This window comes from Chinchilla lanigera, unplaced genomic scaffold (assembly GCF_000276665.1).
Source record: "Chinchilla lanigera isolate Chin_1 unplaced genomic scaffold, ChiLan1.0 scaffold00055, whole genome shotgun sequence".
Lineage (NCBI taxonomy): Eukaryota > Metazoa > Chordata > Mammalia > Rodentia > Chinchillidae > Chinchilla > Chinchilla lanigera.
This window is the reverse complement of record NW_004955456.1, coordinates 2,245,544-2,317,632: the sequence shown is the minus strand read 5'-3', so window position 1 is coordinate 2,317,632 and position 72,089 is coordinate 2,245,544. Positions and strand designations below refer to the sequence as shown.

Here is a 72,089-nt window from a genome sequence, read left to right as displayed (position 1 = left end):
AGGCTTTGGAGGGAAATCAAGATGTAAACTATAATAAGATCTATGGAGCGCTGGGAAGAGGGTTGAGGCTTAGGATAAGGAGAAGGTCAGTGGGAGAGAGTATAGCATTGGTTCAAGAAAACTAGGGCTCTCCTGGTATAGAGGAACATTACATGAGTTAAAGTCAGTGGGGTTGAATCTCATTTTATTTACCCTCTGGGCACTTACCTGAGAAACACTTCTGAGACATGACCTAGAGTACAGAATTTCAAATCAGAGCAGGGCAGCTTTCCATTCTTCTTCTCTGATTGAAATCTTTGTGACTGTCACTTTGCCACATCCAGCTCACTGTCTGTAAGGGGGACAGTGACAGAGGATAGCTCACTGCATTCCTGGGAGTTTCATTCATGCCTTTGAAGTTCTTATCTTTTACCTGCTTCATATAAAGCAAATGACTAAGAAATATCAGTTATGAACATCACTATAGGTCATGACACATTGTCATTGCGTTTGTCTTTAGCTAACTGAGGTCAAGGTTGTGAGCCAGAGCTAATATGTGTTTCTGTTATACAGTCATCAGTTCAGATACCACGCTGAATCTTTGTTTTCACAAAAGCATATTAGGTGATATGCTTTCCTTCTTTGGTGTATAAAAATATGCTCTGTGTGCTCTATGGAACAGTAGCCTGACTTTGGTTTGCTGATACTTAGAGTCTGAAAAGTCTTGGCATTTGTTGAGTACCCACTTTCTGATTCCAGTCAAATACTCCCAGCAGCCTCTGGTCTTGAGGACAGAGGAAGGGTCCTAGTGAGAGCTGGGACTCCTGTCCCAGGCACTGCTTCCTCTTGCATCATTTGTGTTAAGTAGCCCACACAAGCTACACAGTAGCTTTGTAGTACACAGTTGGCTTTGTTCATTTATCTCTGCTGACATTTTTCCCTTTTGTCTCATATAAGGAGGTGTGCTGTAAAATCCTCTCCTCTGAGGAAGCTTCAAACATCACATTTCCTTTGTAGCAAACCTCCTTTTCTCGGGTTATATTTTTCACAAGTGTAACCCGCCTTTAATCACTGCATGACCTTGACAAGATACAGTATCACAGGATCTTATCATTCACAGGGACCTGTGAGGATACCCAGGTGAACCCAATACAGAAAATGTCTCTCAAACACTTCTGAGGGATGGCAAAGCAGCCCTTGAGTGTATTTCTGCAGAGGCGTGGAGCACGGTAACTTATGAGGTAGCAGATTCCATTGTTGGCCAGCCCAAAAAACATCTTCTATTTAGCCACTGTATTCTTCCCCGCAACTTTAACCCCAGCAGCAGCTATCTCAGGCTGAGGCACTGATGCATTCTATGGAGCAGAACCACTCCTTCAGGACTTCCCATGCAGATGGGAAACACAGTACTGGACTTCCTCTCTCTAGTATTTCCTCGTATGCAACTGCGACGCTTTCTGCTTTGTCATTCCCACTCACGGAAGTGGTTCAGTCTGAACAGTGTGCCTACTGCCAGATGTACAGGTGTCTGCAAGACAGTTCCAAAGACGTAATGCTAACAATAAGTTGCTGTTCTTTCAAGCTCCATTGGTTTTTTGTTATTAATCACTCATTTCATTTATTTTCCAGTTGCTTTACAGACTTGTCTCCTAGTAAGTCAATCGCTAACTTACTTAGAACAAGTCTATAGTTTCCTCATTTATAAAAGTAGAATAATATATCTGATTCCAACTTTACATAGCAGAAGACATAATTCAAATACTTAAGTGCTTAATATGTCCTCATATTCATCAAGGGGTCGTTCAAAAGCATATTAATACATGCCTGTGTCCATATTAAAGCACGTACATGAATAAATGCAATGGGTGCTATTTGCAGAATTTGGTGCTATGACGATGGTGTATAGTTGAGTTAATATCACTGCCTTGCACTGAAAAAGCAACGGTACCTTTCACTGTTGCTGAAGTAATGAGTCAGTTGGCAAAGTTCTGAACTATTTTATTGAATGTTATTGCTGTGCAGATTTAGCATGCAGAGAACCTGAAACCAAATAAGAGAAAAGAAAAACAATGCCAAGGACAGTGCAAGATCAAAGTCTGTACTGTAGTATTCCTTTCACTATGCATCTGACAAACAACAGCATTTTGCACATGGAGTTTATTTTAATATGTATGATTTTACCGGAAACCAAGTGGAACCCTCTCAGTCAAGGCTAACTTAGAGCTGAGTACATACTCAGTCCTTCTTAAATCCAACTTCAATTAATAGGTTAATTTTGCACTGACTCCTGTGATCACTTGAAAACTATAGGCTTACTCTTGACTGACCTTATTTAGATAGATTCCATTGTAGAGGTATGTTTCCCTACAACAAAACATTGTGTAATTTGGGGAGTCACATAGTGTTGAATTGGGCCCATGTAACTTTCTCTTAGTGTGAGAAAACTAACTCAGAGCTAATGCTAATTTATTTTGAAACAATATTTTGGGAGTAGAAATTTTACTAAATATGTAAATTAATAAGTTATACTTGTTGATTTTAAGTGGAACTTTTTTTGTGTGTGTGTGGTACCAGGAATTGAACTCAGTACCTTGTGCTTGCCAGGCAGGTGCTTATGCCACAGAGCTATATCCCCAGCCCTTTAAGTGAAAATTGAAGGACACTTTTATTAAAATGTTTTTAGCTAAGTTGAAGACAGCATATTTGTTGATAACTCGGGAGTAAAATTTAAAAAGCATAAAATTTTCCAATTAATAGCACAATGAAATGTGATTTAGCCAGTTCTAGATAATAAACAAAATTTTATCACATCATGGTACATAAATTGTGAAGATGGATTTGCTAGCATTCCTTTCCATTAAAAAGGAATTTTGGAATATGCAAATACAGATGGTACTGGATAACCAGCAATCTGTGGCTCCATATTGCTATGCAAACTCTCCTGAAATCAGTAGCATTCCAATAAGGATAGAAGGCAACTGCAAGGTGAATTCATGCTATGTTGCTTGCCTGATATTTCAAGAAATATGAAGTTGCAATGACATATGGTATTCATAGCTAGTCTCTACGTTGCAGACCATATTGAATTCTGGAAATAAATGAAGAAATGTAGGGACTTTGCTGTGGAGGCTGTTGGGTAACACTCAGTTCTCCCTGAGCTTCTGGATATGCCACCATATGGTGGCCTCCGGGTAAGGGTGTTTTGAGGACTTACAATTCTAAGTGCACAATTTCTGTCCTAGGCATGCTGCCTTCCATGGCAGGACAATAGGTAGACAAAGGTCAAGCTGGGCTTGGTGGTGTACACCTGTACTCTCACAACTCTGGGAGACTGAGGCAGAATAAACTGGAGTTTGAGCTTAGCCTGGGCAGCTTAGCAATATAGTGAGATCCAGTCTCAAAATAATTAAAAAAAAAAAAAGGCTGAGTTGTTTGTGTAGCTTAACGTTAAATCTTTGGGTTCAAGCTTCTACATAACTGCCCCCAATAAAAAACAAACAGACAAGGTGAAGGTCACCTTCTTTCCCCAACTCTAGACAAGCCACACTGCTCTCTCAGGGCAGAGCTCACCCTGTGCATCTCCCCACTCTCATATTCCCTGTGGGCTGGAACCTCCTACCTCTTCTGGGTGCTGATCCAGTCACAGCCCGTAATGAGCATCATGCCCAATAATTTCAGTCTCCCATTTTGTGAGCTGGGAGATGTAAACCATGACAATTGGTGCCAAAAATGATCCAAAAGGATGAGAGGCAAACGTAAAATTTTGGAGAGGGACTACCTGGCATCCAGCTGGCCAGGAAGACCCTGCAGTGGCGGGTGGAGCACAGGAAATCCCTGTGCTATCGTTGGAACACTTCCTATTGTGAAGTGCAGTGTTACATCCCTGGCAAGGCCTGCTTTAACTGGCACAATGCAGCACTGGCAAAACCTGTGACAAACAGCAACCAGAAGGACGGAGGGATGGAGTGGTGATTGCTAGGCAGGAGAGTGACTGATTGGCAATTAAAAACTAAGTGTGGAAACCAGAAGGCCTCACTGATTGCGTATAAAGAGACTGTCATCTTCTGAAGCTGGAGGGCAGAGGAGGCTGCTGGCCAGACACGGGTCTTAATAGTAAAATTAGCTAAGCGTCAGAAAAGACCCAAGGCAATTCTGCATGCTGAGCACAAGACCCTGGCTGAGGATGATGATTCTGACACACAGAACAAGAGTATCTGGGTGGACATCCTAATATCTGTAATCTCCAGATTTCCCTGAAAGCTCTGGTCCTACACAGTGACCTGTTCCTCCCTACTAGAAGAGCACTCCCTAGTGATGATGGGCATCCCTTGCTTGCTAGAGAGGCCTCTGAGTCCCAGGACAACAATCACTTATCCCCAGCTCTCCTGGCAGTCAGGTCAGTAAAGAGTTAACTTCCAAGAAAGCCCAGCTGTCTGTGTCAGATAGCAGCGTCTATCCCTGAATGTCACAATGCAGTGGTCTGCCCACAGTACCAGGGATGCTCCTTTGGAGGACTGCCTTTATGACAAGGAGGCACTTCTGTCCAGAGTGCTGGAAGTCCTTTAGGTCAATGCTGTTCCCCGCTGCTTGTGTTATTCTCAGCTGGGCCCCGCTTTGGGACTTACTAATTGCGGGGCTGGCAGCGCTGTGAGAACACCCAGATACTCTTGTTCTCCCTTAGAGAAGCGGACTCTGGTGAAGAAACATGCCTGGTTCAGTGCTGTTTGTCCATCCGAAGGAAGCCAGGACTCAGGGAGGCCTCAGCACCTGAGCTGGGCAACTCTGACCAGGCTCAGAAATGCCATCTCTACCCCAAACTCCCCATGTCACAGGGGATGTCACTGGGGCCATGGCCCACGTCAGCCTCTTTCTCCACCTGTTGTGATTCCCTTTGCCCTCCTAAGGGGAGAAACCCTCAGAGCTGTCTCCACAGAGCACCCTGCCAGCTAATGTACAGGAAACCAGCCTGTGTCCAGCTTCTTAGAGCAATGCATCTCCTTATACTCACTCTGCAGCCAGAAACGGGCTCCCTTCGGTTATTGTAATGTCTGTTCTAAAAGGTGGATGCCAGCTTTTCACAGATTCTTTATTTCTGATGAGATTCCCTGAAGCCTCTCTTATTTCAGTATAATTCACTGTATTGCTCTTTAACTGCTTGGCATATTTATAATTACTGCTTTATGCTTGTCTATAAAGCCCAGATTCTTGGTCATTAGGGTCTGCTTCATATTACATACTTCTTTTTGACCATGAATTATACTTTCTTTTTAATTGTGGTGTTTAAAAAATTTTAGACACTTTGGATAACCCAATTCATGTGAAGAATCCAAACCCTGTTAGTATTCTGAAATAAAATCAAATGGCTTTTGGCTTTTTTGCTTTTTTGAGGCAAGGTTGCACTATGAAGTTAAGGCTGGTCTTAAACTAACGATCTTCCTGTCTCTAAGTCTCAGGTGCAGGGATTACAGGCATGTGCCTCTACTCTTGGCTTGAAATGTTGGTTGTTGGTTTATTGTTCAGATAGATCATCATCTGATCACCCTAACCTCAGTAAAACTGCTTTTATGCTTGGCTTTTGGACACCTATAAAATTTCAAGTGTTTTTCTGGCCTTTAAGTGTCTGAAAGTTTAAATTCTGCTTTCTCTGAGATCTTATCAGAACTTGCTTTTGGTTTTGCTGTGTTGGAGCTCAGGTAGGTTCTCCTTAAAGCTTGGCCCTTGCTGTTTTTCTGTCTTTCTGGTTGCTGCTGGTGGGAATGAGGTCTTATGTGGCTCCACTCTACTCTGTTCCAGCAGCCGTGTGGAATACATTATGTGTACATGTGTGCATATCTTATCATGAACTCGGGATCCACACATGGGTTTTTAAGGGTTTCTGATTTGGGGATATTGTGGTAATGCTTTTATACTCTTAATATACTGCTCTTCTTACCTTAATTGTAATGTTTCCTGATGTCTCTGTAATTAATTCTCCATCTTAAACCAAGGCAGAGAAATACATGTTTTCTACTGGAATTCTTTTAACTGATCAAAACTTCTCTGCAGCTCATGTAAAAAAGATAGCTTTTCATTTTTGTTTTTGTTGTGTTTTGTTTATTATTTTTCTTTGATACTGTTGTAGCAAGTTCTATAACAGTGTGTTGGGTATTTTGTTTTTAACTTTTATTTGAAATATAGATTCTATACTCCCTGCAGGAGTGGAAGTCTTGTTCCACACAGCTGGAGGGTGAAGGTTGTCAGGAGCACTTGCAGAAAGGGGTTATTGATTGAGGATATTCTGAGCTCCTCTGAATCAGGGGAGGAACTATTAGGCTTTGAAAATCATGTTGGATTTTTGGAGTACCATCAAATATACAAACAAATTAGTGCCTCATACAATTTATAGAGATTATTTACTGGGTCTTTTCAAACTACTGTATGGTTTTCCTTTTAACAGTCATAAGAACACATCTGAACACAGAAACAATTATAGCGCAGAAATATACCGAATCTAGAAGGATAGAAGCTGAGACTTGAATATTATAAAGTGAAATAACACATGGAAGAAAACCTCCATCTTCTTCTACTTGATTAGTCTTTAAGTTGGCCATAGACACACAATGCACTTGGACATTTTTCTGCTTCTGTCTCAAAAAGATACAACACACACATATTTACTTTGTGATGCCAGTACCTCCTGCTTCTTCAGAATACCTTTCATCACTTTTTCCTTTTTACTATCCGACACTTTTTCTGTGTACATGGATTACTGAGACACAATAGAGATTGAGAGATAAGTGGAAATTTGTAATGTAGACAACATGAAATCAACAGCAAAGCATTTCCAATTTTGGTTCCAAAAGAGTAAGCACTCTCTCTTCTTCACTAACCAGTTCACAAAACCAATGAATAGCCCAGTCTTTTACCTTTAAAAGTTTATGGATAATGTCTGCAAACACTATTAGAAAATTGGAAGAGAGAACAATTAATTCTGAACAAAATGAAGAAAAGAGAAGCATTATGAATAGCCTGACATTAGAGTAGAATATAGAAGGAGGTGATCAGGTGAGTAGAGTAGTTCCCCTGGAAGGATTATTATTTTTGATGGAGTTAATTCATTCACCAGGCAAACAGTTACTGAGTATCTACTTGAACTGCTTTAGACAACGAACACAAGAGTGATCCTAAAGAAATGTTTTACTTGTATTCATAGAAGCTGCATAGAGTGTGGGAAATAAACACTATTAATGCAAATATGCAAATTCAGCAAGGAAGAATTTTAAAAACCATGCAATGGAATACAGGGGCCATGAAATTACACGGTGGAGAAGCTGACCGAGACTGAAATTGCAGAGAGGCCTCTGTGAAAAGGTGAACTTGAGTCAAGACTTGACTGATGAGCAGCATTGCAATAGTGAAAGGAAACTCAGCCCTGAGTTGCAGGCAAAGATTCGGGGTGCAAATAAGAGAAGCCAGCAGAGGCCACGCTACACTGAACAGGACGGAATGATTAAGGTTGGGGTAGCTAGGGGGAATCTGACTAGAACCGTAAATGTTCAATCAAATTTGTCTCTTCTTTGACAAGCTCATCCTAGCTGTCCTATGGAGAAAGAATAATGGCAGGAATGAACAGATGTCCAAACTTCTCAGAAGGAGTGTTTGTCACCACAGAGTGAGAAAATATGATAGCTTGTGCTAGAGCGACAGAGAAGGAAAGGGGAAGACGCGGAGGCACCGGCGAGGTGCTCTGGCGCGAGCGGAAGTGACAAGCGACGTCGGCGCGGTATTCTGACGTGAGCGGAAGTGACGGAGAATTTTATTGGTAGGAATCGGGCAGGGAATGAAAGGCCAAGCTCTAGCCACCTCCAGCAAGGTGGTTATTGGTCTTATTTGCTAAGATTGAACCATTTTGCTTCATTCTGATCAGGAGGAGAGACAGGGGTAGTGGATGATCATGAACTTGGTTTCTTAGAGGTTGCTGAAGGTGAGTGTATGTGAATAGCCACTGCTTCATTATCCCTCTTGAAGGTGTCAGGGAGAGCCCGCAGATGGACATACTGAACACAACCACTGGCTGGTGCTGAAGGAGCCTGGGCAGCGTGTTCTGGAGCAGGTAGGTACATCATACATGAGCACTGGATGAAGGGTGGCCAACTCCTGCCTGACAGAACTGAGTGGAGAAGCACATGAGAATAGAAGCAAAATGCTGCAGAACTAAAGCCAAGAAACACTTCAAATAAGATAGGGTAGGTCCAGTAAGACAAAATCCAAGTCTAGAAGCCTGGGTCATTCTAGTTAAACTCTCAAGATCAAGGTAGCCTTGCTGGAAAGAAGGTTTTGCCGATTCTGCCCCTTCTGATGAGACTGTAACAGTGATTACACCCGTTAGATATTGGTACAGTAGCAGGAAATTTATCATCTGCTACTTATTTGCCCTTCACAATAATCCTGTGATCAAGGAATTATTGTTTTTAACTTTACCCATTCAAGGTAAAATCGCTGGGCCCAACATTACTAACTGTATGAGCTGCTCAGAGTTTTATACCTAGCAAAATGATCTGTCTCAGTGGGAGGAAAGGAGGATGGTTCTACATCCATTTTCCTAGAAATGTGCTTGCTTGTTAACTGGAACTTCTTAGCAGCGCTCAAGACTGGATGACTTCAGGACTGGATTGTAATTCAGCAGCAGAGTGCTTGCCTAGCACCTATGAGGCCATGGTTCTTCCTAAAGAATTACTTTATGTTCATGCCCATCACTTTTGAAATATTGCAATTGCTCATCTCTATTGCTTCCTTAAAAACAAAAAAGAAACTCTTAGAGGTTTGTCAAACATGTCTGTTGCACATTACATATGAAGGATGCAGAGATCTGGGCTGAAGTCCCCACAATGGCAAATAAACACGATGAATCAAGGCGTAAAATCCTTCAAATAATCAAAGTTCTTAGTGATTATTGAAAATTAATATGAGTGATGGTTTGTCAGTCTGATTATTATTGATACTGAATTCTACAGAGTAATTTATTTATTTCAGAAGCTTATCACTAGGCACATTCCTTATGTGTGTCATACAAAGTACAACACAAGCTTCCTTCTTTTCCACTTGTTAGTTTTTATTTTACCATTTTTTAAAAAACATTATTTTTATTAGTTCATTCTATAGGTCACAATGTTTACATCCCATGTGTTGAGCTGGTTCATGTACATACCCACGTTAATGCCTTTTTTCAACCCCTTTCCCCTCCTCTTCCTGTCCTCTCTTCTGATGCCTTTTCTATCTGAGGAAGATTCATCTCATTACTATCTCCAATTATCTATCTCCTTTTTAGAGAGAATAAAAACAATAATACAGAATTTCAAGACAAGGTGATAGGAAGTTAACAGTGGTGATTTAGTTGGGCATGACTCATCATTAAAAGTAGCCTAAGTTTTAATTGAGAGCCAGTTCATCTCTACTCTGTTGTAGACACAATTCACTGTGGTAAACAGGTGCCTTTGTTTCTGAGGATGATGGTTGGCTTAGTAAAGAAGAACTTCAATTTCACTGCATCAACCAAATAGTTCTTTCCCTACCAGCACTTCAGTCACCCACCTCTGCCAACTCCTCTGTTCATAGAAAATCCAAGTCTCTGCGATGTGCTTTTATGATGATCTTAACAGTTTTTTGAAGGACAGAAATAATGGAGAACCTGACCTTACCCACTTGTATACAATAGGATTTTATCTTTTTGTTGTTGTTGTTAGACTTCTCAGTCTAGAGCATAACTAAAGAGTTATTAAAGGTAAAAAGATATTGAAAAACTGTGGTAATATAATTATTTGCATTATCGATGAGGTATAAGCAACATTTTCTCTGCTCACTCTTTAATCCAGTGAGCTAGATATAAGTGAAATTCTATGTATGGAGCCACTATTGTGGTACAAAAGTGAGAAATTCATTATTCTTGTCCAATAAGGGCTGCAGTCTAATCTAAGCAACAATAGGATTCAGAAAGAAATGAGAACAGTTGATTGGAGTCTGCTATTTTTCTTGCTCTATTTCCCTTTCAAAGTCCTGGCTAAGAATCCTGAAGACCCAGTAGCCCAGTGGAAAGCAGCTGACGGTATGGTTTATCTGTGCAAGCTTGTGCTAGTTTTGAGCACTTGCTGCAAACCATAAACTTCTTCATGCCTCAGGCTAAAGCAGAGCTCCTGGGTCCCACATAAGCAGTTGTGCTTGCCAAAGGGGCAGAGTGGCAATGGCCTCCAATATTAAAGTCAGCTGGCTATGTGCAGGAGAGAAAGAGAGAGAGAATGGTAGATCAGCCCTTTCCCCAGTGCAGGCACACAGAAGAGTCAAGATCTGCCTCTCGGTCTTCTAAGGGCTGGTGGAAGGGAAGGGCAGCTTACCGAAGCTGGCTCTTCCTGGGTTCCTATGGGTGACAATGTCAACAGTGCCTTGTTGTCTGGATATGAAAAGTAAAAAAGCAAGTGATTTGCCGGCTTTGGTTACTGGGACACAAAGCCTTGAGTCCTAGTAAACTACTGACCACATCTTTGTCTCAGTGCAAAAGAGGCATTTTCTGCAAAAATGGGCTGGACAAAAGGACCAGCAGAACACGCTCTTAGTAGTCCACAAAAGACAAACATGGGACATGCAAGGTGGAGTTTTCTGCTAGTCACATGCCTTTGAATCTCAAAACAACATGCAGAACAAAGCATTATTATCATTTATATTACATTATGCTTTATTCCATGGCGAGTAATGCAATGATATTTTCCTTGCCTTGGGATCCTCACCAGGACACTCTGCTTTCTCTCTCAGTCAGAATTCCCAGGGATGAGCGCCATTTAGAAGCCTGTGGAAGGTGCAATAGGAGCACAGGAAACACATGCAATGATTTTATCTATAAGATGTTCATTGAAATAGGAAAGTCCAAGGTGGAGACGGTAATATGTGAATTAGACAGGTGCAGTTAGTCTTACAGAGCTAACTTTTTGGTTAACTGTAACACTTAGTCTATCTCAGTTCTTTAAAGGATGGAATGGACTGCTCCTTCGTAGTATCTACATGAGGCAAGGGGACAAAGCAGAAGTGACAAAATGGCCATGATCCAGTAGTCCTAGAGCTTCCCCCTGCCTGGAAGCAGCTGCTCTCCATGGGGACACTGCCAGGAGGACATACAGAAGCTGCTCCAGGAGCACATGTCGGAATAGAGCTGCCTCTGAGGAAATTTGTCTGAGTCACTTCCCTGGGACAAAATACCTGACAGTCGCTTTTTGAAGGACAAGATGTTTACTTTGGCTCTTGTTTCTGTCCACAGCCATGGCTGACTCCAAGGCAGGAAGGTGTGGTGGAAGGGTCTGGTGGAAGAGAGCTGTTCATGTCATGGTGGCCCAGAAGCAGAGAGGAAAAGGAGGAGCCGGGAGGGGAGAAGAGTCCTTCCAGATCATGTCCCACAGACCGACCTCTTCCCACCAGAGCCCATCCAAGCTGTCGCAGCCTATAATACAACCACCTCCCAAAAACTGCGCCTGTGAGCACATGAGGCTCTGGGGGACAGCTGGATCTAGACCAGCACAGTGTTGCTGTGTGTGATAGTGATACTGCCAAGGCAGCTGTCCATCTCTGCTCATACTCAGAATAGCCTTCAGTGCTGTCCACTGCCCAGTAAGACAAACCAGGGTTGTAACATGTGCTTTCACTCAGGCTGTAGCATCGGAAAGTACACTGGGGTGGGGATTATTAACTGGCTCATTGTTCCCGAATTCTTTGATTAGAAGTTGGCTCAGTGACATCCTCTTACCTGGTTAGATCACTTTAATGAATGGAAACATTCTATCAGAAGTTTTCAGTTGACAGTATAATATATTTTATAATTAATTGTTTTGAACTAAACATAATCACTTACACTTAGATTTTAACATTAATTTTCCCAAGGGAAAAACATGTAATATTTTCTCAAACATTTTATAACCCATTTTTCTTTGTTTCCTCCCTGCTCCTCTATAATAATGTACTACATAATAAAAATTTTAAAATTATATATGGACCAAAATTTGCTATAGTAGAAAGGAATAAAATTTATGTGTTAAAATAAAAAAACACAATGTTTGTGTGTGCATATGTATGTGTGTTTGTATGAATATATTTGTTGGAAATTACTGGTGACTGAAATAGTGTGAAAGAGATGAGTGGATAGGAATAAAAAATAGATAAGGAGATGTAATTAAAACACATATCTATGCAAATGGGCTTCAATCTTAATGTTTGGGAGAAACTTCTTCCAACTGAATTTACCAGTATTAAAAGGTAATAAAGTCACTTTAGCTTTCCGCAAACAAAATTATCTTTAATTAAAAATGTATTGTAATAGAACATCCCAGGATTTTTCACAAAATGTCAAGAGAATTAGTTTGCAAAATATTTTTTTGCCATAGATTCCAGATTCAAAGAATGATAATGATTATATGGGTTTTTAAATTTTTTCTTAGTACATGTTTGCCATACATAATGATCTCATTCATCATGTGGAATTTTTATCTGTATATACTGTATCTTAATTCTTATTTTTTGCCGTACCCCTCCCCTGCTTTCAACCCCTCTTCCCCTCCCTATTAATAAAAGCTTTGCTTACAGTTTTTTCCTTCCATTCTCTTTTTCAAAAACCCCTCTACCCTTGCTCCCCTTCCTCTCCTTGTTTACCTTCCCAGTTGAATGCATTCTTCCTTCTTTCCAGCATTGATTACCCATTTAGCCCTTTGGGTTTCTCCATATCTACCCTATGGGTTTCTCACAAGAGAAACAAAATGATATTTAGACTTGTGTTCTTGATTTATGTGTTTATATGGGGTTGTTGTATAAACTATATATTACTGTTCATGTGGAAAAAAGTATGAAGACTATCATGGAAAAATTTTAAAAAGTTTATCAGTAGATGGTTGCTATGCACTTCTCATTTGCATTAATTAAATTAAAAATTATTATGAGGGACTCAAATGCAACTATACCTAAAAAGAAAAAAGTAACTGAATGAAATATGCACAATTTTAAGGTGACGATATAGAAGCAAGGTTTGAGATGCAAATATTTATCCAAGGTTACCCACACCACAGCCAGGAGAGCTGTGATTTAAGTTCAATTCTCCAGTTCCATTGTAACTTCTCTTCTATAAATTACCGTCATTGTCAAAGTACTATGGGTTAAATCTAAAATACCCTCCCATATTCTCATATGTGTGGAAAGTGATTGGGTTCTGGGGCGCTGTGCTTATCAGTGGATTCATCATGGATGAGTTCAGGGCTGACTGTGCTGCGGGAGGCGGGGCCTGCTTGGAGGTGGTCACTGGGGTGTGACCCGAAGGGTGTGTTCCTGTCCCCAGCTCCTCAATTCCTTAATTGCTCCCTGGCTGCTGTGGGTTGAGCCACACTCCTCCTCCCGGCTCTTTCTTCATGACATTTCCACCTTGGAGGCAGCATGCCGTGGACTGAACCTGTTGAAACTCTGAGCCACCCAGACTCTCTGATCCTGTCTCTGCCTTGGAACCAGCCCAGCTTGGACTGAATCTGAGCCCAAATCAAGTGCTCCTCCTTTGTGTTGTGGGTGTTGTGTGCTGTGTTTAGTGGTGAGAAAGTAACTTAGGACACAAAGGGAACTAAAAAGCTGTCATGGCTGGTGAAAAAGAATCCTGTTTTCATTTTTTTAGAAAACTGTAATGACAGAGATAGTATGTTCTGTATTGTAGAAACTTTAAACGCCATATCAGGGATTATCTCTTTATTGCCGTATTTGCATGTTTCCATAATCATCTTTCCCACATCCTGCCTGTATTTCTAACATGTATTTGTTGGTGCCCAGGGAATTACTGTCATGTGAGTCTCATTTTGAGAGATGCCCCTCATGTCTGACACTCACATGCTGTGGGTTTAAACAGTGATTTAAATGGTGAGACTGGACGTTTGCAAGTGTGTGAATTATTATTTTCCTGTGCACCACAACCTGACCTTGGCAACCAGTGCAGTCTATGAGCTGCTGGCAGACAACCAAGAACAAAAACTAAGCAATGGGAATATCATTAGCTTTGGGTTTTCATAGACAGCAACAAATGGAGAAATCAAAATACCTCCTAAATTAAGCCAGAGCATAGCAAATACTTCTGCAAGTCAAGGTCTCACCAAATATAAAGAGTAAGGAGTTAGAATTTGAAATACTTTGCAACAATTCTAAGTTCAGTTCAAAACAGAGAAAAATGGGCTCTACATTAGTGAAGACTTACAAATATCTTGAATATAATATTTTTCACAAAAATATAACATATTAAATGAATACATTTGGTTTTTCAAAACTGCTAGGAGTTTATTCTTGTGTTTATTTAAGATTAAAAACTAAAAGAGGATGAAACTAATTTTTATTTTATATACACCCAAGCTGAGATCTTTCACACTAAATTTAACTTTTTGTATGCACTGTAAGGTTGAGTAACTTGTGCAATTACACATAAAGAGGAAAATTGGGCAAAAAAAAGGAGTATTCAGGATGGCTGAAAAATAATTTTACTGAATTTTGAAATATTTCTAAAATGCAGAAACTTCAATGATCAACATTCAAAAGCTTACACTATCACAGGGATATTACAGTCACTGTTCTATACCTTTACTTCATATTTTTGAACATATTACTTTTTTCCTTTATTTTGAGCATATGAATTTTTGAACATATGAATAATTTTGCCACTTTGTTTACAGTATAATTTACACTATTTTGACAAATATTTTAATATATAGATTAATATCATATTTAAACTTTTTTTCACTTTAACAGCATGTTCTATAATGTATCCAAATGATACGCCCTTTGGAGCTTTGTCACTTGAATTGCTGTGTAAGGCTTTATTACAGGAGCATGAATCATTTATTTTATTCATTTCCCTTTTGTACCAATTACGGCTGTATTTATTTATTTAGCAGTGTGGGGAGTGGAACCCAGGGCCTCAGGCATGCTGAACAAATGCTCTCCCAGGGAACCCTACAACCTTTCCCCAGGTTCTTCTTTAGTTTGTCAGATTAGGAAATAAAACACGTATGCATCCATGTCCACTTTCACCTGGGTCAGATGTTCTTAGTGGGACACTCAGTCCAGGCTTCTGCCTGTGCGTGGGACACGCTGTGCTATGACTTCCTTTAGCAGCCTGTTTCTTCCATCCTGCCAGTAAGTACAGGTTGTTTGCCTCCACAAAGGACTGAGCTCACAATAAGCAAATGCTTTTATCGAGAGAATGCCTTCCATCCTCTCCAAGCCACATATCTTTCATTTTTTGCCATAATGAGGCTAGAATAGTATCCCACTTAACCCATAGTTCTATAATTACGAGTGGGATGTTCTTTTAGAAGGTTTAGTCAAGCTTTATTTTTCTATTAATATCTTTTAACACGTTTGCCTATATTCCTAATAAGTAGCTTATTTTATTGCTTTGTAACAGTTAACAATATTCCAAACAACAAATTGCATGACTTATAATACATATCTTACCCCTATCCTGGGCTCTTTCTTACTTTCTGAGATTTTAACAATGGTTTTCTTATATATGAGATATCTTTAATTTTTTGTGTAACATTCTTAATGCTTGCTTCACACTCTAAAGATATTTTACTCTAGTTAGGAATGTTCACCCCTTGTTTAGAAGGGGTGTTCTTCATTGGGTACTCAAAATGTTGGATAATGTTTTCCTGTATCTAAGAACATCCTGAGGTCCTTTCTGAACTTGTTTTTTGATTTTACAAAAGTGTGGAGGTAAGGCAGATAGTATGAAGATTCCTACAATCCCTTTAACTAGTTTCCCTTACTACAAACATCCCATGTGACATGTTATGCATTGCAGACCACTGTCACAACATGAGGGCGTTCCTGTGAACCGAGATCCACGCTCTGTGCACAGCCAGTCAATGTCAGTAATGTCCCTGCTGCATCCTGGGACCCTGTTCAGGTAACACGAGGCACTTAGGCATCATAATGCTCGAATCTTTTCTGAGCCAGTTTCTTAGTTTGCCTTTGCTGTTGATCACTGGGGCATTTTGAAGAATGTAGACTGAATCCACTGATTTATTTCAGAAGAAGAGTATAGAAAGGGAAAATTGGAAATTCATCATTAGATACTTGGAATACTGACTTTAACCAAGTCACGAATGAGCACATCACCTATGCTCCAAACATGGGAAAACCGGAGACAAACCCAACTGAGGCACAATCGTTGAATTCTTCAAAATGCCCAAGTGATCAAAAGCAAAGGCAAACTAAGACATTGGCACAGAAAAGATGCAAACATTGTGATGCCCAAGTGCCTAGTGTTGTCTGAATAGTGTTGGTATTTGGGTTCATTTTTAAAGATACTTCATGTTATTCCCATTTTATATATGTATGTGTGTGTGTGTGTGTGTGTATTTGCACAGAGAAACAATTAATATGTATCTTGTGATTTTTTTCAATTTCACGTTTTTATTTTTCTGAATCAAGAACAAGCTCTAATGGTGTAGAATATTACTCCTGTGCCTTGAAAGTTGTGTGGTATTCCAAAAATGTCTGAAAGAAGAAAGAACAAGATATTACACCTAAGGAAAAATAGCAACAATAAAAAATGTGCAGACTAAGTAAAACTTTTTAAGAAACATTAAAAAAACCTTGCAAAGTTGAGAGTGAGGTCAAGGAGTTGTAAACTCAGAGTTAACAGATTCTGAAGAGAGCTTTGAGACTCTTTTAGGGAGCAAATCAATTTATAGGAGAGAGGACGACTGGCCTCTTCACACAGTGCTGCATGGCATTTTTCTTCTTCTTTTTTAAAATTTTAAGATAACTCTTCTCTTTATATTAGAGGTATAGTATGAACCACAGAAAAATATTGAAGTAGAGGAATATATGCTAAATGCTAGCAAGAGGAGTAAATGTTTTTAAATTAATAGAAAACACAACTTATTATTTAAGGGAAATAAGAAATGTAATTATATTGCATTTTTGGCCTTCAAGCATACATTATGGTATATTAATACTTTTAAAGGTCAGATTTTCAAATCAAATGGAGAAACAACTAGAAAATATTGGTAAACTGATAAACCATCCATGGGGAATTGCTTTAGTATCTCTTCAAACTAAATAAGAATGATTTAATTTAAGGCTTTCTATATTATAGATAAAGAGTTTACATTTGTTAGTGAACACTGTGATTTGATATAATTTAGAGTCAGGGGCATCAGAAAGAAGGCTTTTGCAAAGAGCTGCATCCCCAGAATTTCTTCTTTTAATTTTATTATTTTGGGACAGGCTCTTGCTAAGGCGCTCTGTTGATTTGACTGTTGAATAACTTAGAATTCAACTGTCTCTGTTTTTAATTCTTACATTAAAAAATGCACATCAAGTTTTAAAGTAAAAAATAGGCAAATTAAAATTTGACCTTGCAAAGGTTTGGCCAAAAAGAAAAATAAACTTGAAATCATATGTAAGAGGTAGAAATGACAAAACATCTACAACTATATAGGCCATTTTAAAATTTGTAGTGAAATGGTGTGAGAACTTTTTGGACTGTTATAAATTATCTGAGGTTGGGTAAATTATAAAGAGCACAAATTATTGCCTTCCCCTCCTGAATCCCAGGAAGTTCAAAGTGTACATCTGCGAGGGTTTCTTCCTGCACCATCCTGCCATGGACGTCATCTCATGAGAAAGAGGAGAGAGAGGGAGAGAAGAGATTGGTCTCATCCTTATATGACAAATGTATCAACCCAGTAATTAACCTACCACTCACCCTTCAAAGCCCTCTTAGCCTAATCACTTATAAAAATTCTCACTTCTGCACCTATTGCACTGGGTGTTAAGTTGCTAATACATTAACTTTGGAGGACACATTCAAACCATGTAAACCTTACATTCATAAATTTGAGAATTATCACCAAACAAATCATTGGAACTTGACCCCAAATAGAGAAGTAATTTAAATAGACCCTACTTATACAAAGAAGGAAACACTGACCAAAGACATTTCCCTAGGTAATTATATCAAGCTGATGGAGTTATCCAGTGATAGACTGAGGAATAGCTTATTATTAGATACAATTTATCAAAGAATAAAACAACCAAAATGTATAGAAAGCACCTTAAAGCCTGTAAGGCATTTGCAAGGCTACCATGACCATAACTTGGAATGCATAAATATGGCATCCCAGCCATTGTTGATGGGCAGATAAGAAAACCACAGTGGAGCCCGTGGCCACTCAGGCTGAGTAGACAGAAGCAGCATCCACTGGAATCTGTGCTCTATCATGAAACATCCAAAATGATGAGTGAAAACTGATGTCCAAGCATGAAAGGAGAAGGCACGGGCTGGTGTGTTTCAGGGGAAAAAACAATATTCAAACCATGCCAATTTGCATAAACTCTCCAAAGAGCGCATGAAATTATGAAGCAAACATAGGCCATATTGAATTAAATCCTAGAAGGGAAAGCTGAATCACCTTTATTTTTAAAACCCTTGCAGACCCACACAAGATAGCAGCGCAGCTCTGAGCACCACTCAGCCTACTGTGCAAGTGCTTGGAAACCCGGCACCGTTTGCTGGAATTTGTACTTATTGCTGTGTTCTCTTCCCCTTTGTTCTGTGGATGTCCCTCTGCTGACACCCTGATGAAAGCAAAATGACTTAGGAGTGTGGGGACATGCAGAAATCTGCAGAGCTCCACTGTATACTGCAGAACCCTTAGAATATGTGGGCAATACACACTGCTAGCTGAAACTAAAATGTAAGACATGCCATAGGTCTTTGTTCTTTCCAAAATGAGGTGGACGGCGGCTTTGCCTGAGAAACCTAACCCGGCCTTCCTCTGTCTAAACGTGGATGGTGCCTGGAACGCCTCCTATTGACATGCCTATAGACAAAAGGCTGTCTCTGTATGCACCCCAGGCCCTTTCCCGGATCTTCAGTAGCACCCCCAGTTTGAGCCTTCTCCACCTGCTGGATGCTAGACAAAGGAGGAGGTGATGGAGGTGGAGTCCTCTGGGTCAGCCTCGGGGGTGGGGGAATTGGGTTGCATGGAGCTGGGGTGGACGGTATATCAACGTAGCCCCAGGCAGCTGCCCAGCTGTGTCCCATCTGAAGACCTGGGTTGGCGTGGCCCCCTGCGCCATGGTCTCACCACAGTCAGCAGCATCATCCCCAGGACCTGGCCTCTCCTTCCCGGCTTTTCTCGCTTCTGTCTCTCAGGCTAAAGACTTCCCGGCCGCTCTTCTCAGTTCAGATGCAAAGGCCCTCCCAGCCCTCTGATTCAGGAAAAGGGCATACTCTACGAATGCACCAGCTAATTTCTCCCCTCGGGACAAGGAATATTGCATTTTTTTCTAAAAGAAGAAAAGCTGTCCATTTGATTAGTCATACGCGCCACATTAAAGTTTCAAGGGCTCTTCTTATAAGACATTCTCTGTAGTGAACGTGAGGCTCTTGGGAGTTAAAAGAGAAATATCCTCAAATGTATTATTTCTCCAAGCCTGCTTGAAATAGCTGACGAATGGTTATTTTAAAAAAGCAACTCACACAGATATATACCATGAATTTCATGGAAGTCCAGAGCTCATTCTTTGAATAGAAACGGTACAGGGTAGAATGTGTTGAATAATGCAGCACTCTTGAATTACTTGCATTTTCTGAATGATAAATTCCATTTAATTAAGTCTGATTTTGAATTTTGTGGACTTCAAATGAGTTTTTAAAAACATCTTACTGCTTCACAGGTCCTTATTTACAGTGCTATGTCTCTAAGACTTTGCTCTTAAAGAATGTCAGATTGATTACCCAAAGCATGTGCAGGAAGGAAGAAACCTTTTTTTTCACTAAATCACTGTTAGTAGAGATCATTTTTCAAGCTAATGAATGCTGTGTTTTCCAAATAATGCTTACAGAAACATCAAAGGAGAGCACAGTAAGTATACTTTCAAGGGTGGACATTGTTGAATGTAAATACCATTTACTAGATAGTCATAATGATACCACGTCTGTATTCACACCAGCAGAATCATTCAGAGACTTGTCCCGTGGTGTGGATTGCAGGAAAGGCCAGACAGATACTAATAGGTTGTATTGTTGGGAATGATATGTTTTCTGAAATACTTGCAGTTAAAACAAAAAGTAGATTATACAAAAAGTCATTGCATGACCTTAAAATCTAACAGCTTCTTCTGGAATCACTTCTGTTAGATCATGATGAAATCACTGCTCATCACGATGGCATTCTTGGTGGAGATTTAGGGCCAAGGTCGTTAACAAAGTTAATGAAAACACTCACAGAAACTCGGTTGTCCTTGTTGTGGGATAATTCCAGTTGAATGAAGCATCACAAGGCTAGTTAATTATAGTGCAATTTAAAATATATATAACTTCCAAAGTACTACTTAATATTGCCTCTGAATTTAAATGTTTGAAATAGAGAATTGCTTGATTTTATAAAGAACTTTATGAGCATAGCACAGCATAATTTGGTGTTTGAGCCCAAAGACCATAGCTTTAGTCCTTCCCTGTTGTTTATTAAGGTGATAAGCTGAATTTGACCAGGATATTCACGAGATCCCCATGTATTTAGTAATGCTACGAACCACATTCTGTTTTATTGTAACATGGCAGCACTTTGTAGACATTTTACTAAGGGCTGTGAACAACATCATGCTATATATTGTGGAGAAAAAAAGGCAAGTTGGGGAAGACTCAGGATTTAATCCCAAATCATCTAGCTTTTAGAAGAGCAATATGTCACCTTTCAGGCCTTATATAAGCTTCATTCATCATGGGTGGAATTGAAATGGAAATACCTTTATGAAAATAATAGCACTTTTATTAATAAGTGCCTTTATTAAAAATCAGCAGCAAGAATAAGTCAGATTGTATATATATATAAAATGGTACCTTGAGATGTACGTATCTAGCTTTTGTATACTAGAGCCTAAATTACTAAAACAAAATGTTCAAAATTAAAGCAGAGAAAATAAAGATTAATTATTTTTTTAACTGAACCACTGACTTTAAAGGGCCCCAGTACAATTTAACCATGGTAATGTTTGAACTCAACTATAATGTGATGTTCACATCTGCTCTCAGGGTAATTGAAGCAGATACTCAATGTTATAGGCAACTGAGTTAGACAGAAATATTACAGGAAGTCAGAGAGGGAGAGGCCCTTGAAGAAGCCATTGCAGAAGATGAGACACCTTTCTCTGTGGGGGACACAGGCGGGCCCCTCTGCTGAAGGTCAGACCCGAAAGAAAAAGATGAAACAAATACCCACACTCCCTAAGGACGAACATCAGCGACTCTGGAGGTCCAGAGATTCCCGCTCTGTTCCACGTAATGCAGTGTTGGGTGCTGGATCTCAGACAGAGCTGCAGTTAGTGTGATGCACAGCGCTGCCACGCCAGGGCAGTTCTGCATTTCTCCAGGTGGTATTGCAAGCAGTGATGATCACCTAGGATGCGGGCTGGTGCTGCCCGGCAGCAGTGAGATCCTTACCGTACCCGCTCCGCATCCGCAAGCTGCAGCAGTGTCCTCATGGGCTTGCTTTTGGTGTTCATAGAAAGGACTTAAGGTTTCCCTAACTTCACAGGGACAAAAAATGAGTTTCACTGTACAGATGAGATCCTCTTCCTCTTCCTCTCCCTCTTCCTCTTCCTCTCCCTCTGCCTCTCCCTCCCTCCCTCCTTTGACTTTTCAGTTGTTTCCTGATAACATAACCAAGCTTTGTTTTAGTAAATGACTCTGTGTCTAGCACACTTGTAAAATTGCTTGCTGTGTTTACAAGTTTTTAGATTTGTCTACTACTTTTGTTTTTCCAAGTACACAATAGTCTCATCTGTGAAAAGTATCTACCTTATTTTCCTTTTCTTTCTTCTATGTTGGTAAGTGTTCACCAAGGAAACTGTTGAACCTGAATTTTAATTGTGAGAATGCTTTCTTGTTACTGACTTGATTTATCTGAACTTATTTTAAAATTTTTTTAATATTTTCATTTTGCAGAAAAAATAAAATTTTATGTCAAAATAGTAGGAGAATAACAATACTTGATACACTGGGTATTGTTATCTTCAGAGTTGTTACCCAGAGTACAAGATATGGGCGTAAAAAATTCTCCAAATGATTTTAGCACAAACCTTCCTTAGGAACTAGAACTGTAATTATCTTCTATCGTTTTTCCTTTTCCCTTCCTTCCTCTCAACCTTCCCCCACCCTCATTTCTGTTCCCATTGAATAGTTTCTTCCCACTTCACAATATCTATTATACATTTTGGTCCTTACTTACTTTTCAGTTTCTCACCCCAGGGAGACAATATGATGTTTACACATGAGTCTGATTTATTTCATTTCACTAAATGGTCAAAACTGAAATCAGGAACAAGACAAGGATCATGACTTCTCTTCAATCTACATTTTGAAACATTAGCCAGAGCAATTAGACAGGAGAAAGAAATGAAAAGAACAAGAATAGGAAAGGAAGAAGTTAAATTATCATTATTTGCGGATAATATGATACTCTACATAGAAGACCCCCAAAACTCCACCAAAAGACTTCTAGATTTAATAACTAAATTCAGTAGCATAATTGGATACAGAGTTAACACTCAAAAGTCAGTAGCTGGCCTGTGCAAAAACAACAAACTTACTGAGAGAGAAATTAGAGAACCCACTCTCTCCACAATAGCTTCCAAAAAATGAAATATTTAGGAATCAATCTAACAAAGGAAGTAGAAGATCTATACATGGAAAAGTACAGTACTCTAGCTGGGCACGGTGGTGCATGCCTATAATCCCAGTACTCTGAAGGCTGAGGCAGGAGGATTGCCACAAGTTTGAGGCCAGCCTGGCCTATATACTGAGTCCAGGACAGACTGCACTACACAGCGAAACCCTGTCTCAAACACGAAAATTAAAAAAATGAAAATTACAGTACTTTCACAGTGAGACTGAAGGGGATATCAGAAAATGGAAGGCTATCTTGGGTAAGAAGAGTAAAACAGTAAAAATCACCCTACTCCTAAAATTGTTGTACAGATTTTATGCAATCCCAACCAAAATACAACCCGCATACCTCAAAGAACTAAACAAAACATTTCTAAACTTAATTTGGAACCAGAAGAGACCTAGAATAGCAAAAATAATTTTGAGCAACAAAAGAAAGGTGGGGGCCATCAAAATCCCATACTGGAAATTATACTACAAAGCTACTGTGGTAAGCTTAGCATGGTACTAGGGAAAAAAAAGCAGACCTGAGGGTCGAGGGAACCGATTACAAGATACAGAAACAACTTGAAACACACTCAGCCACCTTGTCTTTGACAAAAGGGCCACGCACGTTCAGTGGAAGAAAGTGAACCTCTTTGAGCTTTGATATTAATTACAAGGCATCTTCAGGAAATTAAGATTTTAAAGGAATTTGCCAATTTTGTCTGAAATTAGAATAAATTTGTTCCTAGTGTCATCTTTTAACCATGTTTAATTTTTGAAGTGACTTTAAAAATGTTTTCTGATAATGATTATTAATATTTCCTGTCTCATTCCCCTCAGTATTTGTGGAATTGTCTCAAAGTGACTCATTTTAAGAACCAAGGTTACTTGTTGTTAGATTATCTTCCACTACATCTCTTTTTCTTATTTCTTCATTTTATTTGTTCTTTTTATGTGGTCCTAATATTTTGGAGCTTAATTTGTTCCTTCTTTATTAGCTTTTAATATGGAATCTAAATTATTGATTGTCAGATCTTTTTCTGTTCTAATACCAGCCCTTAAAATAATAATTTTCCCTCAAGGTACTACTGTAAGTGAATTTCAAAAATTGCAATGTCCTCTTTCTTGCTTATCAGCTAAACTATTATCTATCATTGTGACAACCTAATAGGTTCAAGGGATGTTGAGGGGTATGTGAATTGTATTCAACACAGTGAAAAAATTCTAGTTCTTCTTTGACATCGATTTCTATTTTAGTTTCTTAAAGCCAGAAGTATATGCTATCTGATTTTAGTGCTTGTAGTTTAGCTGAAGCTTGCTTTCTCTTTCAGAATGTCATATGTTTTGTCAAATTTCCCTAGAACACTAAAAAGAATATTTGTAGTCTGCTGCTGTGTACCTGCAGCTTTCCAGTTAGGTATAAAGTCACATTGCTGTCATCTTTGTAATTGTCCAAATCTTCAGTATCTTTACTATTTTTCTCCTGTTTGTTTTTTATATTTAAAGAGGAAAAAATAACAATAAAACAGAGTTTCAAAACAGGTTAGTAAGAGTGTAATAGCTAAATCTTGGAAACAACCCAAATGCCCATCAACTGAAGAATAGATAAAAATGTGTATTCTTTAATGTCTTTTGTCAGTGACTATTGTAGCAAATGTTTCCATTTCTTCTTTAATTCTATAACTTTTACTTTTGTGTTTTTAGTTATGTGATTAGGTGCGCCCATGTTTAAAATAATCATATTGTTTATTATTAAATTGATACATTATTCATAATGTAATGTTCCACTTAATCTTTAATAATGAGTTGCCTTAAAATCTACTGTACTTTGGTTTGATATGCCCATAACTCTTTTTTACTTTTTCCTCTTTTTTACTTTTCCTCTTTTTTACTTTTCCTCTTTTTTACTTTTAGCAGATCCCATTATAGTGTGGAATTTTGTGTAACTGAAAATTGTTGTTTTTAAAATCCAGTTTTACAACCTTTGTCTTAAATCTGAGACAACTTTGTTTATATTTCCTGTAGTTATAAGATAGTTGTGTACATACCTATCATTTTGTTTTTTATGTTACATTATAGCAGTGCAGCATTCTTAATTTCCAATAGTCTCACATGGCCTGTTACTTAAAACTATATATACATATAACACAAAATATCATACTGTATATATGAAAGTTTTTCTACATTTTCAATTTATGCCTAGGAACTCATGTTAACTGCTTTGCATGTCCAACTGAGAGCTTAAAGTACCATTATTAATTTTTTTTTGTCTTTTTGAGACAGGCTGTCACTATGCAGTTCAGCCTGGCCTTGAACTCACTTTGCAGCCCAGACTAATCTTGAACTCGCAAAGATCCTCCTGTCTCAGCCTCCTGAGTGCTGGGATTACAGGCATGCACCACCATGTCTGGCCTACCATCATTAATTATTGGTGTCATTTTGCCATGAAATAATTTAAGAGCCATATACATTCTTCAGCTGATGAAAGAACTGCAACGTATGCTGGAGAATCAAATAGTTTCCCTTCAGTTTCCTCTGAAAATGCTCTGCTGTATCTGGTGATGAATGCTGCATTTGTCTCTTGCTTCCAAAGAGTAAACTTTATTTGTCCTAGTGATTTGGTGTCTCTAAAATGGGGTCAGGTCCTTCTGGTGCTTCTAATCATATTTGGCAGAATATAAAAAGTAGGAGCCAGATAGACAGTACATACATAGAGCTTCACAAACTCCAAGGAAAAATTAATGGGAAAAAATGACACATTTGCTTTAGAGACTGTTGGGCTTTAAGATATATTCAAAGGATGAAAACCTCTGAAATGTGACAAGGAACAGTGCAGGCCCAGACACACTCTTCATGAACTGTAGGCAAGCCAAAGAATTACTTCCCTTCCACAAAAGATTTTTCCGAAAGTTTAAAGTATGAAACTCAAAGAAGGTACAAGCTCTACATAAGTCCACTGACTTTTTTTAAACAATGAAACAAAGAAAATTGAGTTTCTAAATAATTTTCCTGCGTTTATCATTGTAATACTTTTCCTCTAATCCTTACAACAATTCTATTAGGAAAATAATTAGAACTAGCTGGAATAAAATTTTGGATGTTAGGTGCTTTCTCAAAATTTATGCAATAATATACAAAGCTGTAAATGGAGAACGTTGAAATATTTGGTCACACATGGGAGGAATACTTAAATTCCATTACTGAGAGACAAAGATAGTTAATGACACATATATTCTTAGTGGCTACACAAACACACATAGGCACAGCGATACGCATACAGCATGCGTATTTCCACACATGCATGGAAATACACGTGCACAAATACACGTATGTGTAAGACTAGTTAACACTTATTAACCAAATAATGTGTAAGGAATTATCCTGTGTTTTCAGTTATCTCATTTATTCCTCAAAATAATCCTATGAAGAGCTACTTTTATCTCTGAGACAAAAATAGCCATTGAGAAGTGGAATAAATTGTTCAAGTCATGCAGGGATTAAATAAATAAGTGGACTTTGAACAAAAGAAGAAACTTAAAAACCACGCACAGCTTTCCCACTGTCTTGTTGGCCACGTTCTCTGCACACATTTCCCTGGAATCTCTGCTCCTCTTTCCGCACAGCCGTTCTGTGCATTTCTCACTTTATCTAGGGAGAACAGGTGTGCACTGACGTTTAAGATGTGCTCAAGTCCGTCCAATTATTCTTGGTGATTACCCACTGCATCTCTTGCCATTATGTTTCCCTAGGCTGGACTTTGTTTTCACTGTGTGTGCGTTCTTTAAGGGTATGGATTGTAGCCAGGTGTGGTGGGATAGTCCTGTAATCCCAGCACTCTGGGAGGCTGAGGAAGGACACGCATAATTTCAAGTCCTCCCTGGCAATGTAGAGAGACCCTGTCTCAAAAATCAATAAATAAGCTGGAGAGGGCCCAGCACTCAACCTACAAGAGGGCAAATAAATGGTACATAGCCGATTTCACCTAATCTTAGTTCAGTCTATTGGCATTTGATTGACACGTATTGGTGTAAATGATAGGATTTGTCTTCCGTAAAGTTGTTTTGTTCAGGTTTTCTTTCACGGATCTTAAATGTACTGACCTCTTCATTTTTATCTTAGTGCTGTAAGACATCACAGGCATGGATAACTGTCGCCCTTAAGAAATACGATTCATCATTTTGGCCATATGACCTTGTAAGTAATAAGGCTTCTCTGTTAAAATGTGTGGACCGGTGGATGATATTGTGGTGATGAAGACTTAATTGCCAGTTATGAGTTGATTACACAGCAGTGATCATCTGTCTGTCTACCCAGTCTCCCTCTATCTGTCCACGGCCCGTCAGACCCATCATTCCCTGCACAGCTCAGCTCCCTGACATCTGTCCTCACTTGTGCTGACAGCTACCATGTGTCCTGCTCCTCCGGTTTCCCCAGATCCTCCCACCTCTTTGCAATGTCACAATATCTGGGTGAGGCGAGATGTGTACAACTTTCTGAAGTCACTATCATTTACTGCTCTTCCATGTTTTGAATTACAGGTAAAATAAGCGCCACATTATCTTCACTGGAGAATGGTCAAAGAAGATGAAAAAGCTGTCTTATGCAGGTCTTGCTTTACCAAGGAGACTTGGAAAAGTACTTAAAAACTACTTTGAGCTTCCACAGGTGTGTGAGATGACAGGTAAATTTTGAGACAGGGAAAGTGTAGTATGATTATTAAATAGGAAGTGTGATGCACTGACTTGACACCATAGATGGCCCCAAGGGTTTTCTTCACCTAAAGGGGAAGAGCCTCCCCTGGGGCCCTGTCGAATTGAACCGTGATGCATGAATATGAGGTGTTTCCTCCAGGGACTTTCACCGGGTGCTTCCGTGCTTTGAACGTGCCAGGAGCTGATAGCATTTCGGTAACTTCTCTGTAGACCTAAGTCAGGTCAGCCCCTTCTTTCATTTCTAACAAAACAGATGATCGAATTTCAACTGAGATGAGCAAATTGGTGTCCAAATTGAAGCTTAACCTTTCAAAATATCAGCTCCTTCTTTGTCAGTGGCGTTCAGGTTATGATTGTTATGATGATTCAAAGCGTGTCACCTTTCGCATCGTGAAAATCACATGGGGTTGGCATTTTCCTCATTGCAGTGTTCTGTTGTTTTTTCTGGTTTACTTTCTTTAAAAATGAAGCTGTGTTTTATCAAGCTTTGCCTGCTGTGACTGCTTCATTCCCTTCCTTTCTCCAGAAGGACCTGAAACCATCTGGTTCTGAGAGAGGGTGCCCCCTCTGCTCCCTTCCTGGTGAGGGCTTTGCTAATCAGCAGTCATCCGCAAGACATTTTAAAGGCTGCTATTTGGCATCACGGATGCTCCTATAAGTGAATTTCTGTTCTTTACACTAATGTTTTGCAAGTTCTTGGCTTGTTGAGACATGCCCTTGGGAAAAACAATCTGTTTTGCTAATGCTTTAAGCTCTTTGGAGGGTAACTTCTACGCTTTATATGCATGGCTTACTTTATATCTTACCATCGAGGAAGCAAAGAGAAAATCTGTTCCTATGTGTTGTTACAAATTCAGGCCTAGGAGAAGTGACTGATGCCCTATTATATTAACTTTCAAAAGGGAAACGCTACGTAGAGCATGTTGAGATGGATGCTATTATGAATGTCAAGGGTTATGGGTAAAATCTGAGTAACATCCTTTTAAATAAATGAGTCGTACTTTCCTCTCTCTCTCCCTTTCTCTCTCTCTCTGTTGTCTCAGTCTCTCTTTAAATTTCAGGTTTCCTGCCTTTTTCTCAGTGAAAATGATAGAGAACCATGTTTGGAACAGATAATTGCATTTGATCATACAGGGAATGGGCACCATGTCTTGTTCATCTATGTTGAAAATTTTCATGGTAATTGACACGAAAAGCCCTCCGTCTATATCTGTTAAATGAGTTTCTGTTTTTGTTAATGATTTACAAAGTTCTTTTCAGTATTACTGGCTTCAATATCTGCATCAATGAATGGGCAAATAGCAGGCAACACGAAACTTTCCATTCCTTTCTTATTCCAAAGATTCCAGGGCAGAATCAAAGTTATATACTTCTAAGAAAATACAGAAGCAAAAGATCTCAGCATGAGCAGGAGTTTAGAGGTGAAGACGCTTCCCGCTGGTCTGAACACAGAGCTCTTGGCTTCACTGTGTGTGTGATGAGCACTTTGCACAGACCTGCAGAAGTTCTGCAGGCCCCGCTGCCATGCTGGACTTCTGCAGATACCAGGACCTTGCTTTTGTTTTGTCCCATGAGATGTGTGTGTGTGTGTGTGTGTGTGTGTGTGTGTGTGTATGCGTATCTTTTTGAGACAGGGTTTCACTATGCAGTTCAGATTGGACTTGAGCTCACTATGTAGCCCAGGCTGGCTTGGAAGTCCCAGCAATCTTCCTGCCTCAGCCTCTTGAGTGTTGGGATTATAGGCGTGCACCACCAGGCCTGGCTCATTTGATTCTCACAGCAGTCCAGAGCACTGCTTACTATTATGAGCTCCTTGTGGAGAGATTAAAGCAAAAACCTAGTCTAAGCCATTCCTCCTAACCCCAACCTGTTAGTAACGAGTAAACCGTGGACAGAAGCTCTTGCCTGGAGTTTCTCTGCTTCTCCGACCCGTCAGCATGAACGGGTGAGTTCCTGCCGACACGCATTTCCCAAGTACTATTACTGTGTGGCTGATTATACAAAATGGTCCTAAAAACCATTTTGTACATAATCTTCCGCATGATGAAGGCTGGCTGGACACCTCTGGCTGCGATCCCTGGAAAGCCGGACTGGGCTGGGCCGAGAGGGCCAGTTCTCATGGTCAGGGGACACTGTGCAATCCAGAGGGAGTCCTGCTGGTAGCGTGTCAAGTCTGTGTGCAGCAGCAAGGCAAAGCCACTGCTGGTCTGCCCTGGGCTCTGGGTTCTTCCAGAGAAAACGTCTGCAGAGAAATGGGAGGAACTGTGCAGCCTGGCTCGTAATCATCCTGCATCACTTTTATTCCTTCTCACACGGTAACTCCAAGCGTCCTGGGGTTGGGACGTGGGTTACACATCTCAAATGGAGAAAGCAAGTACACACGCTTGTTTTGTCAGCTCATAGGTACAGAATACTGTGTTGGATTCATGGGCACCAGTAATTTGTGAAATTGTCAATAGGTGTTTATTAAAGGTCTAATTTTTCTGAAAGAAAACTGAAGTTTTCTGAATTGTGATTTAGTTTTAAATTTATATGGAAGTTTAGTTTGTGTTTCCAGGTTATGTATATCCTTGGGAAGGTCAGAACTGCTTGACGTATTTGTATCTATGTATTTATGTATGTGTGTGCGTTCACATGTATGTCACACATCACTGTTATGTATGTATGTGCATACACGTGTATGTCACACACCACTGTTGTCATGTATGTATGTGCATTCACATGTATGTCACACATCACTGTTGTTATGTATGTGCATACGCATGTATGTCACACATCACTGTTGTCATGTATGTATGTGCATACGCATGTATATCACACATCAGTGTTGACTGACGACAACTCTAAAACAGTCTTCATTACGCATTTGCTCTTATAGATTGATTGCTCGATGGCAGGGAAAATGGAGCCCGGAGACTTTGCAGTGAATTACATCACCAGCACAGTTTTGTTTTGCTTTGTTTTGTCTGAGATTTCTTTTGAGACAGGCTCTCAAGGCAAACTGTAACCTCCACTAACATCAGTGTGTCACACAGCAGTTGTGTGCCCTCTCCTTCGGAGTACTTTATGTCACGGATCTGCAGTAGTATCTTCTGCTTTTCCTATTACATGACGCATAAACACCTTTAAACTAGCCTGATGCTGATGGCCTCAGCCAGGTTTTGATAACTTACATTATCTTTCACGATAAGTTTGACAACGGTGTGGAAATAATAACCAGACACACAAACGCCTGTGATTTGTGTCGGTGCCACTTTGTGGTTGTGTCCCCAGTTTTGGGAAATAAGTGATACCTTCTGCAGGATAAAACTCCCACCAGAGGCTCAAATTGTTCCTTACTGAGATACTGATTCAAAATACAGGACCAGTATTGATCTCTAAATTTATTTATAAATACATACTGTGTTTACCCAGACTGATATGTGCCTATGTCTCTGTGTGTAATAACGCAGGAAATCGTGGGTAGAGAAGTGGCTCAGTTCTACCACTCTGTCCATCACAGGGGCCGATCCTTTCACCCTGTCACTCGTTACTGTCAAACACTTGACTCCACAGCGATTTCCTGGAGTCAAACACCTCCCTCTGGATTAGTATTTCTATTTCTCTGCTTGTCGAGGTCTTCCTTGAACACACTATATATTGTCCTCCAGTTTTGGTCCACCATGCTTGGTGGTGAGTGTTTGAGTCCTGCTTTGAGAAAACATATCAGCATCCTTACCCCTCGTACTTCTCCACGTTGACATCCTTGACACCCTGTGGAACTCTGCTTTTCCCTTGATGCTAGAGCCAAGTTCCTAGCACGATTACACTTCAGGGATGGTGTTGACCAGGCTCAATTCCAAATCAAGCTGATTGCTAGCGTTATTTTTTATCTCAGAGTCCAAGTTATGGGTCGTGGGCCATCCAAAGGGGTCTGGCCCTCTTACAGAAGATGAATGTTGTATTTTTGTTAATTCTATTAGCCATTAATATGGTTCCATGCATTGTCTCTTAGCATGATTAGTTTTGTAATATTTTGTATAGTTTTTTGTCATCACTACAACCAGTTACCACCAGGTGGCTTATAACAATGCACACTAACTATTAAACAGCTCCGGATGTCGGAAGTCCAGCGTGGGTCCCAACATGGCCGTCTCTAAGGGGAAGTACATCAAGAGACAGAGGGCAGGGAACTGGAGGGCAGGGAGAGTTGATAAAAAAGGAATTAGGACGCACCATGTACAAGTAGCAGCTCCACCCAGGAATGTAAACACTGTGTGCTCCAAACATGAACCAGGAAAAATGAAGTAAAACAAAACAAAACAAAACGAGATCAAGGTGTCGGCAGGGACATATTTCTCCCCGGAGGCTCTGGTGCGCAGGTGGTTTCTTTGCCCTTAAAACAACTACTCCAGATGAATTTCCAATTTTTTAAATTTTTCTTTATTGTTAGAATTTATCATCAGTTCAGGTTTTCCAAACTCTAATTCGCCTAGCCAGTCAAATCATCATTTCTCCCCCTAGAACGTCTTTCCTATGGCTCTAGGATCTCAGAATATTGCTGTTATAACAATCAGACGTGCCCGACAGTGTAAGGTACCATCTCAGGGAGTAAAGATTGTAAAAAGGAGTGAGTTTGATTGAGCCTTATGAAATGATTCTAAGAACCCTATCTAAATTTTGTGATTTTGTGACTCTCACAAGAATGACGTTTTGAAATAAGGATCTGTATGAAAAAAATCAAGGAACCACTTGAGCAAATAGGTGTTCTTTGGCAAGCTTTAGGAGGCTCATCTAATTTTCGATTTTAGAGGAAACAAAATGTATTCTGGTGTCTAGTTTTAAAGAATTCTTTTCCTTAGGTTGACCATGGGGTAGTGGTTTAATTTCTAACTTGTGCACTCGTGAGTTTTCAAGTAACACTAAATTTAACACCATGTAATCGGAGCTACCCTTGGCATGCTTTTGAAAAAGGAAGGGAAATTGAGATGGGCCATCATTTGAGAATCACATTTGATCGGTTCATTAATCTTATTAGTTGACTTATCTGCTTTTCAGAACTGTGTGTTCTGCTACACCACACAGTCACTTACTGAAAAAAGTGAAAACTCTTTGTCAATTGTCCCCTTCCCTAAGACACCTGACAAAGCAATGGCTCTGATCAGCCGGGTGCCAGGCACAGTGCAGACATGATGAGTCCTGGCTCGGTCTGGGAGCGGAAAAGGAAGTCGTTCCCTGGCCACAGAGAAATCTTGCTGCTGCTCACAGGTGACCTGCACGCTTCTCCCAGGAACAGCAGGATGATACGAACTTCTGAGAGCTTTCTGAAGCTTTCCTGCACGGACTAGGGACTTTGTGGAAATCTGTGTAAAAATACATAAGAGAAAAATAAAATGGATTTCTAACTGGCGAGAAAGGAATGAGCATGAGCCATTGTGCCCGCCTGTAGATCTCTTCCAGTTCTTTAGAGGCAGAGGTTTAACCTTCATCTCTCCAGCTTGCTCGAAGCCGGGAATTCTACATTCCCATTCGGTGTTTCCAAGCGCTGTCAAAAAGGATTGTGCACGCTCTCCTTCTGTCCTGGCACACTGGCACGCTGCTGCATAGTCTTCCTACCACGACAGAGACTCCTTTCTGTGACCAAGCAGTAACGCACATACGCAGACACTTCTGAATGGACACCCCAGCCCAGGCTTCAGCTGTGAGGGAAAGACACCATCAGGATGTAGACTCCGCATCTCCCCTTTTTGTCCTGTTCCAGCCCATGGCTTGCCGGGTTAGGTGCTAAATTTAGTTAAATATAATTTCCTGCCCCTGTGAGGGTTTGCATTTATTTTCTCCCAGCAGCCTACTGCAAAGTCAGCTACAGTAGAGATGGAATTATCTTGTCAGAAATTGTAACATTAAATTACTCTAGGGAAGCATGCAGGTGCAAAACATGTTGTTTTTCATGCAAATTCTTGGTTTCTAATCCAAACACAACCCAACTGCACATCTACAACAGGGACTAAAAATAACAGTGATGTAGTCAAGATTGTGTGTGTGTGTACGTGTGTGTGTGCGTGTGTGTGTGTGTTTAAATTCAACTCCTTAAAATGCATTGCTTTTGGATCAGAATAGAAATATATAGCTTTTCAAATGTCTTAGATTTTGACAATTTACATGTTAATCATTTCTAATTCTACACTTAATGTTGATAAAACTGTGTTTTGAAGTCAGAATAAGAAAACGAATTATGTTTTGAAGTAAAAACTGACAAATATTGCCATGAAAATAATTATGCAAAGAGCAGGTTATATTTTTCAAACATCATTGATTTCTTCCTCAACACCCCTCTGTAAATGAGAAAAACATTCTCAGTTCTTATGAAATTAAAAAACACAAAAATAAACTTACAACTCACAGTAATCTTATAAATATCATGTCACCAATAAATATTACACTGTCAATAACACATTATGTCCCCTTCTGTAGGATGTAAGAACACTGCAGGCTAACTTTATGAAAATAGCCTTTAGAAACTCAAGATCTGGCTAAAACTCTAGCTCTTTCTCTGGGAACAACAGTCCGTTATGCAGAATGGAAGTGCTAGCATGGTGAGCAGGTATTTACACCAGTGTGACCTGAACGCCTCGGCTGCAGACAGCACCTGCAGTAGAAGGAACACACTGAAGCAGCTGGCTGTCTCCACTTCAAGGAACATCTTCGTGTTCTCCTTCCCGGCCAGAGGAAGTTATAGAAGTAAGTGTGTAAGCGTTTAAATGAGGGGTGTGTGAGCGTATGTGTGTATGTGTGCTTGTGGGTGTACATGTGTGTTTGCTTGTGTGTTCCACTGAAAGTTAAGAAAATATTACATTAAAACCTCTACCAAACTCTCGTGGTGGGAGGATATCATCAGAAAAACAAATCAATTCATAAATATGATGCAATAATCATTTTTAAAAACAGGGTGGCATATTTCACTATATCAAAAATGTTTTTAAACTTGATCTTTAAACCAATGTTAAAGAAAGAGCGAATAAATTAATTCAGAGAGAAGAGAAAAACAGGGGGCAGGGCCGTGGTGATGCTGGAGCAGAGGTAAGCGTGTGCCCCTGGCTGGTGTGACTGCACTTCTGTGTGCTCAAGTTCGACCAGGTCAAAGGCATTGTTTCTAGATTAGGATAAAAATGTGTCACATTTTTAAATGTCCTAAATTTTAATGACTGACACATTAACCATTCCTTAAGAGCACATTTAAGAGCAATAAATATGTAGGTTTTCTCATGGTCCTTGCTTTTTTAGATTTTAGATTCGCATGAGTTTTACATATTTAAATAAATTAAACGAAAATGAAATAAGTAAAAACGAGCCTTACATATTGCAATGTGAGTACAGCATGACAAAAGAAATAAGATTACCCCTACTTTCTGATTGTGAAGTAAGCAAAGTAATACAGAACTAAGTTGAGTTAATAGGAGGAAATCGTGATTCTGTCAAACGTTCATGACGGTAAACGGAACAAAATATGAAAATAATTTCATGAAGGATAATGAAGAAATAAATAAAATTAAGAGAAATGGAGAACAGTCCCAAAACATATTTTATAAATATTTAATCAGAAGTCAGAAAAGGATTGCAATAAGGTGGAGGACAGAAGGGCTGGGGATTTAGCTCAGCGGCACATCGCCTGCTTGTCAAGTGCAACGTCCTGAGTTCGATTCCCGGTACCGGGGGAATAAAAAAGATGGAGAACAGAATTTAAAACGAGAATATTCGTAAATTTTTCCAAACTTGATAAAATGCATGAGGATTCGATTGAAAAAATCATGCCGAGTCTTATGGGTGCTTAAATAAAATAAATCCTCCTAAGGAAGTTAAAGAACATTCAGTGTAAGGAAAAATATATTACAAGTGAAGAGGAAGAAAATATGGACAAACCTCAAAGGCTAAAGAATCAAGCAAAACAGCAATAAAACAAACAGTGGAGAAACCAGTGTAAAAACTAATCATTAAGAAAATTCAACCTTCGGCTCATACATTTCCCTTTTTTGTTAAAATAATTTAAAGATATCATTTCGGTAAACAGCTACTCAGCAAGTGTTCCTCTAGCACACACTTGATAAGAGAACTGTGAAATACAGACTTTATCCGGAGGAGCTTGAGGAAACAGAGCAAAAGGAAGCTAGGAGAAGCACCGGCCAGAAACAAATGAGATCAGAAATTTCATCAATCTCGACAAGTTCTGCAGCATAAATATATTAATGTTATCCTCACACAATACAAAAGGTATGAAATAGAAACACAAATTACAAATTAGTTATATAATGAGAAACTTAAAAAAATAAGACACCAATAAATAATTCACTGGTTAAAGAAGAAATGTTAATGCTATATTTCAAATGGAATAGCATTAGACAAAGTACTTAAAAACTCATAAAATAAAATAAAATCATCAAGCTGAGAGGATTTGTGGTAAATCCTAGCACTCTGGGAGGCTGAGGCAAGATGACCAAACCTTTGAGTTCAACTTGGGAAACTTAGAGATTTAACAAGACCCTGTCTCAAAATTAAAAAAAGTAAACTAGGCTGTCCATGCAGCTCAACGGAAAGGCCCCGGGTTCAATCTGCAAAATCACGAGAAAAACAAGGTATAATTATAGAAAAATATAAGAAATACTGATGAATTACAAGCAAGACATTCTACATACAAATCATAAAGCAAACCAGTAATCTTCACGAGAGTAGAAAGAAAACTATATGTATTTATCAGAGTAGAATATATGGTTATAAAAAAATATATAAATAAAAACCAGGGCAATTGATTGCTTCAATAAAACTGTAAGTTTCTTTTTTTGGAAAAATTAATAAAAAAGGCAATACAATAGCATTCACTGATGAAAAAATGAAAGAAAAAATTTTGAGAGACAAAATCAAATCAGTGAATATTTAATTTTGGAAATTACCTACAATCTAAATGAAGAAAACTCGCTACATACATGTGTTTTCAAAATTTACTCAAAGACAACAGAAAAAATAAGCTAATAACTAGTTAATAATTCAGGAACAAGTTGCAAAATGGAAAAAAGATAAAGCTCATGGTGCAAATATATCTTTTAATAAATAGATATAAATTATTATGCCGTCTATTCTAGATAATAGAAAAACAGAAAAAGTATTCTCAATTTTATAGAAACATTATTAGTACAAAACCAAAACTCTTTGTGAAACAAGAAAAAAATTGCTATCGGTAGGATTTATGAATTTCTCTTTTGAAAAAATGTGATAAAATCTATAAACAATAATTTAAGCTAGAGCAATTGCTGCCTTTTTGTTTCCTAAAACATGCTGAATCTGTCCAATAATAGCAAGTAATTAAATTACTTCTAAAAATTAATCCTATTGTGGCAGCAACAAAATCTCTTAATTACTACAGAGGAAAATCTTATAGACTATTTCATTGTGTGAGGAAAGTTATAAAACACATAAAAATACATAATAGAATTTTTGAAATACATGAAGTGGAGAACCTCATTTATGCATAGAATGGCACTGTGAACAGAACTGTGGTTTTCTTTTTTATAAAACAATTTTCTTTTTTATAACACAGCACCTGGTGGCACTCCTCTGGGCAGATAAAACAATGTCATGAAAAACTCACAGTTTTTCCAGGGATATAGCTCAGTGGCATAAGCGCCTGCCTGGTAAGCGCAAGGTCCTGAGTTCAATTCCTGGTATCAACAAACAAACAAACAAACACAGTTTTGTTTTAGTGAAACTTGCCTAGATGAGTTAAAGGGACTTTATTCAATATAATTTTGAAAACACAAACAAGTATAAAAATATGTCACAATACCAAATTTGGCTATACTATAATTGAAGTAGTTGTTAATGAAAAGTTAAAGAAAAATCAATGAAACAGGGAACAAAATAGTAAACTAACAAATGATGCTAGAATACTTAGTTAAGCTTGTATAAAACATTGAATATTACCTGATATATTTACATAAAAATAACACACCATAAGTATGTACAAAATATACACAGATCCTAAGAATAAAATAGAAAATTGGAAAGCTTGAAGATCACATATGATAAAGAGGATGATTTTATGAAAGTTATAAAACATGAAAATACATAAAAAATGGATTACTGTAAAGATATTATGCATACAATTTGTTTGAAAAATAAGTTTAAGGTATTTGAAAGTAATTCATTTCCTGACAGAGGATCAGAACTGAGAATATTATTATTTTCATGTTAGAGGTGCAATCTTAGCGTTTAATCATTATTGTCAGACCCCCCATGCTTTGCTATCCACACACAGACACTCCGACGTACCACAGTGAAGAAATGAGAGAAGCCAGAACCAAGAACTCGGAGAATAGAAAATATGTTTTCAATAAATATGAACATGCTCAATAATAAGCAAGTGCTGAATTTAAACTATGCTAAGTTACACCTCGTATGAATGAGAGTGAGCATAAAGTTTGACTATAAAATGTGCCTGTGGGGATAACGGCACACGGCCCTCAGGTAGCCCAATCAGAGCGCCAGCACACAGACACGTCTCCTCGGTGGAAAGGGCGCACATCCCACAACCCAGGGCTTTCCTCTCAGATGCACCCTGTGCAGCCCCGTCACATCACCTGTCTCACGGTGACTTCCACACCTGGACGTGAGGACTCACGCGGCGCACGGCTCACCCGTGTCCTGTGAGTCCCGGTGGGCAAGGAGCTGCTGACACGCGATTTCGCTAAAGACAAGGGATACAGAGAAGACAAGGACATAGATCGGAGCAGGCTGCCGGGGACAGAGAGCAGTGGAGTCTCCCAACTAGGTGAGAGATAGGGTCCCTCTAGGGTCCGAGAATACGGAAAGGGGTCTAGGTAGCCAAGGTGGTTATGCAAAGACTGTCTTCTCCTGGGTCAGGTAGCACCTTGTGGGTCTCCACGAGCTCCTGTGTGCTGTTTAGAATTAGGCTTGAGCTTGTGGACTCCAGCAGATGCGTCCCTTGAGGACGGGAGACCTTTGCTTTAGACAGGAAGGCGGTGAGGAGTTGCACCTCTTGTCGGGTGGGCGGGTGGCAGTCCCCTGAGCAGCAGTGCTCCTCCTGTCTCCAGGGTTGCTGTGTCCTCCAGGCCTGCTGTCCGAGAGCAGGACGTGCGGCCCTTCCATAGCTGGACAGCTCCACCAGCGTTGTCCCCGAAGGGGGGCAGCCACACTGAGTGGACCGCGACAACCCATGTACCTACCACAGTGGGGACGTAGATGCTCCCTGTCAAAGGATGGAAGACATAACTAAGGGCACACGTGAATAGTTTCTTCCTGTATCAGGAATGATAAACCTGAAGAACACAAAACTCTAGAAAAGTAAATTTCAAGAGATGATGTTCAAATTATCACATTTTCCAAATTATCACATTTGAAGCTTATACCACTGAAAAAGTTGTAGATATTGTTTAAGAATGTGTTTACAGAGCTGGGGATTTAGCTCAGTGGCACAGCGCCTGCCTGGCAAGTACGAGGTCGTGAGTTTGATTTCTGGTACCGGGGGAAAAAAAAAAAAAAAAGAATTGTTTGCATGTGTGTACATGTATGTCTCCATGTTTGTAGGTATGTGTGTTGCATATGTGTACCTGTACATCTGCATGTTTGTAGGCACACATGTTGTGAAAGGGAAGGAAGAAGAAAGGTATAGTCAAACTTTAGCTCATTCATACGAGGTGTAACTTAGCATAGTCTAAATTCAGTACTTGCTTATTATTCAGCATGTTTATATTTATCAAAAACATATTTTCTACCTCAGTGAAATGGTGGTAGAGGAAATGGTTTCATGAGGTTGCCAAGAAAATTCTGTCAATAGTACTGCAACATTTTACAATGTGTTAATATTCCTTTGCAAAGATATAAGAAATTGGTAAGGAAAAAGTAAACTCCACCTGAATATATTCTATGTATTTAGGATGTGTCATAAAAAGGCTTTCTAAAGCCAGGAATGGTAGCATATGTTTGTAATCCCAGCACTTGGGAGGCTGAGGCAGGAGGATGTACGTGAGTTTGAGGCCAACCTGGGAAACATAAGCGAGTTTAATGGTCCTCTGCACTACATAGTCTCACAAAGAAACAAAAACAAAAAGGCTTTGTATACCCTAATATTATGTACCTATCATTTTTCCTACATTAAACTGCTTTATGTATTACATTATTATTTTAATATTTATTATGAATTTGTTACATATAATGTATTTATTGAGATATTTGCCAAAAGATTATATCCTTTTTAAATGTGACAACATATTCAACTCTTTTTTGAAAATATGGTGCTGTTTTAATACTATTATTTGATGCAAGAAGAACGCAGTCACTATAGTTTGCCAACTTTTTTAACTCCCATAATGTTACTGACATATGTTGCAATGTGGAAACAATTTTATGAAGCGTGTCAACAATAACCATGAGGCCGTATTTTTCATCAGCAAGTGTATATGGGAATACTTGGCAAATGAAAATACATCAATTTCTTGTGACTGCACGTAGAGTAGAGCTTGAACAGTAATCAGTCACAAAAATAAGAATGGATGCTGAGGTCTCAAGTCCGGTGTTGAACTTCACAGGCTGAGTCTCAAGAATGCTTGTGAGTGTGACAATTTGTACTTGCAATTTTGATCAAAGCATATATTATGTGAAGATAAAAATTAACTCATATTCTGTCAAAGGTCTTATTCTTTTTCTTTTTTGAGAGATCTTCATCACTCAGGTTATTATTACTTTGTGTCCCATTGTTTTCTAAAATATAATTTTTATAAACTTCTTGTACTTCAAACATGGAGGGTTTCATTTTTTTTTTATTTTTCTCCTCTTCTTCTTTCTTGTTGACCTCCATCTTCCTCCTCCTTCTTCTGCTGCTTCTTCTTGTTCTCTCTCTATCTCTCTCTCTCTCTCTCTCTCTCTCAAGCAACCGAAAGTAGAAATATAGACACAAATACAAATACAAATGGACACAGACACTTAAAAGGAATCACTTCTTTTGTTAGTAGAAAGACATTTCCCAACAAAATTATCTGTTTTCATCTACTTTCTTCATGTTATCAATCATGTTCTAACATAGATCAAAACTGCTAAAAGGGGTTAAAAATAAAAGCAAATAATGATAGATAAATTTGAACAGCAAGATACAAAACCCTGAAACCATTTAATCAGTAGCCAAGAGTAGCAAGTCATATAATCAAAGCACATGTAACTCATAATTATTAATTTCCTCCTATACCTCTACCGCAAATATTGAAAGTTAACATATATCCCTTATAGAGTTGAAGGATAAAATAAGAGCATAGTGTGTGTATGTCAGAAAATAAGTTTAATTTTCTGTTTTCCCTTTGTATGCTGCAGTAGTATTTGGAAGACCTGAATTTGATGATGTGAAAAGTTGGTGAAAGTATTTCTTTTTCCTCTTGATGTGAAAGACAATGTCATACCAAATGCCCACTGTGATTTTTCTGCTCCTGTCTTTGAATTTTGCTCACTAGAGCATCACTCAGAGCCCACATGGTGTCTAGATCTCTTGCAGAGATGGAAGGACCTGTACCCTGGGTCTGTCTGCGCTCTGCCTTGGGAAGGGTTGGAGCAGAGCTTTTGACCAGAGAATCTGAGATTATAACACAAAGGTATGTGGACATCTGAAGCCTTTAGGAGGTACACAAAGCTCTCTCTGCACACCTGGAACATAGGACTCCTGCAGAAGGAGCCCCAGATGCCAAGCAAAAAGGAGAGATTGAAAGCTGGCATCTCTTGAATGCTCCCTCTGCTGTACCAAGCACTGTGGAATTGACGAGGTCTTCTCCTAGCATTTTCCACAGCAAAAGTTGAAGGAGCAGGAACCAGGCGCCACTTGGAAATCTTCAAGGAAGCCGAATCAACACCCATGAACGTGTGATCACCACATCTTCTCATATGATGAGCTTTGTGCCTGCTATATGAAGTAATTACATGGAATATTCAGTGTATGTTATAGCAAGAATGTCAGCCTCTGTATCATATAATTATACACCACACAACTATAATTTCCCAGATTTTATGGAGCTGTGTGTGTTCTGGAAGGCTTGATAAGCCACATCACAGCAGACTCATGTTCAAATACTTCAAAATACAACAGCCTCAGACACTTCCCCCACCAACACTCAAGGTCCTACTTATCTCTTCCCTAGCTGCCAGTGTTGGGTCTGGTCTGTTTACTTTCTTGCTAGTCTGTAGCCATGCAGCAATCATAGGGGTTGGTAGACAAAGTCTGGGTATCACTGACAACCCTGGACTGCACACCCTCTGTAAAAAATCTGGTGAGAAAGATGAACACTTAACAGATTGTCTCAGGAGCGGAGGGAATTTGGAAAACATCTGGAAAGCCCATGCCTGCCCCTTATGGAGAGAAATGGATGAATAAACTATAGCTTTTTCCATCCAGGTGGGCTGTTAAATAGAATGTATGGACCGAGGCTAGGGTGAAAGATTGTGAGGCCTGCGACGGTGATCAGATAAGAAGAGGAGAATCCAAAATTGGCAAAGACTCTGTTCAGCAGATGTGAGGAGCACAGAGAGTGGGGATCTGCATGTTGAGAGGCTCATCACCCGGAGCTGAGTTAGGACTGGAGGGCAGGAGGACTCTGCCATGCTCCGGCAGAGCTGGGCGGCTGCAGATAACTTACGGCAGTGAACTATGGGGTCCAGGAAGCTAGAAGAAGAGATTTTGAATGTTTTCACCCTAGAGAAACAACACGTGCTTGAAGAGATACATGTGCTTAACTTGACTTGCACTTTACATAATGCTTACATGTATGGAAGCACCACATGGTGCATAATCACACGGGCACTTTTATGTTTTATGTTAAATGAATTATTAAATATACAAGTTAGCTAGAACCTGTGGACTGAGAGAACTAGAACTACCCTCCAAATATGTGCAGGGGATGACTGCCCTTTGAGTAATTGCAAAATGTTGACGCACTGGATGACACCAGGGTAGGCCTTTTCCTGAATGAACTTTCTGATTCATTCAGATTTTGTTATTGTCTTCATAAATGTTTCACTGTTTTTGCAACACTGCAGTTCAAGTTATTAATTTCTTTGCTTTATTGCTTTAATGCATTTATTCTTTTGCCAAATACAGTTGAATTTTCTGATTTAAAATCATACTACTAGTTTTTTTAGTATTAAATATCTCATCAGAATCATTTATGAGAAAGAAATATAATGAGACAGCGGCAATATGAAAAATGGCCCTAGAGGAAATTAAAACATATATTCATTAACAAAGAAAGAGAATCAATATTTACAATGTCAAACTTTGAAATAATAGATATTCTGAAAATAAAAAATTATAATCAAATATATATTTGAAGAGATATTATTGAGTCAAATAGAAGAACTGGATTTGAAACAAAAATATTTTAGGCAGCATTAATAAATTGTTCCTGTACTTTAATTAATTTTAAAAATAAAGAAGGCCTACTAGAAACGTTTTTAGACAAATTTGTGTCTACTTTGCTACGAATTTCCCTTATCCAATATCAGGAAAATATGGATCAACATTCACAAAATGACTATGGGGAAATATAAGTTTTCAAAGAATTTAGACTTTGTTTATACATGAAAGTGAATTATACACGTTCATTTGTCCTAGGGCTTACCTGGGTGAAAGATGTCCACTCTGTCCTGATGTTCCCATTTCAACCGAAACCCTCAACCTGACGAGTGAAAGTCAGCCTCATCCGCCCCCATCAGCACGTGAAAGGTCTCTTTTTCCCACTTGGTAACTACTTCTTTTGTCCTAAAAATATTTAACCAGAGTCCTCTGTGAGCCAGGCACAATTTTAAGTACTACAAATATAGCAGTGCCTAAGATAAACAAGACCCATGAACTGTGAGTTATTTCCTTCTGGTAAAGAGGCACATACATGAAAATAAATGATAAATACATGTGTAATTTTAGAAATGCTTAGAGCTTGTCAAAGGTGTCTATGTTATTTTGCATCAAGATAATCTCACATCACCCCTGTAATATTTGAATGGCCCTCGGGTTATGAACTGCAGCTATACAATCAGATTCCTGGGTAGTGGAGCTGTCTTCTACAGCAGGAGCTCCTTAGCCTTGGGCGAAGGGTTTAACCTCTTCCCGTTTTACTAACAAAAGTAAACATCACATGGGCTTACTTCAAAAAGTCACTCAGATAACTTATATGAGGTGCCCATAACATTGTCAACAAAACTTAAACATTCATCTAGTAATGCTGTTATAATTGTTTAAAGAAACCTCTAACTTGACACACTTTAAACGGATAATGATAGAATGAACACATCAGACCATGGGTTCCAATATTATCTAAGCCAGGCAAAGTGTCCCTTGGCGCTGCCTCCTCTGCCCTGCACGTCTTGTCTAAAAGGCAGGAACCAGCCCGCTGTGAAGCCGTCACGGCGCGGGTGAGTAGAGCAGGTGCTTTGTAGCCAGCTCATTTGGGCGCGCGAAGTACTCATCAGCTAACCTTTGCCAATAAGGACAAAAGCCTTGCCTGTTCAAACCTCACGCCTTTGGTGTGTCCCAGAGAAAATAACATGGAGAGAGTAAAACAAAACCCTCTGAGGTGTCTTCTATCAGTTTCCTGTTTACTATAAACACTGAGCTAGAAGATGCTGCTGCTAGTCACAGTATCCTGGAGGAGCACGAGGTCTGCTGTAAACAGCAAAGTGGAGACAGAGGGAAGGCTCCTGGGCGGCTGCAGGACCCATCACCAGGTGTCGGGAGCGATCACAGAGACTGCAGGGAGCCCGCGGAGGTGGAAACCTCGCCATGAGTGCTCATGACTGTCTACAGTCCTCTGAGTTCCAAAGGAAGTAAGAATGTTGATTCGTTCTTCAAAGATTTTCAAGAGAGAATTCCTCTTTGGTTCAGAAGTGAGCGGTGGAAGCTACGCGTGACTGAGTAGAACCCAAGACAGGCGGAGACGCCCCGCAGGAGGTGAGCTCAGGACCCTGCTGCTTTAGCTCAGGTGGGCTTCGGGTGGGAAGGGACAAGGGAGGGTCGCCGTGCACAGGAGGATGCAGAGCTCCACGGTGGGGGCTCAAAGATCACAGCTGTGAGGGAGGCACGGCAAGTTAAGGTTAGAAATACGACTTCTGAGATCACTGAGAGGAGACTTCCCATATCTACTAGGACACCACCTGTGTGAAGTCTGTGCAAGCAACTTCACCTCTGTGTGACTGCACAAAACTGATGATGGGGAATGAGCCTGCTTCCTTGGCCTGTGGAGGATCAAGGCGTGGGGTCACGGTGAACGCACTGCCTTACACGGCAAGCTCTCAGTGCAGAGTAGCTGCTGTCCCTCTTATTGTCACTGCCGGAGCGGGTGTCGCATTGCAGTCCTGTGGGCATCTTGTCCTCTTCATGGAGTTTACCAGGCCAGCCCTGTTAATTAGAGGTGACACACTGACCTCGGTTACCTCCAATTCTCCAAATATTACTAGAGGTAGAGCTTTCCAGCTTCCCTTACAATGTTTCCCTTTTACAATCTGTGGTCTGAGAATATTTCCAAAAGCCAGCCTGCCGGGAACCATCTCTGTTAGGAGAGGTAGATCACTTTCTTTTCAAAAGTAAATAGAGCTCTTGATGGATTTTAAATGCATAAAAGTGGTCCTCAACTCCTGCTCCAGGGAGCAGAGCTGGTCCTTGGCTTGTTAGGAATCAGGCCCTGCAGTAGGAGTTGAGGGGTGGGTTAGAGAGAGAAGCTTCGGCTATTGTCTTGGTTACTTTTTTCTCGTTGCTGGGACAAAATATCTGACGACCAAAATTAAGGAAGGAAAGGTTTATTTTGCTTACAGTTTGTGGAGGTTTCAATCCGTACTAGGCATGATTATAAGGCAGAGTGGCACGTGGCAGAGGGCTGCATCTCAGGGCGGCAGCCGCAAGCACCCACCAGGGCTGAATGGGGGAGGAATGCCCCAAGCACTTCTTCCTCTCCCTTACATATGCGAACTATCCACTTCAGGGCGGGTACAGCTCTCACACCCATATTCAAACTCTAATAGCCTGCCCCAGGGCCGCAGGAGGCTTTGGGGGGACACACAGACAAAAACCATAACAGCTATGTTCACCCCATTCACAGAAAAACTGTCTTCCAGGAACCCCACCCTGGGGCCAAAGAGGCTAGGGTCCGCTGCTGTGTGATATGAGAGTGCACTTTAACTTTCATGAGATGATTTCTTTAGCCTGAATACACTTTGTTAGCACCAGTAGGTAGTTAATTTCTAGTTAATTGGATTAATTTCAAATGGAATATGAAATGATATAGTTACTGTTCTACATTATGTAATGTCAAGCAATTAAGAACTGTTTTTTCACCAGGGTTTTCATGTCAAAATTATTTTATTACTTCTGTAATATTTAAAATAAGCCATCAAATTGTTTTAATAGATTTTGTATCCCATATTTTAGCAAATCTGATTCATGTGAACACAATATGAAAATCCTGTAAAGCCTAGAGGAGACTTTCTTTTTCTTAAATTAATTTTATTGGTATACTTTTGATATTCATAATGACCGGATTCATTATAGGAGATCTTCTCAGCCTTGATATGGAAATTTTCATTACGTGTGAATAACAGCATCCTTGGTCTGTTCTCACCAGATAGCGGTGGCACCTCCCCCCCCCATTGTGATAATCCAAAATGTTTCCAGACATTCACTGCTGCATACCCACTAGGGTAACAAAGGTGCACCCCATGGAGAGCTCCTAGTACAACTGCACTGTCTCCACCCTGGATCCACAAGGTTTCACTCCTACCTTACTTCTGGCTCCTCATTGAGAAGAAAACAGCTTTCTGATATATTGGTCAAAATTTCTTCAATTTTATGCACAGTTCTTTTCTTGTGTAATTTGTACATTCGTTCATTTTCAAAGGCATTTTCTACTCATGTATGTTTTATAGTTTATAAATACTAAGCCATAATAGCTTTTGTTTTAAATAGTAATAAAGCCAAATACTCTGGGCTGTGGTTTGTCCCTCTGAGGTTCCTGTGTGGAACATCTGTCCCCTTGAATGCTTAATCCACTGAGGGACTCAGTTTGATGGAACCCTTGGGAAGTGCTGGAAACGAAGGTGGGACTTAGTTACAGAGGTGCGTTGTGGAGGTGTGGCCTCACGAACAGAGCTTGTTTTCCGTGAACGCTTTCTTCTTCTTACTCTTTTCTGTCTCTTCTGCTTCCTCTTCTCCTTCTTTTCCTTCCATTTCCCCATTCTTCCTCTTCTTCCCCTGCTCCCCCTCTTCTTTTTCTTCTTCTCTTTTGCCTCCTTCTTTTCTTCTTCCTTTTACTCTTCACCTTCCTCCCTTTCCTCCTTCCTTCTCTCCCCCTCCCCAGCCCCTTCCCTCTCCTCCCTCTTCCTCTCCTCTGTCTCAGGCTCCCTCTCTCCCTACTCCCTCTCTCTCTTATTCTCTGCTGGTTGATGACATGAGCATCTTTCCTCCACCATGATGTTAACACCTTGGACTCAGCCAACCACGGACTGAGCCCTGAAACTGTGAACCAAAATAAACCTCCCCTCTTAAGCTGTTTCTCACAGTTGTTTTGTCAGGGTGACAGAATCCTGATCCAGCCATTCTGAGACTTACTTGTATTTTCCTAAGTTCATATTGTCTTCCTGAAATCACTAACATAATAAATGTAGCTAGAGCTTATTTATTTGTAGTTTTGAACTTTATAAATTTAATATGACTTCTTTTTTTATTCTACAAAAGCATTTATTTCTCGGTCTGGGGCATTCTAAGTAATGTTGTGTCTAGGAGCACTTTTGCCCTTGTGTTTGGGTAAATATTTTGAGATTTTTCTAGAACACTGGTTCTGAAATGTGCTGAGTTTATCCTGGTACTTGGCAATGTGTGGAGAAATCGTAGGTTATCCCATCTGGAGAATGTTACATCTAGTGAGCAGAGATGAGGAGTACTGCTGAATCTCCTGCAACACACACACACACACACACACACACACACACACACTCCATTGCCCTGACAAAGAATTCTCCAGGCAGGGGCTGGGGATTTAGCTCAGCGGCAAAAGCGCCTGCCTGGCATGCGCAAGGTCGTGAGTTCGGTTCCCGGTACCAGAGAAAAACCAAAAAAAAAAAAAAAGAATTCTCCAGGCAAAAAATATCAACAATTCCAGGTGGAGAAACTTGCCCTAAGTCATACATCCGAGTGTGGATATTCTACGTGGCAAGACACACACCTCTGAGATTTGCAGAAACGCCTGATATGCTTCCCATTAGTTCTTACCTTCTCACCAGCTATGCATAGGGTTCAGAATATCCATCATTTGATAATAGTACAGTTTTATTCTTTTGTAAGTCTTATGGGTATGAACTAGGGCTTCAGTGTAGGTTAATCAATATTTTCCTAAAGATTACTAAACCCTTTGGATTTTATTTTCAATAAAGATCCTGATCACTTGTTTCTGTTGGATGTTGGTCCTTAATGCCTTTTAGTGCTATTTACATATTTTGGATACTATTTATTTCTGTTTTACACTGGTATTTTTCTAGTTTGTATTTTGAGTATTCATTTATACTATGGTATTTTTTAATGGGCAATGTTACTTCATTTTATGGAGTTCAATTCATTAATTATATGGTCTCAGTCTCACTTAATAATGCTCTTTCACTGCAGTGTCCAAGCCATTCATTCATCCTGGACCATAGCTCTTCTCTTTCCCTATAAGTTCCAGTTACACAGTGGATCTATTTTGTATATTGCAAGTGTTGAAATGCGTTTTCAGTTTTTATATTGAGAACCAATTTCTGTAACATCATTTCTTGATCTTGTTTTCTTCCAATTTGCAACACCAGCTTTGCAGTGCAAAGAGTTTTTGAGTTTGCGTTGCTCCCTTTGGATCTCAGGCTCTTGTTCCCGCAGCTTGTTGATCTTTCCGGTTTATCCTTCTGGAGCACCGAATTTCTAAGCCGTTCTGGTAATCACTGTGATGGAAAATTTCATCCCTCCTTGGTTTTCTTTCAGGACTAAATTGGTCCCCTTTAACTTTTAGTTCTCCAACTAGAAGCAGTTTGGCAATTTTCAGTCTCTCAAAGAATCTTCAGGTTTTGATTGGAATTGCATTGAGTACATTAATTAATTATGGAAAACTCTACATTTCAAATATCAACTCTCCCAGGCACTTGTGCTTGAGTCTCTTACTGATTTACAGGAGTTTTGCTCTATATTTTCCATAAAAGATCTACCTTGAATACCTTTAAACTTAGGCGCAGGTACTTTTTGGGTGTTATTTTAAATTCAGTGTTGTAAAATTTAATTTCATGCTTGTTTTCACTGTATGAAACTTCAATTGCCTAAGGAATATTGGTTTCAAAATCAACAAATTCACTACACTCTTGCTTATTTTACTAATTAATCTCAAGTTATACTTAATTCGGGTGCTGTTTTCACAGAGAAATCTGATGTATCAAGAAATTCTGTGGACTCTAGTTTCAAAATCTCTCCCTATTTATCGCCACCTCATCCCAGGCAGCATGTCTCACCCCCATTCTGAGCATGTCTTCTCTCTGACTCCTGCTCATCACACTCAGGATGTGCTTCTGCATGTAATGTTAGGATTTGTCGTACGTCTGGTCAAGTTTGTTTGTGGCTCACAATCACGTTCTGGCTGAGTGCAGAGCTCCTAGCAATGTAGAAGGCAGCGGGGCCCAGATCCTGTTGCTCATTGCCGGGACTGTCCCCCCCGCTCTGCCGCTTGCTGGGCACTGTGTGTCCTTCTTGTGCTTCCCAATGCGGGGAGCTCAGCCCTTTTGAGTTCTGGTTTCTGTTTGGCACATTCATACTCCAGACTTCTTACTCTTCCTTGCACATGTGCTCATGCATTTGTTCAATTCGTGCAGATATTTCTTATTTAAATTCCAATCTCACTGTGAAGCACTCACGATCCCTTCATCCTATCACACTGTTCTGCAGCTGTTGCTGTTGAAGGTGATGTTTGGTTTTTGACTAACATATTTACCAAACACTCTACAGTACTCTAGAAAACAGCCTAGTCGAATGATTTAGATACCACGATTACTTGGGTATGTAAGGAATGCGGTCTTCATGGGGATTGTTTTTTTAGTTTGCTTACTGTACCCTCCATATTATGAGTTACCCTATAATTACTTTAATTAATAAACAAATCTACAGCTATGTCAGTTATTAACGATTCTCTTTTAAATAAAGAAATCAATAAACATGTTAGTCACTAATGACTCTTTGGGCTCTACACGAAGAGAGGAGTTTCCCCACTTGTAACTACGGTTTGACTGTTGTTTTGCAGCCCTCGCACTGTTTTCTCCTTCCCGTTCTTCCCCTCCCCTTCCTTCCTCTTTCTCTTCTTTCTGCTTTTCTTATTTTGCTTCCTGACCAGACAATGCATAAGCCAAAGGACAAAAGTACTAGTACTCTTAATTTTGAGGTGTAAAGGGGGATGTGTCAACACTCATTCTTAATAGTACGCTTGCTGTGGGTTCCAGTGTAAATGGACATTATCATGTTAGCACAATTCTCTTTTATCTCTACTTTGCTGGGTTTAAATCGTGAATATAAATTGTACATTGATTATTTTGCTTTTATGTAGAAGCTGAGCATTAATTTCAGGTGATTTTTCTAACAGTGTACTATACTCATTTTCTGTGTTTTACAATCTAAGGAAAAATTCTAACATATAGTTATGTGTATTGTACCTAATCTGAAATTAATTTAATAATATGTCTTTTAAGGTTTTTCCTGTAATTGTGTATTTAAAAATGATGCCCATGATATTTAGAGTATTGATATTTAGCATATGACTTGCATTTTCTGATGTATTCCAAATATTTTATAAGTAATCAATTTTCATAAAATGTTTGATAGAACACACCTAAAAAATTTTGTGATGCTGGCAGCTCCTTTCTGAGAAGTGTTTCACTTAATTTTAAACATGCTTATTGGCACATTCAACATTTTTGTCGAATTTTCTGTTATTAAATAACATACTGCTAGAAACTGAAGAATTTATTCTAAATTTTCAAATCCACTACCAAGCATTATTAATAGCATCCTTTATTTACCTTAACATTTATATTATTTGAAGTTATAATCATCCCATTTTCTGTGTATGCTACTGGGAATTGAACCCAGGACTTTCACACTGATCTGCATCCCAAGCTCTTTTGATTTTTTTTTTTTTTTTTTTTGAGACAGAGTCTCAAAGAGTCAGTAAGTTGCCCAAGTTTGGTTTGAACTTGCAGCAGTCTTGCCTCAGTCACCTGTATTGCTGGGAGTACAGGTATGTACCACCACAACTGGCTTATATAATCCTTTCAAATTGCATATTATGTGCTAATTTCTTAGTTTAGTTTCTCTCCCTTTTCCTTTTTTTTTTGGTAAGTTTTCCACAGACTTGTCAGTTGACTGTACTTTCAAAAAAGAGATCACTTAAATATTTCATTGATCCCCTTTAGTGGATTTTTTCTTTATTGTTTACATTAATTTTAACGGCACATTTCCGTTCCTTTAATTTTGATTTATTTTTAATATTTCACAACTAGAGGGTTAATATTTACCCTTTCATTTTTGCTAACATGAAAATTCGAGGGAAGCACATTTGCTTCAGTGTACTGTTGTAGTAAACGTCTCTAAGTTTGGTTCTGGGAGACAAAGAGCTCTGAAGTCATTGACCTCTGGGCTCACAGCCCTTGTAGGGCGATGGATCAGAGACAGGAGCGGCCTGTGTCCGGAGCGCAGGCTTTCAATCTCCAGGCCACCTGCTCGTCACCATGAAGTAAAGGTTTTTCTCCAGTAAACTCCCAGTGCAACCTCATGTGCAAACTTGGACTCTGCTCCTCAGAAAAGCATGTTGCCCATTACAGAAGCAAAAATTGGAAGTTTCTTGTCCAATTTATGTTACTTGTTATATCCTCAACTTGTTATTTATTAAAACTTTCATATCACACTGAAAAGGACATCTAATTTAACAATTTTTAATGGAGTCCATATTGCATTAATTGACAGAGTGTGATTTTCATTGGAAATACACTAAAGTTCATAGGCATATTAAAATTCATTTCTGCATCTGTTTTCTCCCTAAATCCTTGTATTTAGTTGTCACTTGTAAATGAAATTGACTATTAATATTTTTAGCACAAAGTTATTAAGTAGAGAGTCCTCCATTAAATCTCCTAGTTAGGAAGAGGAAATGACTTAGACTATTTATATTGGAATTCCAGTTTGCCTACTATGCACTGACAATAAAATAGAACATTCTAGAAGTGGTAATAAAAGAAAAATCAAAAATATTACAGTTTTAGCTTCTCTACAGCAGTGAATTTATGGTTTTGACTCATCTTTAATTCTTTTAAAGCCAATAGTTATTTCAGATTATTTAATGAATGATTCTCATTTCATTACAATAAAATATGCAATCTCAATACAGTTCACAAGTTTCCCAGATCAAAGGCCAGAATCAAAAGAAATTCTATTGAGACATTAAGAAAGTTGGACATTTTAATTGACAAAAATAAGAGAAAACAAGGTAACCATAATTTATTGTAAAATCCCCCTTTGCCTCTCAAGAGAAGTTTACCTATGGTTTGATAGGTTTTGTGTCCAGAGGAGGAAGATAAATGAATGAAAATATGCTTTGAAGAATCATTCTGCCATAGTTCAGAACTAAACTAAAGATCACAGCGCCATCATGACATACAGAGCAAGATTATCCAAGACGGTCCTATTTTAAGACTCTGAGTTGAACTGTACACTTTTAACTTGATGCTATTAAAGACACGGTCTTTGCAGAGGCACTGACTTGACTTCTGCAAAAAGACAAAACGGAAAAATAAAAGTCAAATTGTGTCCTCATGTTTGATTGCCTATGAGGAAACTCAGAATGAGATTCTATAAACAACTGAAGAAAGACTAAAGTGCCTATTTCTGCTGATATTATTTTGTTCCTTATTTTTTCTTATTGGGCAGTTCTTCCTACATTTTATTATTGGGGGCTTCAGGCATTTGATTTTCTAAAAGAAAAGTACTATTTGAAGAGCCGCATAGTGCAAGTAATAATTTTGGCAAGTTCCTGCATCCTCAGATTACGATATTAAATTAAATGCATGATGTGATAATAATAAAAATAAATTACACAATAAATGTAATGCTCTGGAATCATCCCCAAAACCACCCCCTCCCCTGGCCCATGGAAAAATTGTCTTCTGCCAAACCAGTTCGTGGTGCCCCAAAGTTTGGGGACGGCTGCTCCACCTTCTATTTTTGACAAATATGTTCATTAAGGGTAATTTTGATTTACTTATTGAGCACATAGGCCAGGAGCTGAGCTTCAGACATAGACATGCCACCATCGATGCACAGGATATAGTTTACTCAGCTGCCATTTCCAGAAGACAAAAGAATTGTCCTCATTCAGTGACGGAGGAGTCTCCGTGGCTGAAAAGGTTGTGACTGGGCTGAAGTTTGCTGTAACATCGCCTCTTTCCAGAGGAACTGGGCCAGCAGGGCATCATGATTGGAGTGAATGGTCTTATGTTTGGTATTCTACATTTTTACAAAGAAAATTGTATTAACGTGATTTATAAACAGGGCCTAGAAGATTAATCTTAGCATGAATTTATCATATGGAGTCAGGAGAAGGAAACATGATACTTAATTTAAAAAGAAAGCTATTGCCAAAATACATCCAACATTGTCTGTTAAAATTTTAATGCTCAAGTATCACTGCTATTATAGCAGTTACTCGTGGACGGTATGTTTGTTCTGACTTACAAAATAGGCCACCCTGGAACCTGGCACCAACTTCTACAGGAGACACTGCATATCACTCACTTCTCTTTGATGCTCTGCACTACAGGGCCCATGGATCTTTCTCCATTCACACTGGGAAGTTCACATCTTTGTGGCTTGATTTAGGGGTCCACGCATGAGAACTTCCTGATCCACCAATCTTTCTCAGTTTCTCCCAACGAGAAAAAAGATGTGCTATTAAAACTCATAATGCTTTGTATGAGGCACCTTAAACTCATTGGAGTTTGTCATCTCTCTGAGCATGTGAATTTCCTAATGCATAGATGTGACAATTCTTTTCCATTTCCACACAACTGAGATCCCTCGTATCTGACAGTCCAAGCCCAGCTCTGGGACCATTGGTCAACTTTCCCTCTGGAGGCAAAGGACCCAACATTTCCATCTTAAATGGGGCGTGGTTTACTCTGAGTCACAGTTTCAGAAGGTTCAGTCCATAGTTGACTGGGTCCGAGGCAGAAAGATCATGGTGGAAGAAGATGGTGGAGGAAAGATGCTTCTTCCACGACAGCCTAGAAGCAAGCAAGAGGAGATGGAGGGGGGAATAGAGGTGAAGAGGGAGAGGAGAGAGAGGAAGTTCCCTTCAGATGTATGGTGCATCCCTACCCCCAGTGACCGAGCATGCCCTAACCACACATGTAGATTAACCCACTGATGAGTATAACTACTCCCCCATGACCCAATCACACTCCAAAAACTCTACCTCTCAACACATGAGACTTGAGGAAAAACTCATTTTCTTATTTGCATTCACAAGCAAATAAGTCATGCAATAGGGAATGACTTTATAAAACACAACAGTATTTCCTTAATTGTCCAAAATCTAAGAATAAACATTGAATTCCATTGATGACATTTCCCATGGCTGCAACAAACTGAAATGGATAATTCTGAGTGCCCTTTGTAGCTTTTATCATTCTGGATGCTGGGCTGTTTCTCACAATGTTAGGAAAGCAAGAGCCTTCTGAGAAGAGCTGTCTGAGCAGGTGGAGTGAAAGGCAGAGAACCCTGTGACATTTAGAAGGCAGTGAATGCAATGCCATCTTTTTTTTATTTAAAGAGAATAAAAAACATAACATAACAACAACATAGACAAAAACAAAACAAAGTGAAAACAACAAAAATGTTACAGGGTTTCAAAACAAAATGATAGGAATTAACAGTGGTTGTTACACTACACACTGCTATCTTCAATGAAGGTGCTCAGATTAGCAGATGTAAGAATGCACGATTGATCAAACCATTAAAGAGAATTTAAAGAAAGAAAAAAAAACACTAGAAATGATACAGAGCTTCACCAATGGCTGTTATATTGCATATTGCTCTCTTCAAATTAATTGTTCAGACTACCCGATACAAGTATGAAAAATTGATCAAAAAATAAGCATTAACTGTTCCCCTCAATAGACCATTAGACATCAGCAGTAAATTATCCCAGCTACCCATATATGTTTTTTTTTCCCCTTTCTTCTTTCTTTCTTTTTCTCCTTTCCCTCATTCCTGCTGTTCTTTCCTTTGGGCAATTTCTTTCTCTTTCATAGAATCTATTGTACATTTTTGGTTTTATTTATTCTTTCAGGTTCTTACACTGGGGAGACAATAGGATGTTTAAATTTACTGTAGCTAAATCTTGGAAAAAATACAAATGCCCACCAGCTGAGGAACGGATAAAAAAGTGGTATTTTTATACAACAGAGTACTACTCAGCTATAAAAAAGCTAAACTAGAGGCTTTTATAGGTAAATGGATGCAACTAGAGCCATACTCATAAGTGAGATAAATGCCATCATTTTAAAATTTGATTTGCATAGGCAAAACCCAGTGAGCAAGGAGATCAGAGAGATGACATAGGGGTGGTCTCGAGTGGGAGGCTCTTTGGTCTACGGGGAGCATCTTATTTCTCCACAGCCGGTCAGAGAGCGGAGCTTCTGGGTTCTCCTGAGCATGTGAACTGCAGATCCGCTCACAGTTCCAAAGGCAGAGCAGCTGCCACCGTATTAAATGTTTTAAGAGAAAGGGAAAATTTCAAATTAATAATATCTCTTCATAGTCTTAGTGGACCCTAGGAAAATTAAAAAGGAATCATTTAAATAGGAGTTCAGTGTGCTGCTAATTTAGTAGGAAAAGTCTAACTAATGACAGCAATTCTGAAGACAATATAAGTGTCTGTCCAGACAGAGTGGCGTTAGTCAGCGAGCAGAGAGAGGCGGGTGTTGGATGTTGTTTGGGAGCTCCCTGAGGTGAACACCCTGCTCCTTCCTCACCCACAGGACAGCGTCTTCCAGGACATCCCGAGGATGTGCTCACAGGAGAGCTGCAGCTGTCCCAGCCGTGGGGTAGAAGCTACACAAATGTAGGTGTTCTGGCAACATGTCCATCTGAATCTGTTCCCACCAGGGATCTGAAGCATAAATTGAACCAGTATGGGGGAATCACTGTAGGGAGAAGAGCAGGCTTTTCATACTCACACAGATAGGTGGCCAGCTAAAGGTTGTGGTGGGCGGCTGAGAAAGGAACAAGCTAAATCCCAGGTCCTTTTAGATCTCTACTCTTAGGAGCTGCAAAATCTCCTTGGTAAAAACTTAGTAAAACTTCCTTGGTAAAACTCAGACCACCTTGGGAAGAGAATACCAAGCCAAGGAAATGGGAACAAATGAAAAAGGCTGGAGAAGAATCTCACAGAATCATCAGACAGATGTCAAAGAGATTTGCTGCTACTGTCTTTTCAACAGACTCTTGGTTACTTAATACATAATGTTCAAATAAGTGAAGAAATCCACAATCTGAAATTGTAGTGGGATGTTAATAGTCTGTGATAGTTATTTATGTGGTTGGTGTGTGTGTGTGTGTGTGTGTGTGTGTGTGTTAGGTACTAGGGCGCTAGGGCGCAAATCCAGAACTATCTCCACTCATCCCCACTGAGCTCCATTCCTATCTCTCTCTCCTATATTGGACAGGGTCTCACTAAGTCACTAAGTTGCCCAGGCTGGATTTGAACTTCTGATTCTCCCAGCTCAGACTCCCAGATGATAGGCATGCACCACCACACTGGCTATTAGATGGATCATTGCGTATGTCAGTTTAGCTGGATCATGGGTGCCTAGATGTTTGCTTAGCATTACTCTAGGTGCACCTATGAGGATATTGTTATGAGATTAAAATTTAAATAGGTAGGCTGCGTACAGAAGTTTTCCCTCTCCAAGGTAGGTGGGCTTCATCCCTTGAGCTGAAAGATCAAATTAAAAAAAGCTGACCCTTCTTCAGGAAGAGAGAATTCTTGCCATCTGCCTGATTTTGAATTGGACATTGGGTTTTTCTTTCCTTTCATTAGGTTCTAGCTGAAACACTGGTTCTTTCTGAAATGAATCTGTAGATCTTCAGGTAGGAGTTTCACTGTCAGTCCTTCCACTTGTTAGTCCCGAGGACTCAGTGCAACTTTTCCTGTTGCTGGAGACAATAGCAGCACCCACAGTTTAAAGGACAGAGGCTTGATTCAGCTCACATTTTAAAAAGGATTCAGCCCATGATAAGCAGGCTCCAAGACAGGAACATCATCGAGACAGGGCTTGCAAGTGAAAGATGCTCAGTTCGTGGTGACCAGGAAACAGCACAGGGAAGAGCGCAGGCAGGGAGGACAAGGGGAAGACCTGGAGCCCAGCGCCACACCTCCGCCACCCATCCTGACACACCCGGAAGCCTGCTATACCCACGCCCCAGGCAGATCCAAAGCCAATCAGCTTGCACCAGAGGTGTCACATCAAATACTCCTGGAGAGCTTGGTATTTGGTAGCATACATGATGAACTGTGTTCATTCCTTAAAATAAAGCGAGGCACCAATTTCTTCTTTTTATGTAAATATACAGGGTTGTGTATCTGTGCTTGCACAGACTTGTGTACATACGCTATCCGTTCTGCACCACTGGAGAACAGTACTCTTCTCTGGGACCAACGTAACGTGATTAGGAAGTCTACAGGGTTGTTATCACCAGGCTCCTCGAGGACACCTGTATGTTTTCATTTGAGGGGAATCAGTTAACAATAAAAACTGATCACTCCACAGATTTGCCTTGATGAGGAGAGTAGAAGAGCAGTACTCTTAATGACCTCTGGGCAAGGTCAAAGGTCAGTTTTAAATAATCCCAATAGAAAATAAAGCACCTATGCTTGGGGACCAGTAGATTTCTTATGCAAGGTCCATGGAGCTGAGAGGAGAGACAACTGGGCGTCCATGAATGCCTACAAGGCCCTGCTTTATATGTATGGTCCCTGCTGGAAACCTCCCATGGGACCTAGGGAGAGGGAGAGGAAGTTGTCTACCAGGAAAGAGGACAGGAGTGATGGGAGCAAAGGACTCCTGCCATGGTACAGTCAGTGTGGGACAGTAGTAGTTACAGGACAGTTTCCCCCGAGAGAAATTGTCACCAGCAGTCACCAGCAGTCAGTGATGTGCTGATCTGCCACCGATTCGGCAGGAAAAGCAAAACTATCCTGGAAATTAATTCTCTGCATGTGTGTATGTGCGTGCATGTGTGTGTGTGTGTGTGTGTGTGTGTGTGTGTGTGTGTAGGTATTAGAAGGAGACCTGGGAGAATTCTGAGAGGGAGATACCCAAATGTTGTTAACACGGGCAGCAAAGTGGCAAAGGTTAGAGCATAGAAGAATGCTCCCCTGTGCTTGCTTGGGTCCTTTGAACAATAAGAAAGACATTGGGGAAAGAATTAATCCTATTCACTAGGATAAAACTTTAATTAAATTTGACAGAATGATATTCTTGGTTATTGTAGGAGCAAATTGTTAACCCAGAACTTGTGATCTGTCCTTTATATATTCCAATCCTTTGTTGTATATAAAAGAGTATTCCTCATTTACCCATAATCACATGGCCTCAGATATGCTTCTCCTAATTATGTACCAAAGAACTTTGTTGGATCATTTGATACTTTATGTCATGGAAAACACTGGAAGATTTTCATAATGGATGAAGAGAGAGAGAAAGAACAAGACAGGCAGGGAGAGAGGTTGAGAGAGAGACAGAGACAGAGAAAGAGATAGAAACAGAGAGACAGATAGAGCTACAAAAAGAAAAGGAAGGTTGGTATATTTGAATCTAGAAGAATTTGCCAAATCCAAAATTATCAGAATTCTGAAGGCTGGAGGCAGGGACTAATTTTAGTCCAGGTCCGAAATCAGTCTCCTGGCAGTTCTGTTTCAGCAGGGTTGGTCAGTCTTTGTTCTACATAGGCCTTCAGTGATGGGTTAAGGTCGACCCATATCGTGCAGGGTAATCTGCTTTGCTCAAGACAGTTTGAATGTTAATTTCACCAGCAAAGCATCTTCAGAGAAATACAACGGTGCTTGACAGGTAGCTGGGCACGACAGCCCAATAAAGTTGATGCACGCAATTCACCACGATGGGAGCTGTCTAGACACCAGCTGGGTCAGTGTCTGCTTTCCTGATGCTGAAGCTGAGGAACATGGAATCTGGAGTGTTACTGCATAGCATGTGAATTGCTTCATCTTTTCTGCAGGTCTGTGGTGGTGGCACAGGAAGGGTGGCGGGCCAGGTCTCTGCCGCGCGCCTGCCCCTGGTTACGTGAACTGATTATTTTCTGCTTGACACTGTCTGCAGAGAAGATGGAGATATTTACCAGGAGCTCAAGACTTACGTTAGTAAACTGGTTTTAAGACCTTATCTTGATGACTTTCTCATCACTTGCACAAAAAGGTCTGATAATCACACCTGAAGGGGTGAAGTGTAAATTCATGGCAGAATATTTCTCCTGTGAAGACAACTACAGTTTTTGGGTCAGGCATCCAAATCTTCCACCAGACAAAGCCTGCAAGCAGGCAGCACCTGCAATCTGTGAGACATTTGCAGGGGGCTTCCTCTGAGAGCGCGTGGTGCTGGCAGAAGCAGGATGGCCCTCGTGCCCATGACGGTTCTGTTACTCCGGCCTAAGGAAGTGTGCAGGAAAGACATGTCTCATTGCCGCTAAGAGGAAAACCAGGGTTGTAGGAAAGCATCTTCGCTCAATTACTTACAGCCATTCAACTCAGTTCCAAGGGCAGAAGTGCATCTCCTCAAAGTTTTAATTAAATTTCACAGAATAAAATTCATGGCTGAAGCAAATTTTTAATCCAGAACTTATGATCTGTCATTGATATTTTCCAATTCTTTGTTGCTTTATAACAAAGAGTGCTTCCCACGTACCCATAATCACAGGGCCTTCGGCCCGCTGCACAGAATTAAGTACTACACAACTTTATTGGGTTATTTGGTGCATTATATCATGGAAAACACTGGAGCACTCTCGTGACAGATGACAGCATTTTGACCTTGACTACTGCCAGACAGCCTTATAGTGAAAAATAACATTGGCTTTGTTCCATGTGCCTGTCCACAATCCCTTCAACTGAGTTAAACATGGTTATTCTAGATTTAGGAGCTGCTTATGTTTTTGACCTTATTTCCCTAGTCTCTGGTTTGCATTATATTTATTTCTAACCTTTTTTAAAATTTTGCAATTTGCATGCAGACGTAGTCACATTTCTGCTCAACAGTTTTTTGAGTGTTTTACATGCACTGATTTGTCAACAAGTCAGGAAAGATACAGAGCAATTACGGTCCCCCAAATTTCTCCTGAGGTCCCTTTGTGCAATGACCCTGCCCCCAGCCCTGCCAACTACCAGTCTGCTGTGGTTCAGTATTTTTCCCATTGTACAATTGTTTTTCTTTTGTGCTACTTAAAATTCTTCTAAATATAGATTAAAAATACCAAACACATGGAAATAATCTCAAGGGGGGTGATTTTTTACTGGAAGTTGAGGCGAAAATTCATTTTACTTGTCAAAGACAGGAAGTCTAAGCTGAGTAGATGTCATTAGTGAACTTCCAATTTCAACACTTGATTGGAATTCTTGTCAAGATAAGCACACAATCTTGCGATCATATTTAATCACCTCCAAGATTTTATAGACAGCATAAAGTTCCACTTTAAAATTTTCCTTCTGAGGTAATAACAGAACCACATGCAGTTGTGGGTGATAAGACAGAGACGGGTGCACATACGTGTGCCATAGCAAGGGTGCAAGGACAGGAGATAACTGTCAGGGGCCACGGTCAAGGTCAAGGTCACCAGATGCACCCTGAGTAAACACTGAGCAGCTCTGAGAGGACACCTTGCAAAGTCACCACGGGAAACACTCACGTTCTGAATACGGTTCCATGCTGAGTGTTTTCACCACAAGAACGGAGCTGCTGTGGGCAGGTCCTCCTCTGGACTGAGATGAGTGTGTACCTGCTCCTCTCCCTCCATCTTCTTTCTGCTGTTCCCTGTTCTGTGCTATTTCAGGTTTAGTTCTATTTCCATTCTATATTAAGTATATTAGTATTCTTTTGCATACTAAACCAACCTTGCATTCCTGAGATGAGTTGTACTTGCTAATGGAGTATGATCCCTTATTAATCTAATTTGACTCAGTTTGTTAATGCTGTATTTGAGAGAGAGGTATACGTTTAAGACATACAGGAGAGACATTGGTCTGTGGTTTTTACAGGATGCCTTGCTCTGGTTTGGAAAAGGATGGAAATAATTAATATTTAGACTTTAGCTCTTTCATCAAATTTAGTATTCATACCATTTGGATCTCTGTTTTCTTTTTTTTGTTTTTGTTTTTCTTCCAGTACCAGGAATCGAACTCACGACCCTGCTTTTGCCAGGCAGGCGCTGTGCCACTGAGCTAAATCCCCAGCCCCTGAGTCTCTGTTTTCTATTGTGGCAAAATATTTAATTATCAAGCCAAAGCCCTGGCATCTTATAGATTTATTTAGATTTTCTGCTTTACCTTGAGTCAGTTTTATCAGTTTCTATCATTCTTGAAATTTATTTTTTAGCAATCTAAATTGTTTGGGTATAATTGTCCTTGTCGTGTTTCCATAATGTTAAAAAATATTTTCTAAGTGGCTGGTGTTAAAGAGTCTTTCATTTGTGATTTTAATCACTTGAGTCAGTTTTTCTCTCTCATTTTTTCATCCATTTAGCTAAACTTTTGGCAGTTTTGTCTCTTGTCAAAGATGGAGTCTTTCCTGTGCTAATTTCCACTTTGTTTCATTGCTTTTGAAATGAGAATGAATTTTCACTCTAAATCTTGCTATTTCTTTCACTGGCATGTGTGCGCTTAATTTGTTGTAACATTTAGTGTCTCAAGGGGGAGCTGTAAGTGACTGATATTTTGTCTTCCATCGTTGTTAATACTGCTCTAGCCGTTATGAATTTGCCCTGATAAATTTACTCTGTTCCTTATCTGAGTGAATCTTTCATTTTCCCTGATCCATCTTTTTCTCGAAATGTTTTCTAATTTCCCTCACGACCTCTTTGACTGTTTTGTAGCTCAGGGTAAAATCATTTAGTGTGTATGTATCTGTATATTCCCATATTTCCTTCGATGCTCATTTTTTATTTCGTTCACTTCTCATCAGGGAGTATATCTGTATTTAAATATATTCATTCACACTCAGTTGCTTCTGGCACCGCATGTGGCCTCCAAGATGCCACGGAGGTGGAGACCGCGCTGACCCTGAGTCGAAACCACAGGGAAGCAGGGTGAGGGTCCGGATACTGACTGGCCTTTGTGCCTCCCTGTCCCGGTCAGCGCTGTGAGTTTGCGGTGGAGGCTGAGCCCCTCAGGGTCCCTCCAGGCACGAGGGTGGGGCAAGGCTGAAGGATGAGCAGGGCCCGCTTCCAGAGCTTTGCTCAGACTCATCTCTGCCAGGTGAGGATAGAGACTCAGCCCTGCTGGAACCTGCCAAACTACCACGACCAGGTTCTTGCAGCTCTGTCTGCCTCTGTGAGCAGGAGATTCAGGCTCAGGTGGCCACGAAGCCTGGCTGATGTGGCTGTGATAGGACAGCCAGAGAACCAGAGAAAGCTGCCTACTGCCGTCAGCACAGGGGAGATGCGACTGCTGCCTCTGGCTTTTGTGGACCAAGGTAGCACTGTGCTCGCCTCCACTGAGGTTGTGATACCTTGGGGGAGATCTGAGGAACCGCCACGTTTCCACTGACATCTATTGGAGTCAAGTGGGTTTTGCCAACGGTCATTTCTATGTAGTCAGCCCTCCCCTCTCCTGATCCTTTGGTGTCAGCAGGCTTTTCCTGGAGTGGTTTCTCTTTATGTCTGTTGGTGATTCTAAATTGGAAACTTTTGCAATTTCCTTTCCAGGGTAGGGGAAGGGATAGGAAAACCCAGAAGACTCATCTTTGCCCCATTCCTCATCTCCTGAGATACTGGGGGTCCTCTTCCCTTTGACTGTGCTCGGTCTTCCAGGCTTGTTCGTTACGTTGTGTGCAGGTGGTTTTAGGTGTAAGAGAGGAACCTGGAAGACATTCTATCTTTGCTAGAGCTCTACCCACCTGCCACCTATCATCACAAGGGCTGTGAAACCCCTAACTTTTTCTGCCTCCACCAGCTCTGACGGTGGAGCAGGAGGTGACAGCTGCAGTGGTAAGTGTGGAAAAGATCTTGAGGGAGAGGAAAGCAGAAAGCTTGGCCTCCTTGGGGGATTTCCACTGAGGTGAAACTTAATTAAAGATGTGGTTGAAGTCGTGAATTACAGGACAGTGGACAGTTCTGTTAATGAATTGAAACAGTCTTGATGTACGGGTTGATAGGAGATTGACTATCAGCAAAATTGGCAATGAAGTAATGAGGTGTGCTTGAACATTTCCTGAGGCAGGCAAGGATTATCCCCACTGAATGCAATTTAATGTGCCAGAAGAGAGAAAGGGGAAGCTTTACCACTGGGAAGTGAGTGGATCACATTCAACATACCATTTATGAATTGTTAAACTACTCAACGGGGTAGGTAAAGAGAACCTGGCATGACATCACTGTATAAAGAGGAACAATTTTAACATTAAACCTAGTCACTTGTTTCCAGAACACTAAATATTCCATGAATATCCTTAGACCACAGAACGACATGGACAGGATACCTTCCGACCACTAACCAGGTGCAACAGTTGAGAATGGGCATGCTCCTCAGCAGCCTCCTGTGCCCCGAAGGAGGATGTGGAACAGGGCTGATTGCTGGGAGGAGGCTGGATCCGGTCAGAAGAGGCCGTCGCCTGCAGGGACCCAGGTGGCTGCAGCTCCCTCCTCCTCCTCCTGCTCCTCCTCCTCATCTCTGCTTCTCAGCACCTGAGGCGGACGCTCGCGCTGCCGTGGCCTGGGCCACACCTCCTCAGCCCTGAAGCCGGCTGAGCGTGGACTGCAGTGAGGAGCCAAAAATAACGCTGTCCTCAAGAGGTTCCGGGACTGTGTCCCAGCGAGGAGGAAGTGACTAACACATCAGCGCAAAATACAGAGGGTGAGCTCCAGTTATTCATTCAGTTTGGTTCTTTGTGTTTCCATTAAGTGTGAGATAGTCGAGTATTTTGTTTCAAATTGGAGATGGGTGAAAACATATCACCCCAGACCTCTTAGAGACGTCGAAGTATGAGTAACAGAAACAGTTGTGTTGGGTGCATTGCTCCCCCTTGAGCCTACGTTAATTTACGCTGGTAGATATACATGTTGCTGCGGCCTCCATGATGCACTCAGGATTTTGCCCCAAATAATGGGTGTGTAGAGTCCAGTGACTGTGTCCTAGGTTGTGTTGAGATGATCCATGAGATTTTACTTTTCTATTTTCTTTTTTTTGGTACCAGGAATTGAACTCAGGATCTTACACTTGCCAGGCAGGCGCTTGTGCTGCTGAGCTATAGCCCTTTATTTTATAATAAATTATTTATTCTGTAATTGTACATAGAATGTGTCATCTTTCTTACAGATTTACAATTGTATATATTATTTTCTGTTCACTAAAATGAGAAAAACAGCCTATATAAGATTAATAAATGAGAATTAAAAATTATTTCCCTAAGGAAAAAATTGAATAATCTATATTTTATATATGTATATAATATTGAATATAGCCACATCTTAATTAAATATATCTGCACTTCCATACAGTATGACAGAGTAACTACAGTCTCTTATATTTATCTAAGATGTTTTTCAAAAGGTAAATTTTCTCATTTTGACCATCAAACTGGAACTTATGACCGAGTCTTGTCACTGCCCAGCTGATAATCCAGAGGTCATCTGAAGCAGGAGATGGAGCCATCACACTCGGACCCTGGACTCCATCTGACACACTTGGAGCTCACACTCTCACCTGAGCCAGGTTGAAATCGTAGAAATTTTGAAGCTGTGTTCTTCTGTCTTTTACCCATATATATCTATGTTTTACCCATATATATCATATGTTTACCCATATATATCTATGTTTTACCATATATATCTATGTTTTTTGACATCCATGAGCCTACACTCAAGTATTTTTCTATGATTGTCTACAGATGGCAATTTATTCACTTTAAAATTACTATCCTTGTATTACTGACTGTATTTTCTAATTCTCATTTCATAAAATGAATAATGCATCTATAAACATCATGAATTAAATCTACTTTTTTCCTGTGTGTTTCCTTGTTTTAATTCTAAACATAGTAAGGCCTATTTCTGTCCAAGACTACACAAATATTTGCCATACAATTATTTTCTTCCTATAACTTTATGCCTATATACATTACATAAAAATAAGGCATTTCTATTACTTCACCTTTAAGATGCTACTTATTTTCTTTGGGCTAAATCAGAAAGCGAAAGTGATAAATTTGATATTTGCGACTGTTTTTTGGTTGCACTGTCATTGTACTTTTTGTCACTGTGTGTATAAGTGGTTTCTTATTTCATGCTATACCGCATGTAATTACAGCTCACAAATGATATCTCTTCATTATAGTTCTACCTTTGATGATATTAAGGTAATAATTTACACACATTTCAAGCCTTTCTTTCTTGAACACTACTTGGCTTTATACACTTTCAAAACCTCCATTGGAAAGAAAACTTGGAAACAAAATTTGATGAGTCTGGCTTGTTTTGGGGATGAAATGTCAGTTAAAGGTCTTGGACAAGGAGCTGATCTCTGTTTAGATTGCAGAGCCGTCCTGTTTTCATCCTGTTGGTATTTTCTTGCCACTTCACAGGAGCTACTTGAAATAAATTACCCTACAGATTTTCAGATAAAGATCAAATTTACAAAATATGAGAGGATATCAAATCATCAGATGAATTAATTATTTGCTACTCACAGACTTAGTAGCTAATTTATGAAATGTATGTTGTTTTGAAGATATTTTAAAAAGTAAATGGGAATGTGTAACCGTGATGTGATGAAGCCCTCACACGTTACTTACTGAGTCACAGTGTACACCGCCTTCCCAGGGCATCCCACCCTCCAATCTCTGTACATCTGGAAATCTATGCGTTTTTTTCTTTATGTATTTTTTATTTTTTATTTGTGTTTTGTTTTTTTCCAGTACCTGGAATCGAACTCACAACCTTGTGCTTGCCAGGCAGGTGCTGTGCCACTTAAGCAATAAAACTCATGGTACTAATCAACTTTCCTGTGGCTGGGACCAAGTATCTGAAATGCACAACTTAATGAGGTGGCTCATTTTACTCACAGTTTCACAGGTGTTGGTCCAAGGTCTACTGCATCCCTTGCAGACATATCATGGTGCATGGGCATGGCAACAGGAAGATGCTTGCTGAATGACGGCCAGGAAGTGGAGACAGGGCACAGCTTCTGACAGGAAGGAGCAGGGAGCAGATGCAGACCGAAGGTCACACCTGCACAACCCACACAGACACCCTGGAGTGTGTGTCACTACTCGCCAGGCAGCTCCCAAGCAAATAAGTGGAAAATGAAGCTTACCTGGCACTTTTCTGTAGAAGATTGGGTCAGCACCAAGCAGTACCAAAACTGCTCAGGGGCAGTTGCTCTGGCCCACAAATGTCATCTGTTAGTCTTGTTGTTCCTGGGTCACCTCCTAGGAGACATTGCTCCACTTTGTGTGGAGAAAATTGAAACTCATTTTCATAATGGAATAAATAAAGCATAATTACAAGGGAAAGTCACTTTAGCAAAATCACGTGATTTAATCAGGCAATGAAGAAGTATTTATGGAACCACTTTTATAGACTGAGAAGAGCTTGGATTCAGTAATAGAACAAGGTGTCTGCTTTCCTTAGAGGAAATGTGACTTGACACAGTGAAATCTCAGTGCATAATAATAAAGACACTTTAAACTGAGCGGTGCTACCTCAAGTGTAATACAAATCAAATGATAGCAAAAATATTGTGCTCAAAGTCATGTTCAAACTCCTCCCAAGGGAAAAGTATCTGAGCTGGACACTAATCCAACTCACTCAAAGGAAAATGTAGATTGTTGAGTGATTATCTGTGATTTCAGACCCCATATCGAAGAAATCTTCTGAGGATTTCATTTTTGCAGAGAGAGAGCCTCATGATATTCACACGATAAGACCGGAGCCTTCCCAGGACATGACTGGCCCCTCCTTATTTAGTTCTTTTGCAGAATAAAATATATAAACAACATTTTGACATAGGTCTATCATTTACATCAGGAGAAATGCAGCTAAAAATTTCAGCTGCACTTGAAGATTTCAGCTAATATGAAGATCTATTAAGTTTTATCTTCACTCAGATACTTAAAAAGTGCAATTTTATGCCATCAAAAATATCAGCCCATGTAACCAGATGATACCACCCTTTACCAGTAAGATAGTTCAAACATTTAAAATCTCCACACCCATAGTGTGTCTGAGAAACAGAGTTGATGGAACTACTCGTATATTTCTAGCTTCTGGAAGAGGAACGGGCACTGGCAATCACATGCCGAGTCACCCTGGGTCAGAACAAAGAGAATAATTGCCATGTGTTCTTTTCAAACCCGATTCATGGATGCAGCAACCAGAACGGGGATGTAAAATGCAAGCACCTAGAGAGGAGGCTGATCGTGGAGACTTCCTATCGTCCCATCTCATTCTCCCTGTCTTACTCTTTTCTATAATATTAGAGTCACAGTAACGGATTGACCCATGAAGTAGCGATATCAAATCTCTCACTATTATAAAAATCAGCTCACAGAAAGTTCAAAGGGCAGAAAATTGCATAGGAGCACGAGAAGATTGGGAGCAGAAAGTAGGAAAATAGGCCCAGGGAACCAGATACTCAGGAGGGCTGGGCAGGGAGTCAAACAAGACAAAGACAGAGCTCTGTGGCTGCAGCTGGACGGAGGAACCAAGGGACTAGAAGTGGTCCCAAGAGGCCCCTCATTACAGAGCGGCCATGGAGGTGCACACAGTGCCGTGCTTCCTTAGTTCCTTGTAGATTTGTGTTGTCGCAGCTGTTAGGGGCTGAACTTGGTCCTGCTGAAATTTGTATGCTCAAGTCTAATCCTCAGGACCTCAGCAGGTGATATTGGGATTTTATGAAAGTAATTAAATCAAGGTTATGCAGGAGGCCATAATCCAACACCACTTGCTTTCTTATAAGAAAAGGATATCAGGACATAAATACTCAAAGAGGGATGACCCTGGGAGGACACAGTGAGAAATGGCTCCCTACGGTAAGAGAAAGGAGTCTCAAGAAATCAACCATGGGAACACTGGGCCTCGGACTTCTACTCTTCACAACTGTCCTCAGATAAATGTCTGTTGTGCCGGGCACCCTGCTGATGATGGGGCTTTGTTATAGCACCCTTAGCATACTAACACCACAGCCCTTCTTAAAATTTAAATATTGGGTCATCATTTGCTTGTACTTTCTTTATAACACATAGCCACGTCTAATATTTATGATCAGACTTTAGCTACAATTAAGGAAGGAATATCATTAACATAATGTTTTCTTGAGTATAATGTACTGGATAAGAGTTTGAATAGTCTAGAAATATTCTTTGGGAATTACATGGCATGTTTTTAACCAGAGACATAACTTTTCTATACATATTATTTACAGCAGTCTTATCTTAATGATTTCATTTCATGTAAGCTTTGACTCAATCTCTGCAGAACTAGGAAAATAATAATCCAGTAGCTTTTGAAGCCATAAGGTCTTTTAATTATGGATTTACCTAGGAAAATCAGAAAAATTCATGTGACAGTTCTGCTGCAGGAGTTTCCATCTTAGCCAAAGGAAAATAAGTGCACATGAACAAAATAGCTACAACATAAGAATGTTGACCATTGTTGCTTAAAAAGTAAGTGTTGCTTCCTAAATTAAAAGCAAACAAGCAAACCAACACTCTACAAATTTACAAAGAATAAATTGCTACTAATCTAAGAAAAACTATGATGGCTAAAAATGTTCAATTGTGTTTCTCTGGTTAGAGGAATTTGAGGGTGGGCTAACCGGCTTGTGAAATTGAGGCTGGTTATCCAACCACTATCACATCCTCATTCTATGAAGTAAATCCCTCCTTGCACCATGGAACCCATGTCCTCTGTATGCTTACACCTGAAACACTAGCAAAGTCATGAAGGTAAGCATAAGCAGACCACCTTGGAGAGGATGTTAAGAATAGCAAAATCTGTTGCTGAGTTCAACATTTTTCAACAAGTCCATGTAGAATATTTTGGCTTAACTGTGAGTTTCAGGGTATCAGAGCTCTGGTTGATGCAAGCAGATGGTTGACTTTTGTGACTCTCATTTCTTCAAACTAACAAAATGGGAAACATTCTCTGCCAATGCATTTTGCTGAAACCCTGAGTCAGCTGACATTTCTGCAATGATAATGTTCTGTGCATAGCAGGCAGGCCATGTACAGCAAATGTCCCATCTCCGTGGGTGATGGAGAAGGCATACAAATCACCCTGCTCACCAACACGAACTTCCCCAGTCCTCCGCCTTCTCAACTACTTTATGCAGACTGAAGCCAAAACCGATGAAGCCTTGGATTTTCTGAGTCATGGTTTTGGATTTTGATATGGCCAGTTGTGAGCTGCTTATTTGGAAACTCCTGCAGGGCACTCTATCAGATAGAGACAGAGGAACCTCCAATCTCAAACTTATGTGTTGGTTTCCTTCACTGTCAACCTTAGGGGGAAATTTGATCCGATTCTTGTCCAATTCTGTTTGGAACCAGAATTGAGGAAAGCATTAAGTTTGTGGACTGAGGTTTCGCTGTACACATAAAGTTACCATCACAGCCACCCGGTAGTCATCAAGATAGTACCTACAGTGCAGGTAAAAGCAGAACATTCTCATAGTTGGTACTGACACCTATTTCAGAAACCCTATAGAGCCACATATATGACATCTTTTACAGAACAAGGCATGACAACAATCAAAAGCTTGAAGTGAAGACAAGATACAAAGTGATAACACAAGCAGGAGCACTGCAGTGTAACTGAAGTATGAATGAAGTGAGCATTAAGTGATGCTACTATGTTGTAGTAATGTATACAATGTTCTTAAAACGATTTCATTGTATTCATAACTGTCATTTTACAAGAAAGGAAACTGAGACTCTTAGGAGTTCAAATGTATTGCCCAAAGGTATTTATTAAAATTCTTAAATCAGAATAAACTCTATGTCCATCAGGCTACAATCCAATTTTCTGACTTTGGAAAAGTAAGTAAGGGAAGCTGGGCCCTGGGCATGTGGGCTTACTCAGCCCGCGTAATCAGCAAGACAAGCAATGTGGAGTGTCTGAAGCAGTCTGTCTGATCAGCTGTCCCTTTTCCTGTCTGGTTGGAAGTCACCTTATTTTGTCTTGTATTTTGTGTTACTTGTGTTTTGGAATATTTTTTTCTCTTTCTCGGGTCTACTATTCTTCTTGTCTTCTTTACTTCCTTTCTTTCCTTTGTCCTTTTCTTTGTTTTTTTCTTTTTTCACTGTTTGTGTTTCTTACCTATCTTTTTAGTATTCTTCTATTGATCCTCTTTCTCTCTTTCCCGAGCTAGTTTTTGAATATAAACATTCAGGTGAGTAAATATTGTCTCCTCCCTTTCTGATTACTCCTCATTCTATTTCATTATTTCGCTCTTGTGTTCCCCAGTTTCCCAAAACTTGGATGATCATCCTTTGACCTCCAGGTTTGACTCTCCTACATTTGACCTCATTCCTTACTTTATTATGTCCCCTACCCATCCTAACCCCCACCCGTCCACCACAGCAGGGCAAAGTCACTTCACTAAGGGGAAAATCACTGCACGCAGCTATATGGTATGTATTTGATTTTGTTCTATAACTTTAGAGTTTGCACTTGTGGTTGAAGGTACCAGGTTAATGGTGATCATAGTTTGTCAGTCATTACGATGTACTCAAAGCTATTGTTATTACTACCTGTACTACTTTAGTCAGGATGCCATACATGTTATAATCAGTTTTTGTCCTCTGTATAATAACACTGAGTTTGTATTGGGTCACAATACAACCACAGCCCACTACTAAAGGACTGGGTGCTGAGCTGAATAGTAACTTTGCATCCTTTACAAATTAAGAAGATAGGTTCTAGGGATAGCTATAAAAAAAACCCCTTCATCTAGAGGACATCCCTAAAGAATAGACATTTCCTAGGGAAGACTAAATTCTAGTGATAAAACTACCATAAGAAATCAGCAAGCATCAGCATAAAAAACAAAATAAAATAAAAGAGAGAAAATATAAAATGACAAGACACAGAAGCCAAATGCAACACCAGATCCTTAGCCCACCCAGGACAAGCCCAGAAAACAATGAGACAGACAAAATTGAAAGTCAAACACTGGAACTTTCTGAAACGATAGAAACAGGAGTGAAAAAAAAAATTGGAAAAGTCTGTACAGAAAATAATTTCTCAGGTACATAAAGAAATGATGGTTAAAATCAAAGATACTAGAGAAGACACAGATAAAAGAACAGATAAGCTTACAAAAATGATTGAAACAAAAAAATGCCCAAGATAGGAAAGAAATGGAATCCTTGAAACAGATACAAACAGAAATCCAAGAGGTTAAAATCTCCATTGAAAGTATATGCAACATATTGAATAAAGGAGAGGATAGAATTTCAGATCTTGAAGACAGAATTGGAGCTAGTGATCATGAAAGGAAAGATATCTTAAAAATGATAGAAGACCATGAAAAATTAAACCACAGCTACAAAATGATGCAAAGAAAAATAACATAAGATTGGCTGGGATCAATAAGAAAGCTTGAGACAACACAAATGCCATAAAAATTATTCTTCACACAAATAATGGAAGAAAATTTCTCAAGTATGGTAAAGACTTTGACATGCAAATGAAGCACATAGAACTCCAAGCATCCATGACCAAAATAAAACTACACAAAACGTAATAATCAAGATTTCAGAAATTCAGCATGAGAACAGACTATAAAAGCTGTTATAGAAAATAAACAGACCACGTATAAAGGAAAGCCCATCAGAATCATGTCAGACTTCTCAACATAAAGCCTCAAGTCAAGAAGAGTTTGGAGTGAAGCATTTGAAGTCCTGAAAGAAAATACCTTCCAATCCAGATTTATGAACCCCACAAAACTATCCTTCAAAATTAATGGAGAAGTAAAATACTTTCATGAAAAAGAACAGTTGAAGAAATTCATGACCATCAAACCAACTCTACAAAGAGTAAGGAAATATATTCTAGACTAAGATAAAAATGACCACAATTCCAAGAACAAAAGCAGAAAGAAACCACTAGAAAGGGGCAAGCAATTAAACAGGGGAAAAGCATGGCACCAACAGCAGGAAAATATAATGACAAAGACAAGCCAATACACATCAGTTATGACCATCAATGTAAATGGCCTCAATTCACCAATTGAAAGAAATAGACTGACAAAACAGATCAAGAAACAAGATACAATAATATGCTCCATACAAGAAACACATTGAACTCTAAATAAATTTGGAGATTGAAAACTAAAGGATGGAAAACAATCTTCCAT

At 39.8% G+C, this 72,089-nt stretch overlaps 1 long non-coding RNA gene across 1 annotated transcript; it reads left to right on the top strand.

Moving 5' to 3' along the window:
* Nucleotides 1-44,301: 44,301 nt before the first annotated feature.
* Nucleotides 44,302-64,732, top strand: LOC102024306. Its single transcript, XR_262869.1, has 3 exons — nt 44,302-44,356; nt 63,188-63,587; nt 64,284-64,732. It is a non-coding gene; the product is annotated as an uncharacterized LOC102024306 (long non-coding RNA).
* Nucleotides 64,733-72,089: the final 7,357 nt, after the last annotated feature.